The sequence below is a fragment of the Nannospalax galili genome, unplaced genomic scaffold (genome assembly GCF_000622305.1).
Source record: "Nannospalax galili isolate Female #2095 unplaced genomic scaffold, S.galili_v1.0 scaffold291, whole genome shotgun sequence".
Classification (NCBI taxonomy): domain Eukaryota; kingdom Metazoa; phylum Chordata; class Mammalia; order Rodentia; family Spalacidae; genus Nannospalax; species Nannospalax galili.
Genome location: NW_008330588.1, coordinates 763,448 through 825,629, shown reverse-complemented (window position 1 = coordinate 825,629; position 62,182 = coordinate 763,448). Strand labels below are relative to the sequence as shown.

Here is a 62,182-nt window from a genome sequence, read left to right as displayed (position 1 = left end):
ACTGATTGGATGTATAAGATGCAGCCCTGGAAGTTTCTTATTGGTAGGTGCTATTCTCAGGGCTGTGGAATGTGCTGTTATCTGTGGGGCCAGGAGTCTCCGCTTTTACCTTATAGGGCAGTTTTTCTGCCAGGGTTTGCTGAATCTTATAGTTTCCTGGAAGGGGGGAGGAATAGCAGGCGGGGGTCAGGGCATGCCAGGGCATGTCTAGGCATGTCTAAAGCAGCAGCCAAGCATTTTACAGAAGATAAAAGAGCAATTAGTCGGGGTCTGGAGGGATTGGGGGGTAGCAGGTGAATGAAGAGGGTCTCAGGGTCCTACAAATTTTAGATCTAGATTTGGATCCCATACCCAAAATATCTCATTGTAGAAATACAAATATTCCAAAGTTAAAAAAAAAAAAACAACAAAAAACCCTGAAGTCTAAAGCAGTCCTGCTCCGAAGCATTTTGGCTAAGAATTAACCAACTAGTATTTCAAATCAGGTGAAGGTTACTAGATGACTTGAAGCGTACTGTGGGTACATCTCATTTCCATGCATAATAATCTTTCTTTATAAAATTGTTGGCAATATTGAAAGAGATGGGGAATGCAAACAGTAGTCTATATATTTCTTTTTTAACTTTTATTTTATTTTTTGTGAGAATTTAATACATTCATATAAGGCATTTTGATCAAATCCACACCTAATTCCCCCCTCTAATTCTTCCCCTACTCCCCCCACCAATTTCCTTCCCAATTCATTTTTTTAAAAGCCTACTGAGGCCACTTTGTGTTGTCTATATGTGCATGGGTGTAGGACATCTAGTGGAAGGAACATGGATGACATCCCTGAAGAAAACTGCCTCCCTGACTCCCAAGCAGCCATCAGTTGCCAATAGCTTCTCAATTAGGTGTGGGACTTGTTGAGTCTCTTGTCCATCCATGCTGGGGTTTGGCTGGCTTGCTCTTCCTCAAGTCCTGTGCATACAGGTGTTATATTTTTTAACTGAGATTATTCTTATCTACTTTTATTGATTGATAAATTTTTACCCATCAATTACTATGTGTTAGGCTTTTTATAAGAGCTAAATGATGTGTTTCTCTAATCAGTTTGTGTTAAGAAGCTATTAAGTCTTTCTTGTCTCTCCTATCTGTGGTACCTAAGGAGATAATTTGCAGCTAGTACTTAATACACATCTACCAGATGAATGAAAATGTTTTCTTAAGGTGCCATCACCTTCCGCAGATTGTATACTGGTTATTTTTCTCTCCTTATTCATTGAAAATCTATCCTTACTTTACTCCCAAGGAAAGCAAGAGTAGCTGGCCCCAGCAATAGGAAATGTAGTCAGAACAGGAGACTCAGAGTCAGCAAGCCTGGTTTTAATGCTGTCTCTTTTTTAATATATATTTTATTTATTTTTACTTTTTGTGTGTGAGCGTATTGCCTGCATGTATGTAAGTGCACCTGTGTCATACAATGCCCACGGAGGTCAGAAGAGGATGTTGGATCCCCTGGAACTGGAGTTAGGTGCCATGTGGGTGCTGGGACTCAAACCTGGGTCCTCTGTAAGAGCAGCCAAGTGCTTTTAACCTCTGAGCCATCTCTCCAGACCCCCTGACTGTCTTTTTAAATGCACAATATGATCTGGGAGCAACCCCTAAGTTCCTTGAGTCCCTCAGTTGCCATCTGTGAGAAGAGAAAATTTTGTGTTATGCATATCTTTTGCGAATTTATTTATTTGTTTTGATGTTTTGAGATAAGGTTTCATGTAGCCCAGGCTGGCCTCAAACTTGATATGTATCTATGTAGTGAACCTGGCCTTGAACTCTTTATCCTCTGAGCCTCCATTTCACAGTGCTGGTATTATAGGTGTGAGCCTCCACACCTAGCTCTCTTAATGATTTCAAAGTTGGCTTGCAGAACTCAGTACCTCTGGCAGAAATGTGCAATTGTATTCCTGTATTATAAATATTTATTAAAGAAGAAAAATGGGGAAGGGAAGATAAGAGAAATTCATGTCAGTGACCTAATTCTCCCCATATAATGTGTATCTTTCTTCAATTGCTGGAAAATACTACTCAAGGAAAATATTATGAACATAACCCATAACAGATTAAATAAATAGATCTGCAGTTTCCATGTAAAATGGAATAAAGCAATGTAAAATTATCAGCATAAAAATTTCAGAATAAGAGAAGCTTATTTTTTAATTATTTCTTTATTGTTTTATTGGATATTTTATTTTCTTAACCTGACCACCTAGATAAACAGTGAGATTTAGGCTGGAAACTACTTTGACCTAAAAACTGAGATCTCTAATTCTATTCCATATTCTGTATTTCTTTCATAGTTGCTAGGGTCATGAATGTGTTGTTAAAGAAGAAACAGCAGAGGGCCCCCTAGGTTCAGAACAGTGGCTATTAAGAGAGAGGTTTTCTCTAGGATCTAGGACCACTCCAGCCATGTATATTTGGCTATAATTACAGTGCTACCCATGAGTTCCCTCCCATTGAGAGGGCTTTAAGTCCAATTAGATAGCTATCGATTACCCCCCAGATACCAGTGCCACTATTGCACCAATAGAGGTAGTTTGCTGTGCCAATTGTTGTGGTTATTAGACGTTACAGCGGGGTTGGACCACTGTTTGATTTTCTCCCTTAGCAGCTTGCATAGTATCCTCTAGAACAATGAGAGCTAAACTTCAGGGAGAAGGCTTCCAGGTCAGTTCTTGCTCCATTGCTTCAAGTCATGTGTCTGATGTATGTCCTGTCTTCAGCCATAGGGTCTTAATCTTCAAGTTCTAGGAGGTAACCAAGGGCCCTGGCAATAGCCTGTGCTATTTTGGGAGTCTCTTGGACTACACTGATCAACCACTCAAACGGAGGTCTCGCCTCTCTGGCACTGTGCTCCTCGACAAACAGCCCCCAGGTGTACACAAGCTCTAATGTTCAGGCACCATACGTGTATTTCTCAGGGAGTTACTGAGCCGATACATTTCTCCTTGGCTTCCCATGCCACCCAAACTCCATTCTTTTCTCCTTTCTCTCCTCCTGTAGAAAGATGAAATTTCTTACCACATGATAAATATGGATCCTTATATTTACAGACAAGTGTACCATACACTACTCATCAAAGAAGCTTCTTTTTGCAACAGATGGAGGCTATTACAGAGTTCCATAACCAGTCACACACAGAGAATATATGTCTGAAAGATGTCCAGCCCTAGGTGACACACCTACAGTTGAATCTCTGTACCTCAGACTCATGGAACATAGTGGAACAAGGGGTAGAGAGAAAACTAGCGTATCCCTCAGCTCTCACCAGGGAAGCTTCCTCATACAACACAGCATGATGCATACAGAAGACCACAACTGGCTAAGTTTTAGAGAATAAGGGACTGCAGAGTATTTGACCCTGAATAGAACTCCTGTATTAAACCTCACCCACCCATGGCTCATGGACCACTGCAGGAGAGGGGGCAGAAAGATTGTAAGAGCCAGGGTTGGTCCATGAACACAGGGAAATAGAGGCTTTCAAGCCACTGAAAGCTTGCTCATGTGAACTTGTAGCAATGGTGGCTTCGTGCACGAGACCCACGCTGACTCAATTAGACAAGGACACAGTATGGATGGCAGGACTGGGGCAGCTGATTACTGCTAGGTGAGGGAGAGTAGATCTTCTTTAAGATCTCTAGATAGGCTGACTAGATTCCAGTGGATGAACTTACACCGAAGGACATCTGGGAACAAATTGTGCCTTGACCCAATAGGACTTAAAATATATAACAGAATGCATGAGGTCCAGTGCAGTGGTATGGGGGAGCATGGATGGGGGAGGGAGGGTCTAAATTTGATTACAAACTATTGTATGAAATGCACAAAAACTCAATAAAAATATGAGAGGAGAGAGAGAGAGAGAGAGAGAGAGAGAGAGAGAGAGAGAGAGAGATTGTTTAACCACAAGCCCTACAAAACTCAAAAAGTAGATGGCTGGATGTTCCCTCTCCAGGTGCTTCCTGGTAGTCTTAAGTGGGAAACACATCCTTGAAACTCAAGTGCTGTTTGTCAGAGGATTTCTTTTGTTGCAAGATCAAGACAGTCCTTCACATACCAAACACTCAAACAAAAGGAAATCAATTTGATAAATGTAATATAGCTATTATTCTGACATTAAACCAGATAGAATTATATTTTAAGCATAGGTTAATTTTCACAATACAGTATTGGTTGGAATCTTCTATATGAAATGATCCATACCAAGTACTCTCCATTATTGATGTGCAAATACATACATTCAGAAAACATTAGAAAGGAATATATACTACATTGACAGTGACCTTTTCTGAATAAGATATGGTAATGTTCCTCCTCCTTTTGCTGACTTTTTGTTTTTTGATATTTTTTAAGACAGGGTCTCCCTGTAGCCCCAACTGGCTTGGAATTCACTTTGTAGACCAGGCTGGCCTCAGTCTCACAGAGATCTGCTTACCTCTGCCTCCCCAGTGCTGAGTGCTGAGATTAAAGGTGTGCTCCACCACACCCAGGCTCTTTTTCTGACTTTTTGGCACAGAGTCTAGTTCAAACTGGCCTCAAACTCAGAATCCTTCTGTTGTAGCCTCCCAAATGCTGGGATTACAGGTGTGTGCCACCACACCCAGCTTTTTGTCATCATATTTACATCTGTCATTTCCCCCCTGAGCATTCATCACATATTTAAAGAAGTAAAATTAGGAATATTAGGGGGATAAAGTACTTATATTTAAAGTGGTACTTTCTTTGTTTAGTTGGGGATTTTGTATTTGTTTTTTGTTTGTTTGAGACAGACTCTCACTGTGTAGCCCTGGCTATCCTGGAATTCATTGTGTAAAACCAGGCTGGCCTTGAACTCCCAGAGATCTGCCTGTCTCTAACCTTGCAAGTGCTGGGACTATAGGTGTACACTATCATACTTGGCTTAGTTTTGTTTTAACAGGAAACAGGTTCTGTGATTAATATGATAGGTTTACTCCTCAAGTAAGTGAATAGCTCTACATTACAGACACCTACAAAGGATCTGGTAAAAGGCAGTGATAGGCAACAGAGTGAACAGAACTTGAGAGCTCACTCTTTTATGCCTCCCCCACTTTAAATTTCACTTTTTAATTATCTTTTTAAAGTTACCATGTAAATTATTGGGTTTCATCATGTTACTGTTCTATTTGTAAGACTAGTTTATGATTGTTAGATTTTGGAATGTGTCTTAGGGATTAACTAGACATGTATCTCAATTTACAGATGATGAAACAGAAGTCCAGGAAAATAAAGTGATCTACCTGCAGTCTAAACGTCCTAGACTATAGACCACACTTTTTGACTCCATAACATCTGTGGACACATGATTCTGCCTGTCTCCTCTGTACAAATTTATATCAATCTAAAAATAGTCTCTGATACAAGATAGTTATTGGTGGTCTATTTTACCCTCATCTAGGGAGAACTTTGGAAGACCAAATTGATTCTAAGAGAGATCGGTGCTTCTGATCTGAAATGAGAATCCAAGCCCTTGGGCTCTAACCTAGACTCTGCCTAAATCCCTTTCTCTGGTGTCAAAAATGAATGGGGATGAGCTGGAATTATGACATCTGGAGTTTTCAGGGAAAATTCTAGGCACATTCTAATTTGGTTCATCATCAGTATCTGATTTGGCTCTTCATCATCACCATTCTAATTTGGTTCATCCATTGTCATGGCCTGCATCAGCTCTATGTTTGCATCTTGGTGTCAATAAAGTTCTTATTTTCTGATTTACTTTCATTATGCTCAGAGAAGCAAAAGCATTTGAAAGATACCTTCTATGAGCAAATATTGGGTAAGCACTGGCAATGAACTCAACATTATGTGAGTACTAGAAAACCTCAAGAGAACTGCATGACACATTCCTGCTTTGACCCATGAATACATTGCACTAAGCTAGGGGGAGCAGCCCAGACTCACTCTTAACCAATTCTGTGCCTGTGGGCCCATGTCATATCTCTGAAGTTTCAAAGACGGCATTGTGCATTTTTTCTACAGAACTCAGGGTTAAATTATGGGGACAAACTTAACATGCATGATTCAACAGAGACATCATGTAAGACAACAGAGAATGAGGTACTAGGTTGTGTAGCTAGCTAGAAAGGTCAGCTTGGATTGATTCAGGTCAGGTGGATCTTCCTACTGGGAGGAGGGGGTAAGTGGACCTTCCAGTTAGAATTTGGAGAAGAGAAACTGATGCTCAGTGATGGATCACTTGCCTAGCACGTACAAAGCCCTGGATTCTATCCCCAGGACTTCAAACAAACAAACAAACAAACAAACAAACAAACAAACAAACAAACAAACAGAATTTGGAAAAGATATAGATTGAAGGAACAGTATTCGGTGTCTCACATAAGTCTTGATCAATCTGTAAATCCTCTGGTAAGTAAGAAATAACAGCTCTGAAGCGGTTGGTCAGGGTAGATGATGCATTTCAGAGAGGAATTTATTTTAGGGAACTTAGTGTTTGGAAATTCCCCCAACATGCAGAGGGGCTCGGTGGAGCAAAGTCAGTGTCCTAACGTTTTTCTGATTAACAAGTTCTTAGGACAGAGTGTTGCATGCCTACCATGACACTTTTAAATGCTTGCTGTTAATCTTCTTATTGAATTTTCACAAGAACTCTGGAAGTTGGCAGTATGAGGCACTGAGAAATCAAATGGTTGTTCACAGTCTCCAAGTTGTTCAATGGCATACATAAGCAGGATCCAGACTCTGATGATTTCTATTTCCCTAACACATACTGAAAGGTGTGCTTACTAGGTCTGCGTTTGAAGAGACCTGAGTTTATAGCTCCTATCCTTAAGAAACCGTGCCTTTCCTGCCCCCACTGAAGTCGTGGCTATTCCTACCAGTTCTCTTAAATTTTCCATATTTGATATATGAGTAAGGCTGATAAGGAGCCATTGCTAAAGCTGACAGCTCGAGTTAGGGGTCGAATTCTACTTTCGTTCCCAAGGATATGTGGGTTTCAGAACTAAATTCCAGGTGGAATTTCTTTACTCCGTTCTTAAGTGAAGAGTCTCTGGAATGTGCCTGTTTCCTTCCAGCTTTTTAGTATCTCAGCCAGACTTCTGTGAAGCCAGAGAAGCAAGAATAATTCACAATCAGCATTATGAATGGAAACAGCAACAAATAGTTACTGCTGTGCTTAGCAAGAGTGACAAATGTCCCTGTGACAACAATTAGAGACCAGCAGGTGACACTCTTGGGAGGTGGGGGAAACTGACGGGTAAGGTCTAGTGGAAGAGTTGGGTTTATGGGAGAATGCCCTAAAAAAGTACATGGGATCCAAGATTTCTCAACTGCCTTGAAGTGGACAGACCTTCCCACCACACGCTTCTGCCATGGTGTGCTGTACCCACACAATCTGAGCAATCTGAGGCATTGAGAAATTTAAGACTTGGGGGCTGGAGAATGGCTCAGTGGGTTGAGAGTACTTGCTGTACAGTCATGAGGACTAGAGTTCGGATCCCAGCATCCAGGTAATAAGCCAGGCAAAAAGAATTTGGAAAAGACATAGATTGGAGAAACAGTCTTGGGTTTCTCACCTAAGCCTTGAGCAATCTGTAAATCCTCTTGGTTAGCAAGAAGTAAGAGCTCTAAAGTGATCAGTTGGAGTAGATGGTGCATTTCATCATCTTGAAAGCCTGTAACCGCAGTTCCAAAGGTGGTGGGGGAGCAGAGACAAGTGTTGAGAAAAAAGGAGCCCCAAGTTCAGGGAGAAAACCGCCTCAAAGGAATAGGTGAGGAGTGGTAAAAGGGATCACCCAATGCCCTCTTCTGGTCTTTACACTCACACACAGGGGTGTATGTCCCCTCTTCATGTGTATATACACTCACACACAGACACATACACAAATAAATACATCAAAATAAAGCAAACAAATTGAATTTAAAAATAAATTTAAGGCTTGAAAGTAAAGAAGTTCTTTCAAGTGATATACTTAGAAACTGCAAGTAGAAAGAAGGGAAGGACCTCACCAGTGCAGAAGAGATGACGGGGAAAGAGGAGTGGGCAGGGTGTGGGTGTGAGGTCTAGGTCTATACCTACGGAGCAAAGACAGTAGCTGAAATCACTGGTAAGAGACCAGCCAGAAGAGTCCTTGAGTTCAAATTCTATCAGGACAGCCTTCTGCAGGGTTCTGCATTGTGACAGGCCAGCTGCAAACTTCTGCCCTAGATGAAGGAAATCAGATTGAGTTTGAAGACATTTGGCTCAGACAAGGAAGCTTGGTTTCACGAGCATGAGGTGTTTACTTTCTTTTCTGGCTTTATCTTCAAGAGGATTAGACGTGAAGAGATTCTGACTCCTCAGTTTATTATATTCTCAAATTTCCTATTGGTGTCTTCATGAAAGAATCACTCTATGAGGTCTTAGCTTGTGTAAAGGATGTGTGTGTGTACAAGCTGAACCCAGAGCTTTGCATGTGCTAAGCGAGCACTCTCTCATTGAGCTATATCCCCAGCCCTTGGTTTGTTGGGATGGTGTCTTTCGACATAGCACTGGCTAACCTTAAACTGGAGATCCTCTTGCCTCAGCCTCCCAAATACTGAGGTTATAGATGTTTGCCATCGTGCCTGACTTTGATTTTGGCATTTTGAAGTGCCCTGTTCCCCTGGACTTGAATCCAGCACTTCCCACAGGTCTAGTGACTCCTTATTTTTCTGGACACCCTTCTACACCACGGGCTCCCCGGTGCCACAGAGATCATGACCTTGGAAAGCAGCTACTTCTTTACCTCTCTGTTCTTTTCAGAGGCTTGTAACTTCTGAACCAAAGTGAGAAGTTTGTGAACCAAACTTCCCCAGTCTAGGACTAGAACCCTGACATCTGCTGAATATGAGGAAGTCGAAAGTGGTTGTTAAATATTTGACCAGCTAAGGGAAACAGGAAGCAATGACAAAACAAAAGCACCCTCCAGACCTCGTCACAGGACATCCACTGTGACAGGCCATGTCAGCCAGGCTCCAGTCAATGTAAATGGGTTATATGTTGTCTGTTCTGGAGTAAAAACTGTCTGTCTGAAGATCCAATTGTCAACCACTTAAACTGGAAAGAGAACAGTACCAGAATTGAAGAGACTTGAGCTTTCACCGCACTGCTGGGAAATCATTAGTTCTTTGCAAAGAGTCAGAGGCCACCAGAGATCTACCTCTAGATTAAGCTATTGCTTTTCACTGGTGACTTTTTAGTTTTTAACTTACCCACTATTATTTGGATAGTAAAGCTATATCATCATGTTCTTGGGAGGCTGAGGGAGGAAGATTGTGAGTCTGAGGCTAGCTGGGCTGCATAGATTGTTTGTTTGTTTGTTTGTTTGTTGAGACAAGGGCTCACTCTGATGCCTAGGTTGGCTTGGAACTGACTATGTGGTTCAGGCTGGCTTTGAAATCGTGGAGATCCTCCTGCTTCAGCTTCCAGAGTGCTGAGATTTTAGATGTCAGTCAGTATATTCAGTTTTAGAAACTCTCTCTCTCTCTCTCTCTCTCTCTCTCTCTATATATATATATATGTACACACATATATAATTACAATGTACATAAGGTTTTAAGTTTATAACAAAATAAACATAAGGTTTACCATCTTTAAATATATAGTTCAGTAGTGTTAAGTATATTGACATTGTTGTTCAACCACTCAGTCTATGAGAAGTTCTTCACTGTAAAATCTAAACTCTGTATATTAAAGAAGCACTGTCCATTCCCCTTCCCCATACCCTGGAAGACACTGTGCTTTCTGTTTCTATGATTCTGACTACTCTCTAGACACCTTGTATAGGTAGAATCAGAGATTGTCCTTTGGTGAATGCGGTATTTCTTTTAGTACAATATTTTCAAGATTAATCCACACCATAACACGCATCACAACTTCTTTTTAAGGCTGGATAATATCTCATTGTGTGTATTTACCACATTTTGCTTATCTGTTCATCCATCGGGGGCATCTTGGTTGCTCCCATCTTCTGGATACTAAGCATGCTAGTAAAAATGTACAAAATTTGTAAATACAAAATTTCATATTTTAGGGCTGGTGAGATGGCTAAGTGGGTAAGCACACTTACTGCCAAGCCTGATGATTTGAGTTGGATGCACAGGATCTACATGGTGGAAGAAGAAAAAAGACTTCTGAAAACTGTCCTAAGATTTCCATACTCAGCTGTGATAGGCACAAACACACAAAATAAATAAAATGTAATTTAAAATGAAATTAAAGTCATATTTTAGATTTGTTTTTCCATTATAATGTGTGAATATGTATGTAATTTTCAGGTTGATATACATTCTTCATAATCATTACTTTTCTTTCTCTTTTAAGAGCAACAAGACAACCTTCCAAGTACTTAACGTACTTAAATGTTTTTCTCATAGTTGGACATTGGAGATGTTTCTGTTTTCACTAAACAAGATGAAAAAAAAATTTTACTATGATTTCCAACTCCTTGATATATTTAACTTATATTTATAGCATAGTTTTATAAAAAGTAAAATTGTAGGATCAAATGATATGAACATCCTTATGGCCTAAAACACAAAAAATGAAAGCCAAATGGCTTTCTTCAAACAGAATATGCATTTGCACAGCTACGAATTGTGTATATGACTTTCCATTTCACCTTATTTGTGATTTCATTTTTTAAAATGAAAAAATTAACCAGAGGGGACCAGGGGGATGGCTTATTGGGTAAAGAACTTGGTGTACAAACATGAGGACCTCAGTTCTGATCTCCAGAGTCCATGTAAAGCTGGACACACAATAGCATGAGAATCTGTAGTCCTAGTCCTCCTGTGGCAAGATGGGAGGCACAGACAGGAGAATCCCTGGATACTTGCTGACCAGCTAGCCTGGCTTGTGTAGGGGCAAACAGCACTTAAGGTTGTACATTGACTTCTATATGTGTGCTGTAGATACCTGTGCCTGAACACACACACATACACACACACACACACACACACACACATATATACACACACACACACACACACACACACCAAGATAAATCAGGCAGAGGAAGATGAGCACTATTCCTGTGTAACGCACTGGGCAGTAGCAGTATTTATGGAAACTTACTTGCCCTACCTATAAACACAAGCACAGTACAATTGATAAATGTATGTTTTGTTTCTTTTGGTCTTTTTGAGACAGGGTCTTCCTGTGGCCCCAGCTGTCCTGGAACTCACTATGTAGACCAGGCTGGCCTTGAACTCACAGAGATCTGCCTGCCTCTGCCTCCTGAGTGCTGGGATTAAAGGTATGTGCCACCACACCCGGCCCAATAAATGTATGTTTTAATGTAGTATATTACACATAACATGTGACTAGGTATTATCAGCATGTCAGAAGTGGTGTAAGCACTTAAAAATGAGAGTTGCTGTTATTCCTGGTGATGTCAACATGTGGTAATTCCTCACCTATACTTACCCTCCCAAACCATCATTCTCCAGTTTTTGGAGGGAGGGGGATCTCTCACTTTGGTGGTGGCTCCAGGCAGTAGGTTTTCTTCTCTAGATGTACTCTCCCAAGCCCCCTGCGTAAGCATTCTCCATTAGACAGTTGCACTCTGCGGGAGCTGCCTAAACCCTCATAGAACCAAAACTGTGCTTGGAGGGGGCATGGTGGCCAAAATGACACCTGGGCTTCAAAAAGGACCTTATGCTCAGAACTAGAAAACATAATTACTAAAACAGCCCTTCTGACTTTTGGCCCAAATCCCTTCTTTCCACAGAGACTCAGGCACAGGACATGGGGAGGGGCAGTGTGCTTTAATTCCTGTGGCAGAAGGGCACTAGCACCTGGAGATGTTCAGATCTTAGCCCTGAGCCTGTGATTATGTTGCTCTGTATATTGAAAGGGATGGATGTAGCAGGTGTGATTAAGTTAAGGATCTGGGGATGGAAAGATCATCTTGGTTTATCTGGGTGGGCTCAATGTAGTCCTAACGATTCTTGTAAGGGAGGGAGAGAGCTAGACATGCTGCATTGATGGCTTTGAAGGTCAAATCCAGGAGCTAAGATCTGCAGGCAGCCTGTGGGAGCTGAAATACACACACACACACACACACACACACACACACACACACACGTCAAGTGCATTGTCCCCAGAGCTTTCAGAAGGAACAGAGCCCTGCCAATACCTTGATTTTCTTTTTGATACGTTGATTTTTAACCCAGTCACAGCTGTGTTGGACTTCTGACATGCAGAGCTGTACCATAATAAATATGTGCTGTTTTGTGCTACTAAGTTCACAGTACCTGCAGGGATAAGACATCTTCTTAGTGTCCCTATTTCCTCTCCCTAGCTCTCTCCATCTCTCCAGATTTTCATTTAAAGCTCTTTTCTTCTTTTTGTAGCCTAAATCAAGTCTCCAAGTTAATTCACATAATTAGGAGAGCTCACAACAGAAGACCCCTGTAGGTCTTCTTCTGTCTTGCTCTATCATTTGTAGACCTTATACTCCTTGCCCCACTAAAGATGCTTCATGTTAGGGTAATATGGACTTATTGTGCCTCTCACCATCCCACAATGAGTGGCTGTCTGTCACGTAGCCATTCATCCAGTCATCCCCATAATAAAGATTTACTGGAGGCCATTGTGTGCCAGGCACTGAACTAAGATTGGGATGTATGAGACAGAGTGAAAAACTTGTGTCCACACACAGGCTACAGATATTGGATTTGTGTATGTATGTGTATATTTGGACATCTTCCTTTGTATGTGCAGGTACAGGTACATGTATGTGCATGTACGTTGTGTGGGGGCCAGAGGTCAATGTCAGACATCTTCCCCAATCACTCTCCATCTTATTTTTTGAGACAGGGTCTCTCACTGATCCTGGAGCTGATTCAGCTAGACTGCCTGTCCAGCAGTCCCAGGATTCCTCCTGTGTCCGTCTTCCCAGTGCTGGGATTACAGGCATGCACTTTGGGCCTGTATTTTTTTCCTTTTCTTCTTTTTTTTTTTTTTTTTTAATGTGGGTTCTGGCGATCAAACTCAGATCCTCAAACTTGGTATGGCAAGAATTTTACTTATTGAGGCATCTCCCTAGCCCCAGGGGTTGGGTTTTTATGACTGTAGAACACTAAGCACTTATTTTCTGCCAGGTAAATGTTTCAAAATTTGTTTCTTCTTAGGAAATAATTTGAGTACAGGGGGCATCTTTAAGCAGCAAAGGACAGGAGATGCACCCTGGGTCTATCTTGTATTCTACATTGTATTCAGATCCAGGGCAAGAGTTAAAAGAGGAATATCATAGATAAGAAAGAATGAAAAACAGCCCAGCCCAGAGCCTCTTTGCTTAGGAAGAGACTCCCTTCCCTCTGGCCTCTCCAGCCCTGCCTACCTGCCTTTGACGCAGAGAACCAAGGGTCTGAATAAAACCTGTTAGAGGTTCCAATTAAGTCTGTGGACAAAGGGCATACACACACAGCATCCTCAGATAACAGGCTGCAATAAATCCATCAGCACATCCACGGTCAGAGAACAGTCTCTTCTGTCTTGCCAACAGCTGCCAGCTCCTCGCTGAGTGCCTCACATCAAAATGGGCTGTAAGGTAAGATTGTTTTTTTTTTTTCCTTACTGGACAAATTTAATACTTTAATCATTTGTTTCTTGTTAGAGTATTTTGGCTCTAAGTTTACTACTGATTGGTTGGCAGATTCCTTCTCTTGTTTTTGTTTGGGGCTTTATGAGTTTGGGGTTTTATTGTGTTTAGTCTCTCCCAACTCATTTTATTCTAATTAATACCTTTTAGTTTTCACTGTTTTCTTTTTATCTTTTCTTATTTTTGTCCTTATGCATTTTAAGTAAGTTTATATTTGGAAATTTCTTATTATACAGAGAAATGAAGGGTCCTGAATCACTGAATGCAGTTTCTGGTTAAAACTTAGCTGGGATTTGGTTCACTGGAGAACTTGCTCGCTTGAACTACAATGCACAGGATAATCTTCCAGCTCCAGCTCTGGACTTAGATCAAACTAACTTAGTGCCTGGGGATACTTCTAGCATTTGAGGCTGACATTTAATGTCAGCAATAACCACTTACAATTATTTACTGCTTGTATTATGAAACCAATTCATCATAGAATATTTGGAAATGATAGACAAGGGAAAAGACTATAACTAAAGTCATTGATTATAAATAACCAGCATTTGGGTATGCATATTTCCAGTCTTTGAAACGTGTATACTTTTTATACATACTATATTATTTTATATGTACATATTATACATTTTATGATGGTAGACTGCTTCATTTTAAAAATGAAGTGATTGGTATAGTTGATGCTATGACAGAAATATAAATGAAAAATGAAATCATTCCAGAAACTGTGATTCCTTGATGTTAGACAAGGTACTGTGACTTAACGGTAATATGTGATATAGAATCCTAAACAGGAAACTAATGATATAGTATCCCAAATAGGAAGCTCTTGATGACAGTATCTTATTTGCACAGAGCAACATACCTTTCAGAGCAAGGTTCCATAGTTTCAATAAAAGAATAAGAGTTCTTCTAACACTGCTTATCAATAGATAAAAGGTAGACCAGGAACCTGCAGGTTAAGGCACTTGGGATTTTATGCCAGTGTGACATCAATTGTGTGACCCAGGACAAATCTCCTCAGCTCCCGGGTCTCTGATTTTTTAACTGTTTTTGTTCTGGTACTGTGTGTCGGTGGACAGCACGAGTGATGCTTGTGCCACATGAGATTTTTCCTCATGCTATGCAAAACCTCTTACACTATCATTTTTGAATGATATATAAATGTAAAACAATTTTTTTGCACGGTTATAAAGTTTCTTTTATTTGTATTTACTTTTTTTTTTTTAGTCTTTTTGAGACAGGGTCTCCCTATAGCCACAGATATTTATTTTTAAGGCAAGGTCTTGCTATGTAGCTAAGACTAACCTAAAACTCTGTATAGCCCAGCCTGGCCTAAAACCTGTGATTCTTCTATCTCTGCCTCCCAAGTGCTGAGATTACAGGTATGCACTACCATGCCTGACTTGTAACATTGCCTTAAAATTTTTTGTTTGCTTGTTTTTGAGACATGATCTCCCTGTAGCCCTAGCTGACCTGGAACTCGCTATGTAGACAGGCTGGTCTACATCTCACAGAGATCCACTTACTTCTGCTCCCTGAGTGCTGGGATTAAAGGTGTGTACCACCAGCCTGGAGAAGTTGACTTTAACAGTATTTCAACATTTTAAAAGAGTAAATTTAAAAGAAAAGAGGAAGTAATAGCTGAGGTGATGTCTACACCATCCAGGTGAGAAGCTAAGGTCTGACATTTGAGAAACAAGGAATTCAGTCATCGTCGTTCATAGGATGTGTTTAATGTGTTAGGGGTAATTTCAGACATAAATTCCTGGCAAGCAAAACTTTCCTGGAAGATATTCCGGAAAATGTGGAATTGTTGAGATTGCCTAAGAAATGAACAGAACTGCAGGCATGGGAGATTTTCAAACCATTCTGCTCCTTGCAACTCTTCACACTTTGCATTTTAACAGTAGCTTTACTGGACCAGGCAGAATTCCTCCCCTTCTGTGAAGGCTGTTGGAGACCTAACCCTGTAACAGAACCTGCCTAAGCACCTGGAGAAGACTCTGCACTCTTCTACTCATCATCCAGCCCAGCCTCCTGCAGCCCTCACCATGCTCGGGGGGATTCTGGATGCTCCTCCTCAGTTGCTGAAAGGAGGGAGAGAGTCCCGGAAGCTGGTGCTGGTGGTGGTGTTTGTTGCTCTGCTCCTGGACAACATGCTGTTCACTGTGGTGGGTACGTTTGGGGCTCCTTATGCTGAGGGTTTATTTGCTTTGGATCCCAGCAGGCAGTACGATGTTGCTCAATTTCAGCAGTGAGTAGACGAGAATTTTAGTGATGGAAAAGCCAGGGAGGTTGTTGGGGGTTAATGTCAACTATAGGCAGTAGGGTCAGTCATTGCGAATGGCTCAAAAAATTCAGACAAAAGCAGGTTCAGAGGTACCTGGCTAGAAAAGAAATCATAGCTTCAGAATAGCCTCACTTTTCTTCCTCCCTGTCCTGCCTTCCCAAGGTGCTGATGACTCTAGAGGCATCCAGGACAGCGAGCATCTTCCCACTGTGATTCTTTTTCAGTCTCTTCCATGAAAAAAAGGGCACTCAGTTCTTTCTTACAATTTGTCCCCTTACAGTCCTGCATTTTCTGGTTGGTACTCTATTATAATCTTGATGTGACATCAGTGTATTAATAGGTACTAATGTGCTCCTACTGGATGAAATATATGCTTTTAGAAGAGGAAATCTTGCAATGTGTAGGTAATCCAGAAAGTCAGATCTCATTATTTATGATGGTTCAATAGGTATATTCATAATGATTACAAACACTGATTTAGCAATATGGACTCATTGCACAGAGGGAGAAGGATATGTACACCTGCTGCTCCCTGCCACAGAGATTATATCTTAAATCTTAAAATCAATGAATCCTGGTAGATTCTGCCTTTTATTTTTTAAAGGATGTATTTATTTTTATTTTATGTGTATGAGTGTTTTGCCTGCATGTATGTAAGTGCAGCATGTGTGTGCAATGCCCACAGAGACCAGAAGAGGGCATCAGATTCTCTGGAACTGAGGTTACAGACAGTTGCTAGCTGCCATGTGGGTGCTAGGAATCAAATTCATGTCTTCTGCAAGAGCAGTAAGCACTCTTAACCATTGAGTCATCACTCCAGCCCCAGTTCTGTCTTCGTTTCAAAAGAAAAAGAGGCTCAAAAGAATTCAATTACATGTCTAAGTTGGACACCAACAGGTGCTAGAGCTGGAATTTAGGCCCTGCAAACTGGTTCAGAGTAAGACTTCTCACACTACACTGCCTGGCCTCTAGTCTCTCCAGTCCTCTGGTCATCTGGGAGCTGAGCAATGGAGGCAGAGAGTGCCCTGTTCCATTTCAGCTGGAACACGGCCATTGGGTGACTCAATTTTTTTTTTCCAATTTTGCACCTGTCTATGAAAAAGTCATCATAGCTCATAAGCTAGTATTGATTCTCAGGTTATGCCTAAACCTTCACAGGTAGATGAATTATCTAAGAAGGAATCTACAAATCCGTGAAGAACAACATGATGTTTAGAATTTTGATCCTTCAGCTAATAGGCTAATATGGGGTAACATGGTTTTTAGTGAACTTTAAATGATGTCACTTAAATATTATCTTTCAGAGTAAAACTAGACCATATAGCAATGCCTGTTAACCTAGTAGTGGTAGGAAGATGTTCTGTCCTTAACCCTCCTCACATGTATCATTGATTTTCAGTGCCCATTGTGCCCACCTTCCTGTATATGACAGAGTTCAAAGAAGCCATCTCTTCATTGCACAGCAACCTCTCTGTGAGCTCCCAGCATGCCACCACCTCTCCTGCCTTCTCCACAATCTTCTCCTTCTTTGACAATACCACTATGACTGTGGAAGAAAGTGTACCCATCAGTGTAGCATGGGCAAACGGCACCATCCCTCCTCCAGTCACTGAAGCTGATTCAGTACATAGAAACAACTGCCTGCAAGGGACAAAGTTCTTAGAGGAAGAGAACATCCGGGTTGGGGTTCTATTTGCTTCAAAGGCGTTGATGCAACTTTTGGTCAACCCATTTGTAGGACCTCTCACCAACAGGTAATTCAGTGGGACAGTGGTCCATGAACATTCACAGGCTCAGGTATAGCACAATGGGTGTTAAGAAGAGAAAAGAAGGAATGCTCTGGTCCCCAGGGGAGCCATCAATTTGGAAAGCTCATTATCCTCAAAGATGGCAGGGTATTGGTGAAACATCATAAGCTGCCTGTTTCCTTAGTGATGTGGATATTGAATACTGAGATGAGAATTAGTGAGCAGTTGGAAGCTGCTGGGTTTAACTTGAGAAGGATAAAGGAGGGTACAGGACAGTCCAAATGCAGTCTAAAATGCTGGCTTCCTAGAAATCTCATCAAGGATGACACTGGGGTTTTGAGAGGCATACAAACTAATAGGCTGTCTTTTCTAGAAAAGAGTTGGGCATTTGTCTGTGGATAGATTTGCATTTTGTGTTTTTTTTTTTAAAATTTTGTGTGTGCAATCACATATTATCTCCCTTCTCTATGCTGGCATTCAGAGGCATGTTCTACTGTGTTGTCATTTCTGATCCTACTGATATTAGAAAATATCACCAAGCATAAGGATGCCTGATGCAATCATCTCTTTGTTTGCTTGTTTTAGGATTGGATATCACATTCCCATGTTTGCTGGTTTTGTGATCATGTTTCTCTCTACAGTTAGTAAGTAATTCACTTCTCTTCTCTGAACACCTTTAATTTCATCGTGTGAACAAAGTGTAAGACAGCAGGTTGGGTTAACCAGAGAGAAATGAAATGCCTGACCAAGTGAACTGGGACACTCACTTTACAATCTTTGGAATGAGGGACTAGAACAGTAGTTGATAGCAACTTAATCTAATTAGAATCATTCTAGTCTTCTGGAGAACAGATCCTTCATATACTTAGATGAAAATCACAAAAGCTGTTTGAATGTATACATTATGGTGTGTGTGCATGTGTGTGCATACATTTACTTGTGTGTGTCTATGTGCATGTATGTAACTAATCTCTTCAGCAAGCTTGATACAAACCTCTCATCTTTTGGAAGAGACAATATTATTTTTGTTATGCCATGGTAAAAGGCAACTAGCAAAAAAGAAATTGAAATTCAGTAATAGTAACTAGAGAATTCCAAAAAAAGTCTACTGCTTTTCTATTAAGGCCGTTAAAGGTTATAGCTTTGGAAAGTAAATTTGCTAAAGAAATAAAGCAAAGGACAAATATCCCAGTAGCGGCTCAATGTTCTAATAAAATGGAGATTGAATAAAGCAGTAAGAAAAAATAAACTGAATGGTTGACCCTGAGATATAAAGTATGAAGGGATGAAAAAAGGGGGTGTCCAATTTTGGGGGCAGTGCAGGAGAAGGCAGTTGTGGACCCAACATTGGCTTCTGCTGCCTCTGTGGATGCCTTGTTCCAAATCACACAGCTACTGCTCCAATTGAATTTTCTTCTTGGCTTTCTATTTCTTTTGTTTTTTTTAATTAAAAAAATTAAATTTTATTATTTTTTATTTTATGCATATGAGTGTATTGCCTGCACGTGTGGAAGTGAACTCATGTTGTGCCATGCTCACGGAGGTCAAAAGAGGGTATTGGATTCCCTAGAACTGGAGTTACAGATGGTTGTTAGCCACCATGTGGGTGCTGGGAATCGAACCCAGATCCTCTGCAAGAGCAGTCAATGCTCTTAACTGCTGAGCCATCTCTCTAGCCCCTATCTTGTGAGTGTATTGCCTGCACGTGTGGAAGTGAACTCATGTTGTGCCATGCTCACGGAGGTCAAAAGAGGGTATTGGATTCCCTAGAACTGGAGTTACAGATGGTTGTTAGCCACCATGTGGGTGCTGGGAATCGAACCCAGATCCTCTGCAAGAGCAGTCAGTGCTCTTAACTGCTGAGCCATCTCTCTAGCCCCTATCTTAGAATTCTAAAGGTAACTGTGACAAACAGTGGCCCAGATTAAGTAGGAAAATAACCCTGCTCTTCTTTGGTATTATGACCAATCTTTCTGATTTGCCCAAGATTAAGGAGTTTTCTAGAATGTGACTTTCATTTCTAAAATTTAAAAGGTCTCAGGCAATATAAGACAAGTTGGTCCCTCCACTTTCAAAGGACACTGAAATAGTAGACTTTAAACAGATTGGAAATCAGAGAGTCTGAGAAAGGGGGTTGGAGGGCAAAAAGGGGCAGATCAAGGATGTCGTGCTTGGGAGACATTGAGTAGTTTGGTGTGATCATGTTGGGCCGTAACTGAAGATTATAAACACAACCAAAGACACCCATAATGAGAGGGTGGGAGGGTCAAAGCTTGTCTGATTCAGACGCTTTGGGATGGATTCTTCTCTCTCTGGGAGACACTGTTCTAGAATCAGGATTGAGGCATATCTGGGACTACTGACATTACATTACCGACATTACTACCTGTAATTTAGTTTGTGAGAACATAGGCCTGTTTGGTTCTCAGTTTCATCTATGCCAGTCTCTGGTAGATAGGTCTCCTCTAATGGCATGAACTGGATAGTCTGTTTCTTTGTCAAGCTGGCTACAGCACACAGCAGAATAGTGCTCAGTATTATCTAGTAAATCCTAATTTCATTCGGCAAAAATAATCTTTCAACGAGGGAAAGGGGAAGGATCAGAAAGCAGTATAAAATGTCTTCTAGCCAATGTCTATGGTCCTTAATGTGCACACAACTTAGTGTCACTCTAAATGGCTCAGCAATGGCAAAGGACCAGTCTGGTGTAATAAAGGATCCAGGATTCCAGGCCCCAGTTCCAGGTCAGGGTACTGGGCTTCAGAGACATCCTCTATTCCTATGAGTTGTATGTCAGGCCCTCAGCAAGAAATGCAGAGACCCAGTCTTCTTTCCATTGTGTGGTGACTTGGTTTATGCACCTGTGGTTTCTCAGCTTTTCTATCACTTAAAAATCAGTCCTAAGGGCTGGAGACATGCCTCAGTGGTTAAAAGCACTTTCAGAAAACCCAAGTTTAATTCCTAGCACCCACATGGCAGCTAACAACCACCTGTAATTTCAATTCCAAGGAATCTGACACCTTCTTTTGGCCTCCACAGGCATTGTACACACATGGTGCATTTACACGCAGGCAAAATACTCATACACATAAAATATAAAAATAAACAAAAATTTAAAAAATCAGTCCTAGAGTTGGGTATGATTGTGCATGCCTTTAATCCCAGTACTCAGGAGGCAGCGACAGGCAAATTTCTGTGAGTTTGAGGCCAGCCTGGTCTACATAGGGAGTTCCAGGCTAGCTGGGGCTACAGGGAGACCGTATCTCAACCAACCAACTAACCAAACAAACAAACAAACAAAAATGAGTCCTAATTAAAGGCTGGGTGATTAGAAGTTAACATCAAGAACAGAAGGCAAATATCATGTTTTCTTCTCACTTTTACATTTTCCCATATCAATTACATAAAATGAGTCTCATTATCATCATGATTACTTAGATATATGTAACATGGCTCATCTCTGCATAGATGGTCATGTCCTCTAGGAATCTAAGGCAACTGGCCAACTGCAGCAGTCTTTTAAATTTATTTTACATTTATGTGTGTGTGTGTGTGTGTGTGTGTGTGTGTGTGTCCATGTTGTGAAGGTGAGAAGACAACATGCAGAGCTTGATTCTTTCCCCCATGTGAGTTCTGGGGATAGAATTCAGGTCATTAGGCCTGGCAGTAAGCTCCACTATCCAGTGAACCATCTTACCAGCCTAAGGAGCATTCTTTAAATTAAAAAAAAAAATTATAATGTGTTAGTTATACTTAATAATGGGCTTTATTATACTTTTTTTTTTTTGGTCTTTTTTGAGACAGGATCTCCCTGTAGCCCCAGCTGTCCTGGAACTCACTATGTAGACCAGGCTGGCCTCAAACTCACAAAGATCTGCCTGCCTCTGCCTCTCAAGTGCTGGGATTAAAGGCGTGCACCACCATCCCGGCCATTATGATACTTTTATACATTATATAATATATAATACAATATATAATACATTATACAATATATTTTGATCATATTCACCCCATGCCCCCCCCTTATCCCTCTCCCATTCCCACAATCCTCTTCTTCTTTCCAACCAGTCCCCCATCTACTTTGATGTAATTTTTTGTGACCCAGTGACTTTAATTAGGGTTACTTACAGGAGCATGGGTGAGGGGTTACTTACAGGAGCATGAGCAACTTGGAAGTGGTTGTACCACTGAGGAATTGTCTCTTCCACCCCCCAACCCGGAGCATCTTGCTGTTCTCTTTCCCAGTGTTTGCTTTCTCCGGCACCTATGCCCTGCTGTTTGTGGCCCGGACCCTTCAAGGCATTGGATCTTCATTTTCATCTGTTGCAGGTAATTCTCTCTCTCTCTCTCTCTCTCTCTCTCTCTCTCTCTCTCTCTCTCTCTCTTTCTGACATACACAAACACACACCCTCCTATTAACACTTCTTACTACCTCAGGCATAGTAATATTTATATGAAGAAATGAAGGGAAATGCCATTCAAGAAGGTAGACTCTGTGATTCAAGAAAAAAAGTGACTGTGACTCACTGGCAGGACGTGTAGATCCCTGAACTTGGATTCACTTCCCACGTTAAAAGCATGGAGCAGGCCGGCCTTTTATCTACTGCTGCTTCATGGCCCTTCTGCTGCCCTTCTCTTATTTCATAGGAACAGTTAGATCAGTAATAGCGCCATAGTTTGCCAAGAACAAATTTCACAGAACACTGTGAAATTGCTGTGCTGTGCCGCTTCACACAGCCCAATGGCCTGATGGCACAATTGCTAGGCATTGCCAGCCCATGCCCACCCCCAGGGAATCCTTGGGCATCATACTGTACAGAAGAGTCTGCTTGTGGTGCTTCATTCCCTGGCCTGGCCTGTAGCCCCCTTGTGTAGGGAGATGTGTTAGGAAGTGATAAAACCCTATGAAACATGGCATAATTAGACAGTAGTAATATGCACTGTCCTTCCTAGAAGGCTTTCCATTTTTTAACAATATGCACACCAAAAAATAAAGTCTATGGGAGGCGGAGGGGAGCATCAGTGGAGGGCAGTGTTTACGATATACTGTGAGCTAATATACTGTATGCTAAACCCCTTAAGTGAAGCATCTAGCTAAGACTATCACTCAAGATGGACCAAGGACTCTGAGACAGACAGACAGCAACCTCCCATATGCCAACTCCATCTGTCCTTCTCCATTCAGGCCTTGGGATGCTGGCCAGTGTCTATACTGATAACTACGAGAGAGGGAGAGCCATGGGGATTGCCTTGGGAGGCCTGGCTTTGGGACTTCTGGGTAAGTGACACCTAGACAGAGACTTGGGTTTAGAAGATGGGGTGTTGCAGACTCTCCAAACATGACCCCAGAAGAAAGGTGTTCCCAAGGTCATGGAAGAAAAGTGAGTATTTTCCTTCCCTCCCTGGTTTAGTTATGTCAGTCATGTTGAGTCCTTCAGGAAGATCATCAAGGAAAGGTGATATTCATTTCCTTCTCCTTAAGAAGCTGAGCAGTGTGAGAGGCCTGAGGAAGTCCTGAACCAGCCTGCTTGAGGGACTGAACATCCCCACATTAGTGACCACTGCCTCTCTCACTTGCACTTCCATGTAAAGCTGGTGCTTTCAGCAGGAGAGCAGGTCATTTGCCAGATTCTCTGATGATTTCACCAGATAAGGAATCTCCTTTAATCCTTACTGTCAGTTTGTGAAGGATGAATGATTGTCCCCAGAGTAGGAACAAGAACAAGACAGATTACAGAGCCATCCAAGGTTACATCGCCAGGTAATGCCAGAGCCACGATCAGGACTTAGACATTCTATACTCAGAATCCCAAGCTTTAAACAATGAATTTACAGGGCCTTTTGCTGAACACTGTCTATATGCCAAGCACAGCACTGGCACAGAGGGCATATAAGAGACTTAGACACAGTTCTGTTCTTAGAAGTTAAAGTCTCTTTTTTAGCCTATGCCCTACCGACTACCACAGTGGAGAAGAGAGGGAACAAAGCCCCATTGTTTGTCGTCTCCGTCTAGACATTCAATCTTAGACTTGGGTCATGTTGGGCTTCTTTACCAGTCACTCTCAAGTGACTGAGCACATTACATCTTCCAGAGTGCCTCCAAGGTCAGCTCTTCCCCCCTTGGTTGGAACATGGCACTAAGGGTCTTCCTGCTCTCTGATACATTCCCCTCTTCCTATATGGTCTTGCCAGAAGAATTTTCTAGAGCCCACACCTCGTGGTGTTTCTTCTCTGCTAGAAAGCACCAGTGTTTCCTGCTGACCACCAAGGCCCAGTAGACAGTCCACCTGTATATCTGGAGCCTAGTTAAAGTTGCCTCGGCCTTCTTTGCCTTCAGCTTCTCATAATCCACTGATGCCGGCTTTCTCCTCTCCTGAGCCCTTTCTTCCCTGTCTCTCAGTGCTGCTCCTACACGTGTTTCTTCATCACTAGGTGCAGTGGACTTGGCAAAGCCCTTGTGGTCACCTGGGCTTTCTGACTCACTCCATTGGTTTTATACAGGATTTGGGGTACATAGCCATTTAGTGGTTGAGCGTTTCTTTTGCCACATCAAATTTTTATTTATTTTTATTTATTTTTATTTTGTGTGTGTGAGTGTTTTGCTTGCATGTATGTGAGTGTACTACATGTATGCATACAATGTCCCCCAGAGGTCAGAAGAGGGCATTGGATCCCCTAGAACTGGAGTTATAGACTGTTGTGAGACACCATGTGGGTGCAGAGATTGGAACCCTGGTCGTCTGCAAGAGTAGCCAGTGCTCTTAACCACTGAGTCATCTCTCCAATCCCTGCCACATTTTAATTACTTACCCTCTTGTCTCCCTGACTTGCCCCCCCCCCATTACATTCATTCCTTAGTAAGGAATTCCTTGAGGACAGGGACCAAATCTTCTCTATCTCTGAAGCCCCAGGGGAGCTTAGCCCCTAGCAGGCCTTCAGTAATGCAGATTGGGTAAGGTGGAGGAGTCCCGCCCTAGCATCTGTGCTGTTTTTCCCTTTGCAGTGGGAGCTCCTTTTGGAAGCGTGATGTATGAGTTTGTGGGCAAATCCTCTCCGTTCCTCATCCTGGCTTTTCTGGCACTTCTGGATGGAGGTAGGTCAACACCTGTTACCAGGCAGGTAACAGGCCAGCCCAGGTTGGAAATACATTATGCTGAGGTGTTAGTTTTGACGTATTTAGATGGGTCAATGATTGCTCTGCCATAGAAAAGAATGAAGAAACTCAGGGAGCCGGGCTACATGGCTGTTAGTGGAACCTCAGGAAACCAATGATCAAATGAAACTGCCTCTGTGTCCCTCTTCTTCCTCAGCTCTCCAGCTTTGCATCCTACAGCCTTCCAAAGTGTCTCCTGAGGTAAGTGGATGTAAAGCTCCATCACTTCAGGATATAGAATGACTAAACACAGGGACCTGTACACACCTTTCAAGTCATGGGGAGAAAGAGGAAGTCAGGAAAAATGAGCCCTGTATTTGAATTCCCAAACAAGGTTCCATTTAGGATCGTATGGGGGATGGCAAAGGAGTCTGGGTTAGCATTAGGCAAAGATGGAAAAAGGGCCCTTAGAAAGACTCAAACACTAAGGGATGGAGAAGACTGTTGGAGGCCTCTAGAAAACCTTCCCTCAACAACAGACTTCCTCCAAGCTCCCTAGTAGACTATCATTCAGTCACGGTTAATAAATATCAGAGTTAGTATTTATCTGATTCCAAGCCAAAGATGACTCCAAGGAATCCAGATCAAGCTGAATGAGGAGTAAGGGCAGAGCACGGGAGGGAGGAACTGCTTGGGTTCAGGTGCTTCTCTTGTGATGGCGGCAGTGGCACCAGTTGAAGAGGGAGCAAGTGTGTCTGCAGTACCGTGCCAGGTCCCCACGGCTCCGAGGAGCTGCCTGAAATCAAAGGAAATGAGGCTGGAGCAACAGGCAAAGAGCAGAACTAGAGGTTGCTGGGATGATGAATATGTTATGAGCTGGAGAGGGTCCTAGCCATGAAGAGCGAGGGGGTGAGGTCCTCTGCAAAGTCTGATGAAAGAATAGATGTCAGATGATGATGGATACCCACAGCCCGAGGTTCAGTGGGAGGACTGCAAAGTTTTCCTTGAGGATAGGAAGAAAGTTGCAGAGAACAAAACTAATGTAGTCAAGAAAGATAATCAGAGACTGTCTTTATGTCGCCACCTGTTTAATGGATTCTGAACACAATCAACATAATGAGGAAAAAAAAGTTTCTCCAAGGAAGGAAAAAAAGTAACCATAAGGCACAAGGAAAAAAACTTCAGATGATCTGAAAAGGAAGCAAGGGAGCTGGAGAGATGGCTTGAAGTGAAGAGCACTGACTGTTCTTACAGAGGACCCAGGTTCAGTTACCTACACCCACAGTGCAGGGGACTCCAGTTCTAGGGGATCTGACACCCTCTTCTGGCCTCTGCGGGTATTGCACAGCATGGGTGTACTTACATGCAGGCAAAGCACTTAGACACATTAAAAGAAGGGAGGGAGGGAGGGAGGGAGGGAGGGGAAAACAGGGAAACTGAAAGAAGTTCAAACCAGAGCTGGAGGCGTGTCAGGTAGCAGGGGATGATCTTGAACTTCTGATCCTTCTGCTTCTACTTCCGGAGGACTACAGGCATGCACCACACTGCTTGGCTTAGAAAACAGAATTTTTAAACCAAGGCCAAAGAAGCATTAAAGGACTCCAAAAGCCACAAAAGGATGAAGTTAAAGAAGCTATGGAATTAAAGAAAGTTAAAAAGGTTGAAATAAGAAATTTAAAGATAAAATAAGAGAGAAGCTCAAAGACATCTGCAAAACAGGAAGAGAAAGATGTTGCAATTCAGCTGGTGTCTGAGCCAGGAGTGCTTCATGATCCCGGAGACTCACTATGGGGGAGGATGGTGATGAAGAGTTACATTCTGACAACAGAGACCAGAAGCCAACAACAAAAAGTGTAGCCTTGCTTGTTGTGCTTGCCTGCAATCCTAGCACTGGGTGGGCTGAGGCAGGAGGATGGCCATGAGTTTAAGGCCGACCTGTATGGGCGTGCGGGGATCTCGGGGCGCCAGCTGCTGGGCGTGGCGCGGGTCTCCCATACGTCGCTGGAGTGCGGCAGGTCCCGCGGGCCGCGTCTGCTGTTTGGGTCCCTGGATCTCAGCCGCTGGGGACCGCTGTCAGCTGCCCGGGTCGGGTTCCGTTTCAATTTCCACCGTGCACTCCCTCTAAGTTCGAGACCAGTTGGCCACCAGGTCACGAGGGGAGGTGCGAGAAATGGCGAAAGCAGGTCTTCGTGAGTCGATGACTAGACTGACTCTTCATCTAGATGGCTCCACTTCTATTTATTAAGTGTCCTCTGTGTCAGACCAGGCTTGGGACAGTGGGAAAGCAGAGTATGCATAACTAGTTTTTTTAGACCTAGAAGGCTCTAGAGATGATGCTCAGCTGGTAGAGTGCTTGCTTAGCATGCACAGAGCTGTATAAGATCATACACAACTCCTGGCCTCCATAAACTCCAATGTGCTCACTGTCATGAGAGCTTCTTGTTTGTAGACTGTCTCAGGAACAGATACCCAGGTGAGCTCACACCAAGACCTCCACTTCCAGCAGACTGCAGTCCACAGCATCTTCCTCTGTTTACCCCAGCCCTATTTTCATCCGCATTCCTTCATATTTGTCTCCCTAAAAATTGGTATTTACTTATCTGTAGAATCCTATAACATCTATATTCAGTATGCCCATACTACACACACACACACACACACACACACACACGCACACATGCATGAACCTACTAAGAAACAGTCAATGTTTTTGTAACTCCTTTCCCATTAGAGTTATGGCATGCAGCCCCTGTGCTCTGTTTTTAAATCACTTGCATCATTCTTTCTTTTAACCCTTAGCATGATTTTATCATGCACAATGTATTTAAAGCCCAGCCGTGCTCATTTGTTGATCTTGACATTTAACTTTAGTTTTTCTTCCCCCCATTCTTGCTTGTTGCATTAGTCTTCTGGGCTGCTAATGTAGACTGGTGGCTTAAACAGCAGGCATTCCCTCCCCCCACGGTCCTAGAGGTTGGGTATCCAAGGTCAGTGTCTTGTCAACATTGGTTTCTGTGGTATCTCTCTTCCCCGTATGCAGGTGGTCACCTTGTCCGAATGTCCTCTGTAGTCTTTTTGTTCTAGTTTTATTTCTGTTGCTATGGTAAACTATCCTGACAAAAAACTTAAGGAAGAAAAGGTTTATTTGGTTTATAATTCCAGGTTATAGTCCTTCATGGAGGGGAAATCAAGGCAAGAACTTGACTCAGATATTCACATAATCTGTACAGTCAAGAGCAGAGAGAAATAAATGCGCATGTGCCTAGTCTCAGCTGACTTTCTCTATGATTTTACGATTCAAACCAGGAAATGGTGCTGCCCGCTCTCAAGTTGGCTCCTCCTACATCAGCTAAAGTAATCAAGACAGCCTCCACAGACGTGCCCATAAGCTCGCCTGACCTAGACATTCCCTCATTGATGCTCTCTTCCCAGGTGATTCCAGGCTGTGGAAAGTTGATAATGAAAACTAAGCATCACACTTTCCTTAACGTGTGTGCCCAGAGACAAGTCTTGGTGTGCCCTCCTCTTCTCGTAGCAACACCAGTCCCATCAGATAGGGCTCCGCTCATACAACCTCATTCACCTTAACTCTTTTCCCAAAACCTCCTATTGAAATAGTAGATTGGGACTTTGCTGCATGAATTGAGGGAGACACAATCGCTTCATAATGTTAAGATAGTTGGGGGTGATATATAGAACACTGCCACCCAGAAGTCAACATCGTTCAGAAAGTAAGACTCAAAGGATGTTAACCCTTCCACAGCAGTGGAAGGGTTAACATCTTCCCTCCCCTTCACCTCTACCTCTTGTAACTAATCAAATTCTTTTTTATGTTTTTGTGGTTTTTCTCCCAAATGGTCTTTCTCTGCGTCTATCTCCCCCTTTTTCTCACACAAAACCTTCTCACTCTGTGTGTTTCTTTGCATTCTTCTGTTTTTGTTTTTTGTTTTGTTTTTGTTTTACTAATGCTTCCTGAAAAACGCTCCCTCACTATTTCTGTAGCTGTCTGCCTTGTCATTGTGGGTGGAACATATTTCATTACATCTCCTGTCTGTGCATTTAGGTAGTTTTCAGTATTTTGCAATACTAAAAATAGTGCGCAGTTAATACCCTTATGAACACGCATTTTCATAATGTAGGCAATAATTCTCGCTCGCTCGCTCACTCGCTCTCAGTAGTACTATACTGGGGTTGAAATGCAGAGCCTTGCAGAGCCTGGGCAAGTATTCTATCACTGAACTATAGCCCCAGCTCCAGCAGGAATTTTTAAGAACGTAGAAATAGGAATTGTTGCTTATTGACTCTTTTGTGCTTAAGTTTATGATTTACATCAACTTCTTTACTTTGAATCACATATGGAGTGAGAGTATCATTTTGGTTTGGGGATCTCTATATGTCTTAATCCATTGTTGTATCTGCAAGAGGGCTTCCTATTTTGACTATTAATCTCATATGTGATAGAATATAATGCACACCCAAGATTAGGACATTCTGCTTAGGAAGTCTGAAAGATGAAGTGCCAACTACCGAGTCAGAGAATGGAATGGGAAAGGTGACATTGGAACTTGACCTCGAACAGGTGACATGAACTCTGGAGCTGAGGAATCGCAGTTCAGGTAAAGGTAACAATGACGGCAGAGGGACTGCTGGATGCACCAAAGGAAGGCAGGGTGTCCATGTGTAGGTGGCAGAAGGGTATGTCACCTTGGGGTTCTGTGCTTTGCCTACTATCGTTAAACACTAGGACAAATAATGCTGCTAGAGCGATCTGATGGAAAGGCTCTGGACACTTGCTGTCTAATCCTGGCCTTGCTGCCATTCACTATGCCCTGGCCGATGGGCATTTGGAGGTAGAAATTGTATCCAATATGTGGTACTCTGTTCTCTGATTGCCTTGATGCCTGTCTTACACACAGGATGGGCTCTGCCCCAGCTTACTCTGTGACACCAGGCAGGTCACATCCTTTCTCTGGACCTGGGATTCTTGGTCTCTACAGTAAAGGAGCCAATTATCTTGTTTCTAAGGTTCTGTCTCAGATCTTGTGGAAACAGGAGGATCGTAAACTCTGTAGAAATGGAAGGTTTTTGTTGTTCATGTTTTCAGAGTGCCAAGGGGACTCCACTCCTGACGCTTCTCAAAGACCCTTACATCTTGGTGGCTGCAGGTAAGCTGGCCATGGCCTTCCACTCTGTGGGAAGAGTCTGGCTTCAGGAAACCTCACTGGCTTACAGAACTGTCTCCCAGGTTCCATCTGTCTGGCCAACATGGGAGTGGCCATATTGGAGCCCACACTGCCCATCTGGATGATGCAGACCATGTGTGCTCCTGAATGGCAGCTAGGTAAGTGACCTGGGTCCCCACCACAGACTCAGGCAACAGGCAGGTGCTGTGGGCCTTTTGAACGTAATCAAGAGGCATCAAGTCCAGGTCATCAGCACCTCAGAGAGATAGAGTGCTTCCTTCATAGAATTACTTCCAATGCCCATGCTAATGAACCAAGCCCGATCGGGTGCGCAGAGAAACAGCTTGAGAAAGGATGGGGGCAGTGGAGAGGTCATCCGTCAAGCAATGTGCTAAAACCATTTAATATTTACAATCAAAGACCTGTTTTTGTTTCTGTGCAACTGACTGGCAATGTCAATTTGTGAAATGAACTAATACTGTCCACATTCAGGGTCTCCCCTCTCACATAAACTCTCTGGTGACACCTTCACAGACATGACCAGAGATGTGTCTATAGGTGATCCTAAATCTAGCCAAGTTGATAAGATTAATCATCACACTTTCTAATTAGATACTACTTTAAAAAAATGATGTCTTATTTATACAAAATTATAAGTTTAAGTTTTATTTTGCTTGAATGTTTAGACAAGCTAGTGAGGCAAACAAGCTAGCGGATGTCAGCTCCACATCACAGGCAACTGAGGAAATGCTGTGGTGTTGGGGATCAAACCTGGAGCCTCATATATATTAAACAAGCATGATACTATTGAGCTATAGCCACGGCCCTGCTCTCTTATTTGTTAGACAGATCTGAGATATGAACCCCAGGCCTTACTACCTGTGGAAGTTTTCCTATGACTTTGCAACACATCATTTTTTTTTAGGGGGGGGTCTTTTTGAGAAAGGGTCTCCCTGTAGCTCCAGCTGTCCTGGAACTCACTATGTAGACCTGGCTGGGCTTGAACTCACAGAGATCTGCCTGCCTCTGCCTCCCAAGAGTGCTGCGATCAAAGGCATGCGCCACCACGCCCGGCTGCAACACATCATTTCAAAGTAACCTAATTTCCTAGCTGAGTGTTGCTTTATTCAGGTCTAAAATGAGCATCAAAATACTATCTAGTTCAAAGAGCTATTGAAGGAATAAACGGCCCGAGGTGTGCAAATGCTCTGTACTGCATCTTATGCATGCTTGTTACCAATCACATTGTCCTGTCTTTGCTGCCCCACTTCCTTTTATTGTCTTATACCCTCTATTAGTGGTGTTCGGCCTCCACTCAGGCCAGGTGGAAAGCTCAAGGTTCAGGATAAAGGCCCCAGCATTCTGTGCTCCCTGGAGGCCTTGTGACTCTCTGAGCTTAGAGAGAATGTCTAGGCCTCTTTCAGGAAGCCTGAGGACAAGGGGACGGGAAAGGCTACGTGCAAACAGTTTAGTCACTCCTGGCAGGAGAGCCTGGAGGTGCCAGAGGGGACGCTGATAAGAACTGGAGATGGCTCAGTGCAAAGTAAAAAACACACAAAATCTAATTTTTTAGGAACCAATTCTAAGCAGGACTCCAGCTGCTCTCCTAGCTGCAAATTGAATTTCTTGGTCTGTAACTGCCTCTAACCATGACAATTAATTGAGTTAGGCAGTGCTTGGTGTAGATAGCCACTCTTCTGTGGAGGCTCTGGTCACTCTGGCTCCGGGTGCCTGTGAACAACTGCAATCTAGAGCAGCCCTCCCCTGGCAATCCAGTTAACATACTCAGTCACTAGTTACAAGTCACCACTTACCAGCGTCTTATACGGCTTTCCTCAGTGCTGTCGCATCTATAAACTCTAGGCATTCTAGTATAAGTCTGCGATGATTGCTTCACACTCACTGGAGAGCTTGTGATGCTGAGAGCTAGAGCTAGGCAGCAAGACGGTAAAAACAGGTCAAATTCCTCCCTCCCTCGTTCCTTCCCTCCTCCCTCACCTTTTTTTTTTTTTTTAAAATTCTTCTTTTGAGACAAGGTTTCATGTAGCCCAGGCTAGCCTTGGACTCAATACATAGATGAGGCTGGCCTTGAACTCCTGATCCTCTTGCTTCCATCTTCTAAGTGCTGGAATTATGGGTATGTGTTGTCTACGCACCTGGTGGAATAAGTGATTTTTTTAGTGAGTTTCCAGGAGAGTACCCATGCGTGACTATCATTGAGCACTCTTAGAAGACCCCTCCAGGGAACCTCTGCAGGAAGGACAAAGGTGACAACCACTTGGCCTGTTGTATCCTAGGTCCTGTCACCAAGAGCAGGAAAATAGCACTGGCTTTGGAAAGAGGCCCATCCAGGTTTGAATTTGGACCCAGCCATTTACCTGTTATCACCTTGAATAAGTTATTTCGCCTCTAAACTCTACTTTTTTCTTTTCTTATTTATATTTTATCTGTTTAGAAAAGATCTCACTACATAGTCCAGGCTGGCCTTGAACTTCCAATCCTCTTGCCTTAGCCTCCTCAAAGCTGGGATTACAGGTACTCTACTACTCTTCCTTTCTCCAACTGCAAGAATGAAGACATATTTCAGAGTTGTTTTGGTCCTTGCCCCAGTCCACTGGCATCTGCCTAGCATATAGACTAGGGGATAAACCCAGAAAATAAGAAGTCATACTGTTTTCTTTTTCTTTTTTTTTTTCTATTGCTCGGAAGATTAGGGAGAGATTGGGAATTAGGTGTTGGGCACTGGGTAATGAAAAGTGGGCAAAAGATCAGTCTCTACTTTTATTTAGTTGTATTTGGAAATAAAGAGTTTGGAAAGAGCTTAGCTTTTACCTTTGGATGAAATGGTAAAATAAGAAGTCATACTGTTTTCTTTTTCTTTTTTTTTTTTTTCATACTATTTTCTTAATTGTTTTTATTTAAGTCATCGTGACTGTCACGGCTGCACGCGATTCACCACCCTTGAAGACAGGCTGTGCGCAGCATGTGGGTGTTGATTAGTCTGGCACACAAAGTATTGCTGAAATACCAGCTATGGTCAGGTTGTTAAGAACAAGTGCATGGTTGAAGAAAACGTCATTTAGGAAATTTCACACCATTAACAGAGATGTCAGGAGACCACAGCAAGGCCAGAGAGCTTCCTCTTTCTACACATCAGCTAAACAGTTCAGTAGTTTCAACCTCTAATCTTTCAAAAACAATTAAATATAAACAAATAGGTACAGTTGGGGACAGATTGCCATTCTGTGCAGATAGAGTAGGCAAACACACCAAAGTGTGCTTCGCTTCTACTGCATAGAAGACAATATTAAAAGCAAATAAGCTGCTGGCAGGTCCCTGCTGAACTGTTGACTTTGGGCTTAGTATCATGGTCATGATGCTTTCTATTGGGATACGTTATTTCATCCAGTCCAAAGAGATGTAGGGAGGGGCTAGTGAGACCCAAAGAGTCTCACACTGCTGGTTCCAAGCAGGTCCTCATGCCAGAGCCAGTGGTGAGGTCACATGGTAGGTTGGGGTAATGGCGTGAGAGCCCTGACCTCTTACCCACAGGCCATGATGATGATAATCAAGGCAAGTACTCATAGGGCATCTGTGGCTCTGTGCCAAGCATTGTATGTAGTGCTTGATAAGCAGTACTTTCTTATTTTTTGATGTTCTGTTTATTATTATGGTTTGTTTTTCATAATAAATATTATGTTTTAATTATATCCACCCTCCTTCCCACTCCAGCTCCTCCTGTGTCCCCTATCTCCCTCTCAAATTCATGCCTTCTTCTTTAATTACCTCTCTCTCTCTCTCTCTCTCTCTCTCTCTCTCTCACACACACACACACACACACACACACACACACACACACACACACACACACACACACACACATTGGGTCCAGTTAGCACTGCCCATATGTACATGGGTATAGTATAGGGTTGACCATTTGGGCATGAACACCCCATCAAGGGGTTTGTACCTGAAGAACTGTTCTCCCTCCCTCGGAAGCCCAAGCTGTCCACTGCCAGTAGCTCTCTTCAGGCAGGGATGAGGCCTTGTTAGTCCTCCCTCATCCATGCTGCAATGTTGACTGCTGTGAGTTTGTGCTGTGAGCCATGTTGTCGAGAGTTCACGGGTGCAACATCCCTGTTGTGTCCAGTAGGTGCTACTTAGCAGCAGCCCTCTTGGTCCTCTGGTTCTTACAATCTTTCCACCCCATGTTCTGAGATGGGCCCCGACTCTTGGGTCTGGAGGTTGTTATAGGCGTCGATTTAGGGATGGGCACTTCAGAGTCACTTCTTCTCTGAACTTTGACCAATTGTGGTTCTCTGAGATAACCTCTGTCTGATGTAGAAAGAAGCGTCTTTGATAAGGGGTGAAAGCTTGTTTAGTGTTTTCTTGATGTTTCACAACAAATATGTCTGGAAGGAATTTTTATTACTCCTATGTTAGTAGATTTTGTTATACCAACTCTACCTTAAAAATCCCTCCAGGGCTGGAGAGATGGCTCAGTGGTTAAGAGCACTGACTACTCTTGCAGAGGACCCAGGTTTGATTCCCAGCACCCACATGGCACTAACAACTGTCTATAACTCTAGTTTCAGGGGATTCAACACCCTCTTCTGACCTCCATGGGCACTGCACAACACTGGTGCACTTACATTTATGCAGGCAATATACTCAGACACATAAAATAAAAATAAAATAATAAAAAAATTTAGAGACCTGAAAGTTTAGTGCCTTGCCACAATGGGAGGAAGATCATCCCACACCTACCACTCCTCCAAGGTTCAGGGACTTTTGTGGAAGAGGTTGGCAGAAAGAATGTAAGAGCTGGAGTAGGGGTGGAGTGTTACCTGGAAGTGTCCTCCAACCACTGTGCCAACAAGCTAAAGTCACACCTCCTTCCTATGCTTATCAAGGAGTCAAGGAGGAGTCATTTACCCCTCCAGCCAATCAGTTGACCTTAGCTGCATGTGGGGGGTGGGGCAAAGGAAATATAAGCCAAGAACACCAAGAGGAACCTCTCTTACCATTTTGTGCGGCTGTTGGTCACAGGATCTGTGCTCTGTGCTTGAGTGTGGACTTTATGGCATAGCCATAAATGTGGGGAACCCACTCTTCTGTAAATAAACCCCTACCCTATGCTCTCTTAAAAAAATAATAAATCACTATACACACAAAAAAAATGTTTTTGAAAACCTCCATTTTTTTTCTCCTTATTATTATGGTTTCCAAACTGAGAGTCTATTACTTTTGTCCTGGGCTTGCAACAGTCTCTGATTTCCATCCACTTCTGGCCTATGAGCCCATTCTGACTATAGGAAATACAAATCAGGCTGTGCCATCCTTCCAGAAGCTTCTCATGTCGACTCTGCTCACATGATCCAGCTGCCCAGGCATCTTTCCAGTTCCAGCTGACTAAGTGGTTTTTTCCTTAGGCCTTTGAATTTTTATTAGGTGCTATACATATGTTCTCTCTTTCTCTCCCTCCCTCCCTCCTCCTTTTATTCAGTCACCAAAGCCTCAGCTTAACCGCTACTTCTTGAGAAAAAGACTTTCCTTGGCTTCTCAAATCCAGAGGAATCTTTTCCCCAAGCACGATGACATATCGCTCTATGAAATTTCCCTCACAGAACTTTCCATTTTTTCAAAATTATGTTCTTCAGTTAATTTTTATTGTCTTTCTGTCTGGCCTTACTGTGAGCTGCCTAAGAGTGGCATAGGTGGGCCTTGAACTTACAGTCCTCTTGATTCAGCCCCATAGGAAATGGGTCTGGGGTCTCAAGAAAATGACCACACAATCCAAAATGTTTCAGTAAGGTAAAAAGTTTTACCCCCACAGAAGGGTGTGTAGCTGAGCTTAAGCAGCACGTGGAGCAGTGGTCCTGTTGGGTTTTTATTCCCAACACCAAGGATGCCTCACTCTGCATGATCAGAACTTGGTCTCACTTTCTTATGTGATTGGCTTACTTAAAACAACACAGTTAACAAGCGGAATGTAAACTTTGAGCACAGAATGTAACCTTGAGCACATATTTTGATTTCAGGAAAATGCTGACTTTGGAGGTTTTTTTTTTTTTTTTTTGTGAAATGGTCGTTTTACAGTTTCCTATTAAAATGCTGCTTCCTTCATCTTATTTAACTCTTTGATAGAAAATACAGTGAATTCCTTTTATACTTCCTGCAGCCTCTCTAGTACTGGTTTTATAAATATAACCACATTTGCTCCATGTCTTATTTACTGCTTAATTCCTACCTCCAAGAATACCTGGAACATGGTAAAAACTCACGAGAACTAATGAATGAATGAATGGATTCAGAGCTCAAACCCCACGTCTTAGAACATCTCACTCTGTTGTCATATGAAGGCACGAGGCCAGGGCTGTGATGAATAAAATGCTTTTACGAACATCATCTAGTTTGCTTCCCACTGTAACCTGGTAGGATATAGTTATAGCCTGGCTTTTCCCAGATATGGGAGCTAAGGTTCAGAAAGGTTTAGCAACATATCTAAGATTGCTGGGAGAGTGAAAAAGCATTAGTAGCAGATCAGGAATTTCATTTCACAGGAAGTTTTCCCTGAAGGTCATGTTCTTGTGTGGCTAAGCAAGCAAATGTCTGTCAGAAAGTTTTAGTGGGAACTGGGAGCACGTTAAATGTACTGAGGCTAAAGAAAGCCCTGCTCCTGAGGAGCTGTGGGGCCTGGTAACCGCTGCTCTTGGACTGCACAAAGTCTCCAAATCATACTGCAAAGTGTTTTGGGGACCTGAATACATCAGGGGGCTTCACTGACTCGTAGGAGACAAAGTGCTTCAGGTTAAGTTGAGCATGTCCTAAGGTGAGCTTCTCTGTTCTTCTGCAGGCCTGGCTTTCTTGCCTGCCAGTGTGGCCTACCTCATTGGCACCAACCTTTTTGGTGTGTTGGCCAACAAGATGGGTCGGTATGTAGCCTGGGAATCTGGAGGAATGATTGGAATATTAAATGGGAGTGTCCTTTAACTTGTCCCTGTGCTTGGGACAGTTTCTCTGGGACTGAAAGTTTAGGACATAGTAATTAAAAGCTACCCACTAGGAGTCTGGTGGGGTAGCTGGGTGGGTGGCGAGGGTAGTAGGGGAATGGACAGTACTGAGCTGACTGCTATGGCAGACACAGGGGATACAAGGGGAAAGCTCCTCCTTTCCAGATGAAGATGTACGATAACCCCAGCAGCCAACACCCATGGAAAAAGTAGAATGTACTTTTGGGTAGTGGTTGCCAAACCCTGTTCCTTGGAACACAACGGAATTCTATCCAAGGGCACCAGAAGCCACCAAGGGAATTGGGTTGGGAGCCAAGAAGTGTGAATCCAGATTCTATTTCTCTACTACAAAGAAAATAGCTGCAGTTTTAATTTTATCATTGTAGCTTAGCACAGAGGTTTAAAAGTAGCTTTGAAAGCACTGTCATAGGAAATTAGAGAAGAAATTTGATATTTTCATGTGTGATTTAAAAAAAGTACATGTATGAATGTTTAGCTTGCATGTATGTAGTATACTATGTATGTACAGTACCTGTGGAGGCCAGAAGAAGGTGTCAGATCTCCTGGATATGGAGTTACAGGTGGTTGTTAGTGGTCATATGGATGCTTGGGAACCAAACCTGGGTCCTCTGCAAGAGCAGCCAGTGCTCTTAACTGTTGAGCCATCTCTCCAGACCCTCGTGTATGCTTTGAGATAGATCTCTAAGACTAAATAGGTTATGAATAGATAAAAAGTAGACTGAGTTAGTTCATCAGATGACTCAGCTGATAAAGGCACTTGCCTCTCAAGCCTGGAAACCTGAGTTCAAGTCCCAGAACCCACGGAAAAGTAGAAGGAGAGACCTGATTCTTTAAAGTTGTCCTTTGACCTCCATATGCATGCTATGGCATAATCCCCCACCATGCACACACACATTAATAGTAATAGTAGTAGTAATAATAATAATAATAATAATAATAATAAATACAGGTTTTTAAAAAGGAAGTAATGTGAATTAGCAAATATGAAGAATCAAGTTCAAGAGCTGCTCTCAGGGTTGAATGCCTTTAGAACCAGCAGATTCCACTTCTAAGGGAAGCAAGAGTGTTCCAAAGTACCACCTTGATTCAACTACGGAAAGAGGTATAAAGTCAGAGAGGAGACGACAACAAGAGGAAGACAGGAACACAACTGGTCTCAAACTGGTCCTGCAGAAACGCACTTCTTAAGTCCTAAGGGGTCAGTGGAAATAGGGCATGTAGGACTGGCCAAGGTGGCAAGCGGAAGCCATCTTTGCCCTGACGGTGTGTAATGATGACTCTTTTCTTTCAGGTGGCTGTGCTCCCTGGTTGGCATGGTAGTGGTAGGTGCCAGCTTGCTCTGTGTAAGTATAAGAATCCAGTTGAGAAAAGAATACCAGGCATTTAAAAACCATTTTCCTTCTAAATGAGCAGTGGGTTGACTTGGCAAAGATTGCCAAAAAAACATTTCTAAGCGGGCAGAATTGGTACTGGGGGAGATGCCAGGAAATGAAGTGGCATGCCATGGAGAGGAGGTGGGGAAGGAGGGAAAAGGGCAGTGGGTGGGAGGAGCCAGAGGTCTGAGGCAGTACACATGGATGGATGAAGTGAGACATGTTAGTATCTATTTCTGGAGCCAGCCAGCCAGCCAAACAGTGAGTTTCACAAATTCTTTAGCTTCTCTGACAATTCCCCATGAGCCAACAGGGCAAGCATCACCTTTGCCTTTGTCTTTAGAACCAGAAAATCAGGTAGAAGAAGAAACAAAGCAGAGATTTCCATTTTTAGGAACCCCTAAGGCCTGCACTGTCTCCTGCCCTTGGTTGAAACCATCAGCCCACTGGTCTTCAGGCTCAAGCGAGATGAGGAATTAGCAAGCTGTGAGCACTGTGCTTGGGATGGGCTGGAGCTCCTCATGAGGACCATGAGCTCAGGGCTCCAACCCAGCTCCACCACTTGCCATTCATCTGGCTCAGGACCATCACCTGAGGATTCTGCTCACATCTCATAGGGTAGTCGAGGTAATCCACATAGACTGCAGCACAGCGTGGGCAAGTGGAGAGTCCTCAGTCTTAGCCCTGCCATTGCTAAATATGAATACCTCTTGTAGTATCAGCCCTATAAATATGATGAGCTGCTAAATGCTAAACAGCATGCTAAACCTTGGAGGGGCCAGGTGCTGGGATAGTGGGGTCGGGTAACAGATGCTCAGAGTCAGAGGTAAGGACACTGAATAAAAGGGAAGGACAGGCTTTCTGGAGGGGTGAATGCATGCCAGAGCTTGCTGTTGCTGTAGTGCCCGAACAATGCCACCTGTCCTTCTAGCTGTTCAGCTGTTGACTGTTGGGCTCTAAGTTGGGGCATAAAATAAAACCTTTGAAACAAAATTTGACAATGCGGACTTGTAATCCTGACTCCTCCAGGAAGGTAGGACAGGAGGATCAGAATGAGTTCAGGTCTAGCCTGGGCATTTTAGTGAGGTCTTGTCCCAGAAGAAATACATGAAAGGAAGGATTGCAGGGGAGCATTTGTCTAGTACACAACATGGCCTGGGTCCATTCCACAGTACTTCAAAATAAATGCTAAGTAAATAAAAACCTTTGAATGATGTCAATAATGCAAAGTAGGTGGTCTCATGCAATGACGAGTATAGCAGTGTGTTTGATGGAGGACAGTGGGAGGATGAGGAAGAGCAGCCCACGAACAGGAAAAGTGTGGCGAAATGGAGTTGAACCTGAGGTTCAAACTTCATCTTGGTACCTACTTTGTAACTTTGAATGGGGCATTGAATATACAAGGTACCAGCCCAGTTTCATGTGTTCAAAATGGAGATGAAGATTCTTCTTCCTACAGTGTCAGAATTCGGAGGTCATGTATGTGACACGTGGCACACACGTCACAGAAGCATTTCATTTGATAGCTCTGTGCCCTGCCCTTTCTATCCCGGTGGAGACCTGAGGAACTTCTCTTCCTTTTCCTTTAGGTGCCTCTGGCTCACAGTATTTTTGGTCTAATTGGCCCCAACGCAGGCCTTGGCTTTGCCATAGGTAAGTGCGTTCAAGGCAACTAGAAACCTTGAACACTTGCTTTGAGTCAGATGACTTTCCTCCCCATTTTCTCATCCAAAGAGGCAGGTAAAAAGGCAGGAGTGGGAGAGAAGCTGGCAGGGGTGGGCAGAGATGAGCTCATAGCTCCTGTCTGGACCTGTGTTAGTGCTGAGCATGTGGACGGCAGGCCAAGGGACTGGACTGAATGGAGGCAGAGCAGAAGGGGTGCTGCAACCATGGGTAAGCTCACTGACAGTGCCCTGCTTGCTCTGACCACAGGCATGGTGGATTCCTCTCTGATGCCCATCATGGGACACCTGGTGGACTTGCGCCATACCTCTGTGTATGGGAGTGTCTACGCCATCGCTGATGTGGCTTTTTGCATGGGCTTTGCTATTGGTATGTTGGTTGGGGCAGATGGTAGCACCCAGAGTCCAAGTACCCAGGCTCTCCATTGTGGATCACCTGGTGGTGGAGCCAGCAGGCTTGTTATCTTAGGAGTCTGAAGATATTTTTAAAATTATTTTATTATTTTTATTTTACATGTATGAGTGTATTGCCTGCACAGGTGTAAGTGCACCCGTGTTGTGCAATGCCCATGGAGGTCAGAAGAGGCCGTTCGATCCCCTGCAACTGGAGTTACAGATGGTTGTTAGCTGCCATGTGGATGCTGGGAACCAAACCCAGTCCTCTGCAAGAACAACCAGTGTTCTTAACTTCTGAGCCATTTTTCCAGCCCCATTCTGAAGACATTTGAATCTGCTACAGCCTCTGGGGTTGCCCACTATCCCCAGCACAGTGTTTTACAGGTGACAGGCTCAGTAAACCCTTGGAATTTGAATTTGATTTATTTTTTCACAGGCCCATCCACTGGGGGTGCTGTTGTGAGGGTCATTGGCTTCCCTTGGCTCATGGTCATCATTGGGGTCATCAACATCCTCTATGCTCCTCTCTGCTACTTCCTTCGGAATCCCCCAGCTAAGGAGGAGAAGCTTGTAAGGCACCCTGAGTGATAAAATAAAGTACATGTCTGTTTCTTCCTGTTCTCCCTCTTGCCCTTCGCCTGTGCTCATTTCCTTTTTGACCATTTTCTGCTTTGCTGTATTTCGTTTCTCTGAACATGTTTATTTTTCCCTTATATCCTTCTTTTTACCTCCTTTCCTTGAACAACCAGGTCCTTTCTTATCTGAGTGTTGAGCGAATAAAGTAAAGAAGGAAAATGGGGAGCCAGGCAGGGTGACACCTGTTTTGTAGACCCAGCACTTGGGAGGTAGAGACAGGAGGATCAGGAGTTCAAGATCAGCCTGGGCTATATAAGAACCTGTCTCCAAAAAATAAAATTAAACTAAACTAAGGGAAAACGGGATGCTCACTAAAAGGTGGTGAAGGGGTGTCAAAGGCAGCTCCTGTAGTCACCAACCAGCAAGATGAGTTACCAAGTTATCTCTTCCATAAATGGGTTTAATTCAGTGGAAGAATTTCATTTATTTGTTCACACTCATTCATTTGAGTCTGCCGGTATCCTTAATAAACCATGTCTTTTTTTATTTTTATTTTTTGATTGTGTGTGTGTGTGTGTGTGTGTGTGTGTGTGTGTGTGTGTGATGCAGAGGCCAGAGGAGGACGCTGGGTGTCTTCCTCCCTTGCTCTTTACCTTATGGCCTTGAGACAGGGTCTCTCAGTGTCCTGGAAACTTGCTCTTTTGGCTAATCTGACTGGTCAGTGAGCTCCCAGGGTCCACCTGTTCCACCCTCCAATACTGGGGTTAGCAGCATGGACAGCCATGCCCAGCTTTTTACCTAGGTACTAGAGATTCAAACTCAGGTTTTCATGCTTGTATAGCAAGCATTTTTATATGCTGACCCATCGCTGCAGCTCAGGTCATATCTTTTTAAGAAAAGTAAACAAATCCCTAGGGAAATGGTTTGTGGCGTATGATAGAGTGAATATGGTGCCTCCCTCTCACAGCACAGGCAGCCCTTGGGTCCTCATAGATTTGGGGTGGATGGAGGAGCTGCTCAACGGAACAAATATGGACCAGAAGCCTGGTAGAGAGATGTGCCCATTTCATCAGCCTGTGCCTGCTATGCCTTGTACCCACTGGTGTTGGGGTTCAATTAAAAGCTATCAGACATTTGTCCTGACTAGGGTTGATAGGCCTATGTACCTTGGGAGGCAGAAAAAGGGTGCTGTACTTTCTTTTTGAGTTTTTCTAATCAACCCTGGGCTTGGATATAGCAGTGGGAACAAGAGTGGAGATCATCAAAGATATGCAGTAATTTCTCCTCTTGTTTCTTGCCGCAGGCTATTCTGAGCCAGGACTGTCCGATGGAGACCTGGATGTACGCAGACCAGAAGCCCACAAAGGAGCTTCCCCTGGGGGAGAACAGTGATGAGGAACCTGACAGTGAGGAGTAGCTGACGAGGAGCCCAGCACAGCTGAATCCACGATACTTCAGGGATTACCTGTCCCCGGGAACCAGATCACCATAGGCTGCTCAATGGGTTTCACTTTTCTGTCCTCTGGTACCGCCCTTCCTCTTTTCCCATGGGCACCCTGCCCCAGACGTCTCTCGACTGTGCAACTCAGAACTCTCCCTCTATGCTTTCATGCCATAGGTGGCCCACTTTTTTTGTGGGAGGACAGTGACGCTTCCTTCAGACTGCAGCAGAGCTGATTAAAGTTGAGTTGTGACAAGTTCTGCCAGGACTGACTCATTTCCTGCAGGTGGTTGTGATCAACATGCCTGTGAAACCAGAGGGACAAATGTGAGCCTTGTTTGATCTGGTCTCTGATTTTCTTTGACATTCCCAACAGGTCATGAGAGTCCTGTTCTCTGTGCTGTGGCATATTCCTCCCTGCGTTTTCCACGCTGAGCTGAGCAGGTGTCTTCAACAGATAATTCTTTTTGCTTACTTTTTTATAAACCTTTTTGTGTGTGTACATGGTAACATGGCTTCACCCTCATTAAATGAGTTTTTCCTCTTTCTTCATCATCCTATGGAAAGGAATTGAGCAGCTGTCTTAGGCTTGACTTACCTGTTTCTGTGATTTCCCATACATGTTTCTATCTTCCCTGAACTTCTTACAAATAAAAGTGGTTAAAGGACAGAGAAAACTTTGTATCAGACATCAGAGTTCATGGCTTGAAGTGAAAAGAAACTCTTGAAGCCTCTCCTAATGCGTATTTCCTAATAAGAGGAGTATAATAACTTATTCATTGTTCACATGTGCTGGTGAGTAAGTTATTACCTAATTCAGATGTGATAAACCAGATGCAGTTTTATGGCAGAAGAGAGAATATAAGGGTAAATACAGTGGGTGCTATAGATCGCATGACATTCTGCTACATTTAAAAAATAGTTATTGATTGAGAAAGCCTTAAAGAGATGGGAGACATGGCACTCACCCTAAAAAGTTTCCCATCTATTTGGGCGAACAGGATAAAAACAATAATTTGAGTTAGTATATGCTATGTGTCCATGTACAGGGAGGTAGGGAGTCTCAGGTATAGGTGGGGGTAATGGTGGAGATGGAAGTGGAGATGGGGAGATCCACAGGGAGAGTCTGTGGGGGCACCTTGGTATCAGACAGGGGAGTTTGGACTTTACCTGGAATGTCACCTGGCTCTGATTTCTGCATTCTTCTGTAGGTGCTGGATAGGTTCAGGACAAACCCTGACTCGCCAGAACACATTTGGACTGAATCTCTCATGAATCTCTATCACTTGATTAATGAATAGCTGATTAGTGAATGTGTTTTTAGGAGTTTGGCATTAGCTCAACTACCCCTAATTTGTAAAGCCACATAAACTTATATCATTTGGTGCAAATGGTGTCTCAGATTTTGAGGAAGCCCAGAGGTTAAAAAAAAGAAATGATTTGCCTGAATTCTAAGCTATAACTTCCAATGGAGGTTGAAAGAGTGGCCACTTGAGGTGCAGAGCTAGAGGGGAACAGGGGAGGGCACATCCATGTGGGTGGGATTTGTAGTAAGGGCTGGCATGTTGTAGAAACTAGCATAGGTCTCAAAACAAAGGAAGAATTTGTTTAACAGGAGTCATCCATAACTTGTGTTGACATTGTCTGAGTCACATACAAAGGTGTGGGATGAGAGAAAATCATTGGATATAATTTCTGAAGACTTTTAAATGCTCTTGACAAACGTCAACCCCAGACACCATCAAAAAAGTCAAGACATCATTTTAAAAACTATAGAGAAGAGGTAGCTTAAGCACCTTAAATGTGGACTCTGTATAGAAGCATATAAAATGGAAACATCCCACCAGAGTTGGAAATAAACCTCTATCAGTGGTCCTATAAATGACATGAAGAGAATGTCATGCATGGTAAGTTTCAAACATTCTCAGGTCATGACAGTTTTTAAAAAATAAAAATGCTGGGGCTGGAGAAATGGCTCAGTGCTTAAGAGCACTTGTTCTTGTGCAGGACCTGGGTTCAGTTCCTAGCACCTTCATGGCAGCTAACCACTGTTCCTAACTCAGTTCCAGGGAATCTGATGCCTTCTTCTGTCCTCCTTGGGCATTGCAGCCACATGGTGCACTTACATATATGCAGGCAAAATACTCATACACATAAAGTAAAAATAAAATATTTTTTTAAAAATACATAAGAAATGAAAATACCAATCCATTGAGAACAAGACTCAAGGGATTTTCTAAAGAAGTAGCAGCTCTTACAAACAGCAGATGACCTGCCCCAAGGGACTACTGAACATGTACTTTTCCCCTCAAGAAAGGTGGTGCAAAGAATTACCAGTGACCACCAGGCAAAGAAAAGCAAAAGAACTTAACATAACCAAACCAACCAAACAAACAAAAAGCCCCAGCAAAATGCGGGGCATTCTCAGAGTGGTGGAAAGAAACGAGGAGACTTCATTCCCAAGTGTAAAAGTGTGGTGCTTCCACATCTCCAGGAGGGGCTGCTCCAGCACATATTCAGACAGTGTTGGAGGAGTTGGAGAAATACAGAGGAGACATGTGGGATGATGGGTGGGTGTCAGGGAAATTGATGTGGAAGAAACAGGAAAATTCTTGTGGCGAGGGACCCAACTTCAAGCAGATTAACTTAACGTGGTTGACACCTTCCAGAAAGTCCTGGTCATGGTGGCTCTGAGCCTTAGGGTACTTTCATAGCAGTCTTGCTATACTAGTGAGTTAAGTCTAGGATGACCCTCCCACTGATTATCTTACTTATGGAATTTATTACTCTCAGATGAAGCTGAAAAGTGAATGTTATAAGATTGTACTCTTCCTGGAGGCAGCTCTGCTGTGCCTGTACGTAGGCTCTCTGAGGTTCATGTGAAGAAAGGATAATACAGTCTGTCCACAGACCATCTCAGATGCAGCAGGTGATCTTTGGGATCTTTAGCACTTGTTAATTTCACCTGTTCAGACAGCTTCATGGACCATGCACCAGGACTCACGTGGATTACATAACTTGAGTCTCCAGTTGTGCTGACAGGGACTTAAAAGGGGCATGGTCATAAATCATAGGGTGAAAGGAGTAAAGAAATTTGAATATGAAATATCCCCTACAGACTCATGGGTTAAATGCTTGGTTCCTAGCTGCTGGTGTTATTTTTGGTGGTTCTAGAAACTGCAAGGTGAGGCCTAGTTGGGGGAAGGACATGGGTCATTGGTGGGGGGAGGAGGTAGGACCTTTGAAGGGGATGTCTTGTCCTGACCCCTTCTTGTTCCTCTCTGTTTTCTATTCTGTAGGTGAGGAAGGTCCCCTACCACATGCTCCTGCCATCATAATGTTCTGCCCTAATACATGGAGTCAAGCAGCCATGGTCTAGAACCCTCTGAAACCATGAGCCAGAACAAATAGTTTTTTTTTTCCCTTGAGTTATCTCAGAATTGTATTCAGTTGGTAGGAAAGCTGACCAATACACAGATCTTTTCATCCTTGCAGTCAGAGTGACTGAGCTAGTTCTTTCACATGCCTGTGCTGAAGCATCAACTTCCATAAACCTGGCTTCCCGCAGCTCCATCTGCCTGTGGATTACTTTGGGCTAGCTTTCAAAGAGCTTAAGAGACAGGCCTTTAGCACAGCGGAGAACCAGCAAGCTCTCCCCCACCACCTTGGAAGCACAATCGTGACTTCAAGCTTGATTTTCTGTTTCCAGGAAAGTTCTGGAAATAAGGGTGTCCCTTTGCCCTACCCATGACCTTCCCTCTCCTCACCTGCTTCTTCCCCTTCTTTGGTTCCTCTAGCTTCTCTTTTTCTGTGTCCTCTCCTCTTCCCTGCCGCCCTTACCCTCTTTTGGCTCCTCTTGATCTCCTTCCTCCTTTTGTCCTTGTTCTAGAGAATGAAAAGCACAGGATCAGCAGAGGCAGGAGAGTGATCAAGGTGTTTGGATTTGTCCTCCAAGCTGAGCCATTATACCATTTCTTAAAGTCACAAGGGAGAGGGATGCATGCGCACTGCATCTACGGATTCAGTGTATGATGGTTTCCGTGGGAGTATAACAGCCAGAATTTCCCATCGCCACATGGTATTGAGCTATCCTAGCACCATACCACGGTGCATTCCTCACTTGTCTGTGGAGATGATGCTGCAAATAAACCTTCTGCCATGCCAGTGGTATGAAGGTTTAGCACATACACTTACTACAATGCATGACACTTAATGACGGTAATAAACATTAATGCTAATGGGCTTATGCATTTAACATGCTAACTTTTTTATAGTTATCTCAGACTTCCTTACACACACACACACACACACACACACACACACACACACACACGAGATAGTCTCCTGTAGCCTAGGTTAGCTTTGAATTTGCTATGTAGTAGTTGACTTTGAACTTCTGATCCTCCTGCCTTCACCTCTACAGTAAGTGCTGAGATCACAAGGTGTATGCCACCACACTCAGTTTATGTGGTACTGGGGATGGAACCCAGGGCTTAGTGCATGCTAGGCAGGCACTCTACTAAGGGAGCTACATCTGCAACCTTTATATATTTTTTAAGTATATATTTTTAGTGAATTTTTGTGCATTTCATATAACACATCTTAATCATATTTAGACCCTCTTCCCTATCTGAACCTGATAGTCACTCCCCCCCAAGATTTCATGCATTCTGCATATATGCTAAGGCCTATTGAACGACGTGTGTGTCCCTCAGTGTGAGTTCATCCACTGGAATCTGGTCAGCCTATCTATAGACACTCCAATTTTCACAGCCTCAGACACATTCCTCAAGATGATTCTGGAAGAATCCAGGCATTGTTATCGTAGGGAGAGGTGACAGCTCCATGCAAACTTTTACCTCTGAAGACCTTTCAGTGAGAGAAAAGGTGGAAGACAGTGATACAGATAACCCTTGAGCAGGCCTAGGCTAATGTGTGTATCTGCGTCTTACTTTTTAATTTTAAAGAGTTAAAAAAAAAAGTATGGGTCTGGAGAGATGGCTCAGTAGTTAATAGCACTGGCTACTCTTCCAGAGGACCAGAGTTTGGTTCCCAGCATCCACATGCTGGCTAACAACCACCTTTAACTGCAGTTCCAGGGGATCTGACACCATCTTCTAACCTCCTTGGGCAGTGTATAACACAGGTTCACTTACATACAGACAGGCAAAACACTCATAATACAAAAAACAAAAATACATAAATCAAAAAATTAAGGTTAAAAACTACAATAAATAAAAATTTAAAGCTGCTCATGTAATAAAGGTATTAAAGTTAAAGCTAGGTATGGTGGCACATACGTTTAGCCCCAGCACTCGGGGAGCAGAGGCAGGCAGATCTCTATGAGTTTGAAGCCAGCCTGGTCTCCATAGTGAATCCAGGCCAGCTGGGGCTACAGGGAGACCCTGTCTCAAAAAGACCAAAAAAAGGTAAAATATTTTTCATGGGTTTATTTTCGTTTGCTTGTTTGAGACATGGTTTCCCTATTAATCCAGGCACAACTCAAACTCACCACAATCCTTGTGCCTCAGCCTTCTGAGATTTTAGTCATGCATAACTATGCTCGGCTAGAAAAAAAATTTTCTTTTGTACAATATGTTTGTTTTTTAACTAAATATTATTTGAAAAAATTGTCAAAAGGCTAGAAAAATTAGAAGCTTTATATAGTAAGTTAAGATTTACTTCTTATTAAAAAGTAATTTAAAAAGAAATGCAGAGCAGCCCAAGTGTACAGTGTTTGTAAAGTCTTCAGCAGGGTATGGTAACGTCCTGGACCTCCATACTCCCTGCCTTCTCACTCACTGACTCACAGGGCAGCTTCTAGTCCTGGGCGCTCCATTAAGTGTCCTGCATGGGTGTGTCATCCTGGCTCTTTTACTCTGGACCTTCATTGTGCCTTTCTTTGTCTGGATATATTCAGATATACAAATACTTCATCCCTGGGTTGCAGTTACCTGCATTGTATTATTGTTTAAAGGATTCAGTCACAGTAACAAGCTGTACAGGTTTGTGGCTTGGGAGCAAAAAATGTTACAACATAGCCTAGGTGCCTGGTGGGCTATCGCAGCAAGATTTGCAAGCTGGGTGAGCGCTCTTCCGTGGACCTATATCCCCAGACTTCTTTTTATTACTTTTTATTTTGAGATAGGCTCTCACTAATGTGCTCAGGCTGCTCTTGAACTCGTTCCTTAGCCTAGGCAGGCCTATTGGGATCTTCCTGCTTCCTCCTGAGTAGCTGGGGTTACAGGCCTGGCTCCATGTAGATTCATGTTTACATGACAGGAAGTGCTTTTCTCAGAATGGATTCTCATTGTTAAATGATACATTATAGTTGTTAAAAAAAAAAAAAGCCTCATGTATGACAAAATTTGCAAGCTCATTAGCAATTTTTGTTCTTTGAGAATTTCATATATGTATATAGTACAGTCTCACTACTCTGTTCCCCATCCTCTCTTAGCTCCCTCCTGTTCCTGCCAGCCCACCTTCCATACACATCTCTTTCCCATAATCACAACTTTGTGGGTTTTTTTGTGACTCACTGAGTTTAAACTGAGTCTTCTCTGTGACTGTGCATTTGGATATTCATTAGAAAGAGCCTGGTGAGCTCACCAGTGGGTATACAACTAGATACCCCTCTCCCAGAATCTGTTAGTTGCCAATAGTTCAGCAACTTCCCCCATCCATAGCTGACTGCTGGCCAGGTTAGTTTTGTGTAGATGTGGTGCCAGTAAGTGCAGTTGCTGAATTCATGCTTAGAAGATGGCATTTCTTAGCTCTTCTATCTTCATTCTTTCTGACACATCCATGATGATCCCTGAGCCTTAAGGGGTGATATAAAATACCCTACTTAGGCTGAGCCTGGAACAGCCCTTTATTCTCTTGCACCTTTTGTAGTAGGGGGTCTGGGTTCATCTAGGCTCACTGCAAAGAGAGGTTTCTTTGATTAAGGCTGAGTAGGTTTTGTCTGTGGTATGAACATAGATATTTATCTGATTTATTTTTGCATTATGTGTATGAGTGTATTGCTTGCATGTGTGTAAGCGCACCCATCTCCTGCAGTGCCTGTGGAGGAGAGAAGAGAGTGTCAGATCCCCTGGAACTGGAGTAAGGGATGGTTGTTAGCCACCATGTGGGTGCTGGGATTCCAACCTGGGTCTTCAGCAAGAACAGCCAGTTCTCTTAACCACTGACTGAGCCATCTCTTCAGCCCCACGAACATAGATACTTAGAAAGTAATCTGATGATATGTCAGTTTAGCTAAGCAGCAGGAGTGGGTTCCCACTTAGGGACCAAGACCCTCCTCGGTCATGAGTTTTTGACTGGTTTTATATTATCAGGCATGGATATCCTTTTGTGGAATGGGCCTCAAATCCGTTCAGAGAGCAGCTGGTTACTATCATAATAGTCACACACTATTGCACCAATGGTCACAGAATAAAAATGTAGCAGTTTGGGGCTGTAGAGATAGCTCAGCATTTAAGAACTCTGGCTGCTCTTCCAGAAGTCTGAGTTCAGTTCCCAACATCCACATTGGGCTGCTCACAACTACTTGTAACTGCAGTTCCAGGGGATCCAATGACCTTTTCTGGCCTTCATGGGCACCTGCACAAATGTGGTATACTCTTACACAGACATGCACACGTACACAAAAATAAACATAATTCTTTTTAAAATATGTAACATTTTGAGCCCCACTTTCTGTCTAATGAATCCTATCCTCTGTTTTCATATTCTTTTTTCTTAAAAAAAATTTATTTTTTTTTGCATGTATGAGCCTTTTGCCTGCATGTATGTAAGTGTACCATGTTCGTGCAGTACCCGTGGAGGCCAGAACTGGGTGTCAGAGCCACTGGAACAGGATTTACAGATGATTATTGTGGGTGCTGGGACTTGAACCTGGGTTCTCTCAAAGAGCAGTAAGTGCTCTAACTGCTGAGCCATTTCTGCAGGCCTTACTTTCACATTCTTGTCTGGTATTATTGTTGTTATTATTATTACTGTATGGTAGAAGGTCTTGTTATTATAGTATAGGAGGCTACCCAGCTTTTTCTTGATTTGGCATCTTTGATATAACCTACTTTCACTGTTTAGGTACATGGGCATGGGCCATCTTTGCTGGCCACTTCCAAACACAGTTTTATCATGTCTTTCTAAGCTACTTATCAGCATGTTTCTGACCAGAGCAGCATTACTCACTACTGAGCCAGGGATAGAGTCTGACTTCATTTCCTTTTCTCTGTCACAGTTTGCTTTTCTGGAATTGCTCTAGTCCCTTAAGGGGCTGACTTCTCTTCCCACCGACCATCCTGGGTCCTGGGTCAAATCCACTTTTACTAAATCTGCTCACATCTTCACCAACAGAAATTTCCTCATAGTTTCTGTATGTTGGTCCCTCTTCCTGTAGGCTCCAGTGTAGACACAGATGGGGGATGGGGCACTCAGGAAAGGTGTGGAGGGGCAGGTTAAAGTGCGGAGATCACTGTCTTGACACCAGAGCCAAGATTTCTCCCACCCCACTGCAGCTTTCTAAGTGTGTTTCTATTTCCTCTTTTCTCTGTCTTCTCTTCCTTCCTCCCTCCTTCCCTCCTCCCTTCCACTCTTTTTAAAAACTTGTATAGGCAATATATTAGTATCATGTTGTTTAAGTGTGTATTTGGCAAATTGTGTGTGTGTGCATGTGTACATGTGTATGCTGATATATGTAGGTTCATATGTGTGTGCATGTGTGTGCATGTGTGCATGTGCATGCTGGTGTATGTAGGTACATATGTGTGTGTATGTGTATGCATGTGTGTGTGGAGGTCAGTGGTCCAGGCCAGGTGTCTTCATCAATTGCTTACCACATTATATTTTTGAGACTGAACCCAGAACACACTGATTGGTTAGACTGGCTGGCCAACAAGCCAGGAATCTGATTGTCTCTCCCTCTCCAGCACCAGGACTACATGTCCACAGTCACACCCAGCTTTTGTGTGGGTTCTGGGGATCTGAATTCAGGTCTTTATGCTTGTGCAACAAGCACATTACTGACTGCGTCATCTCTCCAGATCCATTTTTCAAAATGAATTGTTGTTAAATATTAAATGAGCTATAGAACTCTTTCTCCATATTTTAAAGAATATGCCACAAAATCTTTAGCTCTTTCCCCCTAGGTTCTCATTCCTCCTGAGTCATCATCTGCCCAATTCTATCTCCACTCTCAGAGTGAAAGGAGTCTCAGATTTCCCAGAGCACAAATAACAGTCAATTTCCATTCCTTCCAGAAGAGGGCAGTAGAGTCCACATTAAATTGCTCAGACACTGACCTAGAAGCCAAATGGATCTGTCCAACTTAATGTCACTGGTTTTCTGAAGGTTTATTATTTATTAATTATTGTGGGGCTTACACATACTTGTAATTTTTTTATACTTAGGAATTTTAAGTAAATTTTTTTTCTAAGATAGTTTCTCTTTTAAAACAGGCTGGTATCGTCTGGAACTTTCAGCCTCCTGCCTCTGCCTCCCCAATGTTTGGACTTTTTTTTTTTTTTCACTGGGGGTGTTTTCTCCAATCCCCTTACAGTAAAATCCTTTAATTAAAAAAAAAAATTGGCAACAGGTGTGGTGGGTCACACCTGCCTGTAATCTCAATTCTCTGGAGGCAGAGGAAGGTGAGCTCTGTGAGTTCAAGGCCAGCCTAATCTACATAGTAAATTCCAGGCCAGTCAAGACTACAAAGTGAGACTGTCTCAAAAAGAAAAAGAAACAAAGGATGCAGCTCTGTTGCTAGAGTGCTTGTTTTGGTCCCCCGCACTACATAAATTGGGTATGGTGGCACAGGCTTCTGTAACCTTAGTTCTCAGGAGATAAAGGCAGGAGGAGAAGTTCAAGGTTATCCTGGGCTACAAAGTAAGTTTGAGGCCAGCCTGGGATACAACACACTCTAAATCAGAAAATCAAACATAGTATGGGAGTGGCTGGGTGTGTGGTGGTGCATGCCTTTAATCCCAGAACTCAGGAAGCAGAGGCAGGTGGATCTCTGTGAGTTCAAGGCCAGCCTGGTCTACATAGGGAGTTCCACAGCTAGGGCTGCAGGAAGACAGTGTCTCAAAAAGACCAAAGAAAAAGAAATTTTTCTTTATTCTTGAGAACTTTAGATATACATACAAGCTTATTTGTTTGTTTGTTTGTTTGTTTGTTTCTGTCTGTATTCCTTCCCTTGTCTAGATCTTTATCTTTCTTCTTGCCAAACCTGGGGCAGCAGTCTCCACCTTGACCCCCTCAAAGTAAGTGAGGATTTTGTTTTCTGTGGAGTCTTCCCCTCTCCCAGGACAATTCTATAAAGGAGCTGATTGGATGTGTTCTAACCATAGCTCTAAGTAACAGCTGTGTGTGATTTGAATGCATTAAATACCACTATCATCCACTTCGTACCAGACAAATCTATAATGGAGGTTCTAAAGAAAAAAAATATTAAAGCTGAAAATGATAACAGCAAGCACTTCCTGTGACAGTCGCTTCTCAAAGAGGTATCCACGGAGGCAAGTAAAGCATGTGCATGTGCTGGAGAAATTGGAAATCATGGCACAGACAGGTCTGAGGAAGTAGGAGTTCCACCCCTCAAACTCTTGGAACAAGAGATGGAGTTAAATCCACAATCACCTATGAATTAAATAGTCATGCCTATGAAACGAAATCACCACAAAATACCCTAAAGGATGGTGTTCTGGGTTGATGAACACCTCAAAGTACAGAGGGGGCACAGAAGCTTCACCCCTGGCTTTCCACCAGCACCTAGTCCTGTGTATTACCTGAGATGAGTCCTTTATAATAAACAGAGGAGAGTAAATCGTGGTTCTGAGTTCTATGAGCTATTCCTTCACATAACTGGACCTGAGGAAGGGGTAGGAGCCCTGACTTTTCGCAAGGATAAATGGTGTAAGACTTGGGACTGGCCTCTCCGCTGGGGCAATCTCATGGGACTGAGCCCTTGACTTGTGGAATCTGCACTAACTTGTGTAGTTAGCATCAAAAATCAAACTATTGGGACATAAGAACCACATTCTCTATTCTTTTAGAAACTTTTCTTCCTCCTTTCTTTCTTTCTTTCTTTCTTTCTTTCTTTCTTTCTTGTGAAAAGTCTTTAGCTCCCCCTCCTTCTCTCTTTTCCTCTCCCTCTCCCCCTGCTTCCCTTGCCCTCTCTCTGTTCCCCTCCCCTTCCTTCTTTCTCTTTTCCTCCTTCATTCTTTCTTTCTTTCTTTCTTTCCTCCCTCCCTCCCTCCCTCCCTTTAATTTTTTTTGGGGGGGGGTGTTGCTTGTTTTCTTTTGCTTTTCGCACTTTTTGGTATCTGATGTATATGTTCGATAAGCTATAATTATGCCTTATAAACCTTACAAGGAATGTTGTCTTGTACTCGATTAGATTGCCTCACCACATTTTTGTTCCATCAAAACTTAAATTTTGCCCTTGGTCAGACTTGAAATGGTGCTCCATGCCAGGGCACAGGAGATGGATAGTTGGAGGGTGTGGGGGTCAGAGCTTCTTCCTTAAGAACACTGTGCACTGTTGGGTATTCACAGCCTCAGAAATTGAATCCCAACAAAAGGTTGGCCCTTCTTATGAGTGGGGGGGGGTCCTCCATGTGGGGCCCTTTCTCTGCTTCCCTTTGGGAAACCAATTAGTAAAGCTGAAGTTGAGCTTTACTCAGTTGCCGGAGAACAGAGAAGAGGAAGCCAAGGTAGAGGGTCAGCTTCTTATTCCGCTGAGTGTCAAGTGAGGTGGCCAGGCAGGCTACCAGAGGGGATGAATACCCACGTCTCTTCTGGAATTCAGGCACCACCCCTTTCACTGTCCTTATGGTCTGTTGCTTCCTGTCATGGTGGCTAGCAGTTCTGGAAATTAGTCTGGAAATTAGATTCTAATGAAACCAGAGGTTGTCTGGTGGTCACTCTGGCAGCCACCTTGGATCCAGTTGTTTGGTTAGCCTCTCTGAAGGGGGACTTTGGCCTTTCAGAAATCCTGTTCTCAAAGATAAACAAAACCAGGGTGGGGTACAAATTCAGCTAGTCCTGGAAACAGCTGTTTGCACCTACCACCTCACTCATTCTTTATTTCTGTGGTTATTGTTATCACTTATGAAGTGCCTATGAACTATCAGTTTCCATTTTAGCAAAACAAAATTGACTGGGAGATCACTCAGTCAGTCAAGTGCTTTTGGCTGTAGTACTCTGGATAACAAAATGATTACTTGTGGTGTGTTTATTTTCAGAAACCACTAAGCATACAGAATGGAAAGGGGCCTAGACCTAAGAAACCTTAAGTGTCTCCCTGACCATATCTAGCCTGTCTGCCCCAGAGTTGCTGTAAGAGTCAGATAAAAGAAAGTGAGCACAGGAAAAATCAGAATAAAAAGTGAGTCTTCCCAAAGGAGCTATCTGATGGTTAAGGCTTCAATAACTTCCTCAACTATAAAGAAGAAAGAGACTTGGATCAGAAGAGGCTTGGCAGATCCTGGAGGGTGACAGTGAGCTGTGGGAGGGGTAAAAGAAGGAATGCACAGAGGAACAAAGGTTGCACTGTTGGGTAGATAAAACCTCTTAGGCAATCTCTTGAAGTTGCCCTCAGAAGAAGAGATGAGAAGTTAAGGGGACAGGGAGGTTGGGGGTGCAGCTCAGTGGTAGAGTGCTCCCAAGTGCTAGAGGAAGAAAACTGGAAAAGTCTGTCTGGGCAGATGTCCTAGGTGTGGAGACATTTTCCCCGGTGGTTAATCTTCCTTGTTATTCGGTGAGATTCCTAGGGAAGGGGTTGATGATACAGTGCTTGGGAGAGAAACCAGACAAAACCAGACAAAGCCAGAGGGACCTTGATTTTTGAGGTCTCAGGCCTCACAGTGTGTCAAAGCACCATTGGGGTATCTCTACCTCAGCCCCAACAACACTCCCTGGAACCTAGTAATATATTGCATTTTTGTGGTGAAAGGGATTTCACAGGTGTGATTAGGAGCCTTGGAATGGGAATATTATTCTGAATTTCCTGGGGTGGACACAGTCTAATCACATGAATCCTTAATGGTAGAGAACCTGTTCCAGCAGTGGTAGGAGGCAAGAAATATGACCACAGAGGAAAGGCTGGAAGATTCAGAGATGGGAGGATGTGGAGACCCTGGGAAGCTGGGAGAAGTGTGACATGGACCCCTGCCAGCCCAGTGACACCCATTTTGAATTTCTATAGAACAGCAAGAATGTTTTAAAAGTTGTATTTTTGTTTGTTTGTTTTTCTTTTTGAGACAGGGTCTCCCTGTAGTCCCAGCTGACTTGAACTCACTATTTAGACCAGGCTGGCCTTGAACTCACAAGGACCCGCTTGCCTCTGCCTCCAGAGTGCTGAGATTAAAGGCGTGTGCCACCACGCCCAGCTTAAAGTTGTATTGTTAAAAGCTGCTAAATTGGTAGCAATAGAAAACTGAGAACGGAAATAGAAATAGCAATAGAAAGTTGAGAATTAGGAATCTTCACGAATTTTTTGTTTAGTGTTTGTGAATCGGGGTTTTGCTATGTAGCCCAGGTGGCCTGGAACCCACAAGGTCGTTTTGATTCACTCAGCTTCTGAAAGATGGCATTACATTCAGGAGGAGTCTTTGCTCATTCTTCACGAATCCACCAGGGGGAGCCCTCACCACACTCTTGAATCTGACTTTTCTCTCGGGAAAACTACTAGGCTTTCCCAGTTTTAGGGATTTCCCCTCTCACTAACCCTTTCTTACACAGACACACATACAGACACACACACACACACACACACACACACACACACACACACCATATAAAACTGTTACTTGAGGGGTCAGAGAGGTGGTTCAGGGGTTAAGAGCAATTGCTGCTTTTCTAGAGGACGGGGTTCAGTTCCCAGCACCCATGTCTGTCAGCTCATAACCTCCTGTTACTCTAGCGCCAGGGAATCTGACACCTTCTTCTGACCTCCAAGAGCACCTGCACACACATAATTAAAAATAAACCTAAAACCAAACAACAAGCAAAACCAAACCAAACAAACAAAAATCTCTGTTATTTGACAAAAAAGCCCAAGGGAGACTTATGAAGGGCCAGTTGTTTTCATCACTCTTCTGTCCTCTTTAAGTTTAGAACATACAGGTCACCCCAGGCCCTATGGAGATGTCTCACTGCTGGGCCGTGGTTTTCTCCCGTAACCTCTGACCTCTCTGCACTGCCTGAGTGCTAAGCCACCAGCTAGCATTCTTCCCTGCAAACTTACCAGGTTTAATTTAAATTCAGCAGCAGATCCAGTTATCTAATGTATTCTGCTGTGTTCTCTGCCCCTCCCTACTCTCATCTCTCACCTTCCCTTCTTCTTCACATCACTAACACACTCAGTCTTTCATTTCCAGGGTCCCCATTGTTATTCATAATGTATCAGTTACCAGCCTAGAAAAACAAAATTGGGGGTTGGAGAGATGGTGCAGCAGTTCAGAGGACTGGTTGTTTTTGTAGTGGACCCAGGTTCAATTCCCAGCACCCACATGGCCACCAACAACCATCCGGAACTTCATTTCCAGGGGATCTGACACCCTCTTCTGGCCTCTGCAGGCATTGCAAGCATGGTGCACTTAAATACATGAAGGTAAAACCCTCATGCACGTAAAAGTAAATGAATTAATTAAAAGAAAAAAGAAAAACAAAATTGGACCTGAAGAGCTAGATCTTTCAGTAACTGTGCTTGTAGGCTTCAGTTTGATCCTCAGAACCTATATAAAAGTGCCAGGTGTGGTGGTATGTGCTTATAATCCCACCACAGGAGCGCTGGAGGCAGGTGGATCCCTGGGGCTTGCTGGCCAGCCAGCTTTGCCTACTTGGCCAGTTCCAGGCCAATGAGAGACCCTGTCTCAAAAGACAAGGTGGCAGCACCTGAGGAATGACAGTTGAAGTTGTCTTCTGGGCGCATGCATGTGCTTACATGTTCATCCATACACATTCTAAGACCAGCCATTAGATAGTGGGTTGGGGTTGGGGAGGGGGGAACACTTGAGTAGAGAAGATGTTTGACAATTAAGTATAAATAGGAGTGTGGGTCTTATGAAGGAAAGTTGAGAACAAAGACAGGGGATGAGGTGTGAGTGTCGGGACACTGCATGGATCTAAAGTGGTCTTAGATGTTGGAAGCAATAGAATTCCTCTAGAAAGAGGCTTGAATCTAACCCAGGAAGTTCACACCTAAAGTTATAAAGTTAGGATTAGAGTTGGCCCTTCCTATCTGTGGGGTCTGCATACCCATCCGCCAATCCAGTTGATAGCAGAGCACATTGTGGAATTAGATCTTAGAAGAGTTGCATCTGTATTGAACATAGAGGTTTTAATCTTGTCATTTTCCCTAAGCAATATAGTGTAACAATTATTTACACAATACTTACATTGTATCAGTATACATGATTATATTAGCTACTTGTCTTCTTGCTGTAACAAAATGCCTGACAAAAGCAATTTTGAGGCCTCTGCAGTCCAAGACTACAGCCAAAGGGATGGTGATGGCCACATTTAGGGTAGATCTTCCCATTTCAATGAACCTAATCTAGAAACTCCCCCACAGACATGCGTGCCCCTTCAGTGATTCTGCATTCTATCAGGCTGAATACATTGAACATTAAAAAAAAATCATCACAGAGATTTAGAAATGCTTTAAAGAGCATAGGAGGGTGTGTGTATTATGAGACACTTGAGCATTTGCAGATGTTGGTGTCCTTGGGGGATCCCTGAAACTGATCTCCCAAAGTCCACTGTAGTTAAATGCTTTACTTATGTCTTAATGTGGTTATATTTGTACTTTTATTTTTGTTTTTTCAAGGCAGAGTCTCACAGATTAGCCCAGACTCGTCTTGAGCTTCTTACTGTGTAGTCCATGCTGATCTTAAACTTAGAGCAATCATTCTGTTTCAGCTTCCCTGGTGCTGAGATTACAAACCCTAACCACTATTTATCCTTTTATAAAGATCTCTTTGACAGCTGTGTGGGAGTTGGACTGAGGTCAGGCACTATGTGAGCAGGAAGACCAGCTAGGTGTCTTCGTGTAAATAACATAAACAGGGACGTGAACAGGGGTAAGAGACGAGATGGGTGAATAAAAGAAGGCAGGATTTAGGAAATTTTGTAAAATGGATGTGGAGAGAGAAGTAGGAAGAGTCAGAACACACAGTTCCATGTCCCCACCTGAGTGATGGTTACTATGGTGATGCCTTTGGTTGAGGAGAAGAAGCAAGGACAAAATAGATTTTAAGTTAGAGACCGATACTGAGATGCAGGAGAACCAATCAGAGCAGTATAAATTAATAAGGAAAAAGTAAAGTTTGTAGAAGCAGAGCGAGAAGACAACTCAAGGAAGTAGTGGTCAGTCCCACTGAACATAGGAAGGACAAAAAGAAAGAAAACGGACAAGACCCATGATTGGTGACAATGGGGGGGTGACGAGGCACCTTGCAAAGTCTATTTCAGTGAATGTGGGGATAAAGAGGGATTAAAGACAATCAGTGGCCCTGATGCCATTTTCCCAAAGAGATGCAGCATCAAAAAGAAGTTTGCGAATAGGGGAATAGGGCGGGTAGAGCTGTGGGAACTTGGGGATTTGTTTATTTTTAGAATGGTGAGAGTTGAATGCTTTCCCAACTGAGGAGAAGCAGACAGTGGGTGAAAAAGAATCAAACCAACAAACACAACTACAAATCGACCAAAGGAGAAACGGTTCCAGGCACTGCTTTTCGAGCTACTGAGGGGAACTTCAGTGGGTGGCATCTCTAACATCCTGTCCCGAGGACCAGGGACTCCCTTTGCCTGAATGACCCTGGGGCTTTTGTGTAGGTCTGGGCAAGGCATTGTGTGAGGGCTGTGAGTCCTGGGAAAAGCCTTACAGGAGGAGGCAGACAGACCTGTGTACCAGTTTCTGTCCTGCTGGTAGTCACACCAGGCAAGTGGGATCACCTGTGAGTCTCAGCTTTCCCTCTAGGGGAAATGGAAGGTGATTATGCCTGCCTGTCAAGGCTTCATAGTGTTACACACAGGAAAGTCTCCCCAACCCACAAACTACCTCAGATGTGGTACTTAAATTCCAAGTTTCTTATTTTAACACTCATTCCTGAGATTTCTGATGATGCGATTTCTTTCCTTCGGGGGGACTATTTGTTTTTATATACCCATGGCTCTGCCTAGGTTCTGCCTGGGTTCCTGGGAGGGAAGTCAGAGGGAGACAGGAATAAGACAAGCGCATTTCCCATTAGGAGGTGCTGGGTCTGCCATCACTGTTAGGAAGCCCTCCCTGAGAGTCAGTGCCTCGAGCCGCACTGATCTCCCACCTGGAACTCAGTAACAGATGACCCTGGCCCAGACTCCTGCAGACAATGCCCTAGGAACGCAGGTACTGGTACCTAGTAAGCTTTTATGTTCCTAATTGAAACATCATACTGCTGGTTTGGGGAATCTTGATTTTTATCCTTCTGCAAGGGCAATGTCTTCAAAGCTTTTCCTAGTAAAGAGATTGATGTAGATTCATCCAGGAAATTGTGGCAAAGGCAAGCTTGAACTTTGGAGATGCTGGTAGTGTATAAAGCTAACACAGACAGGGAACAATACTCAGGCCTCTCTGCTGCTATCATCTCTAGGCCTGGTCAGGGCTTTGGACACAGAGTGGTTTTCAGCCATGGGATGGTACTGGTTTGTTTTTTCACTCAGGAAGCAAAGAAGGACACAGAAGGGCAATGGAAATGGGTTTGGATGCAATCAAGTGTTCAGAAAAGGATAACTGTTCACAACTGTTTCAGTGAGGCCTAAAGTTCATCAGACCTGGAAGGTGACAAGCTCAACCTAGAATTCTGATGCTTGTACCTGCCTGGTGCCCATTGATAAGATACAGGAAAAGTAGATTTTGGAATATTAATCCATTCCTTGAAATGCTTCTTGTAGGGCCTGTCTCTGGCTTGGAGAGGCCAAGGAAGAGATTCTCTTGCCAAACTTCCCATCAGGTTTGCTGAGTTGGGCTGTATGACTCTGGCTTTCCAGGTCCCTTGAGAATCAGAGCTTCCTGGTGACGTGGCTGGGGGGTGGTCTATTAAACTTGTCTTGGCAAAGGTCGACAAGAGGAAGAATGAGTTGATCCAAGTGCAATGCTATGCGATTCCTTTCTGGGTGGTGGTTTGTTTATCTTGAGGCATTTCTGGGCTCATATAAGTGGGTTGGTCTGCATGTTTGGTGGCCAGATCGTTGTGGCCACCAGGAAGCTGTGTCACAGAGCCAAGGGTGTCTGTAGTGGATGTTTGTAGTAGAGAGAAACAAGCAGGCTCCTGGCTATGTTTAAGCCTATAAAATGTACGGAGAAATGTCATTATCCAGGGAAAAGGCGTTCATCATTAGGAATGGTTATGTCAGGGGGACTCTGAGTTCTTTGTGGAGCATTTTGTGTGGTAGAGTAAATCTGTAGACCAGAAGCTTAATATTAATTAAAATTAATATTTTTCGTGGGCCGCAGAAAGAAAGACCCAGAACCAGTGATCTGGTGAAGGTGTGACCTATCTAACCTGTCCCTGGAAAGGTATGGCTTGGAGGAAGAGAGATGGGGAAGAAAAGAGAGAATTTCGGCCTGATTTGGAACACTGGACTTCATTCTCAGTTTCACAGAATGAACAGTAAGGTCTGTGGGCAGTCCTCAGTGAGGGTGAACTGTTCTGGACCTAACTAGGGTGAACGACAAGGCTCATTTGAAAGGGACAGTGAAGGAAACGACTAGGAGGTCACTGTGAGGGATTTCAGCACTGTCTGTTTACACTGTGGCCTTCATATAATAGGATTGCTTTCAATATAGTTGTGATGATTCATACCTGTAATCCCAGCACTCAGGAGTCTGAGTCATGAGGATTGTCATATATTGGAGCAGCCTGGGATGCAGGGTTGGACCATGTCTACAAAGCAACAAGCCCTACAATTTCCCTCAGTTGTAGAAGAAGATGTTATATTAAGTTCCACTTTGCAGCAAATAACATTTGAACTGAGGTTCCAGAAATGGAATTTAATTAATGAAGACTTGTTGACATGGTGTCTATGCAGTGACATTGTGTTAGGCATGTAAGGAGCACATGCATTGGAGAGGAGCACAGGCATCGAAGAGGCAGGGGTAGGAGGCAGAACTGCTAGAAAAGGCAAGCTCTGCACAGAACAGGCGACGTGGCACACCCAGCCAAGCAGAGTCCTTGGGCTCAGTGACCTACTCTTCAGACTACAGTTACAGACAGGCTTCTTTAGCTACATCACCAGGAATCAAAGAAAGCTTTACTGGTTGTTTCTATAGATAGCTAACTTCTGGTTGGGAATAGAAAATACAGTGGAATCACTTTCCCCAATGAAGGCACAGCAGCACCACTGAATTAGGTAAGTGGTCTGATGATATCACACATCTGTCCCCATCAGATGCTGTGATGGCTGGCTCACCTACATTTCTAAGAGGAGGTACAGTGAATTGTCAAGAGGCCAGTCACTATGGTTTGAATGCCCCCTCCCCTAAAAAACTCAAATTAAGCCAGGTGTGGTGGCGCATGCCTTTAATCCTAGCACTTGGGAGGCGGAGGCAGGTGGATCTCTGTGAGTTTGAGGCCAGCCTGGTCTACATAGTGAGTTCCAGGCTAGCTGGGGCTACAGGGAGACCCTGTATCAAAAAGACCAAAAACAAAACAAAACCAAACAAAACAAAAAA

At 43.3% G+C, this 62,182-nt stretch overlaps 1 protein-coding gene across 3 annotated transcripts; it reads left to right on the top strand.

Annotated features, from left to right (window-relative positions):
- Positions 1-15,697: 15,697 nt before the first annotated feature.
- Slc18a1 (solute carrier family 18 member A1) lies at positions 15,698-42,452 on the top strand. 3 transcript variants are annotated; one of them, XM_008850180.2, is made up of 15 exons: positions 15,698-15,821; positions 17,336-17,690; positions 18,270-18,328; positions 21,930-22,013; positions 22,870-22,962; positions 24,688-24,777; positions 24,995-25,038; positions 29,882-29,942; positions 30,023-30,118; positions 36,817-36,895; positions 38,286-38,337; positions 39,957-40,020; positions 40,300-40,419; positions 40,882-41,015; positions 42,325-42,452. In XM_008850180.2, the coding sequence occupies exons 1-15, from the start codon at positions 15,698-15,700 to the stop codon at positions 42,436-42,438; spliced, it is 1,569 nt and encodes a 522-aa protein (XP_008848402.1). In that variant the 3' UTR covers positions 42,439-42,452. The 3 variants fall into 3 exon arrangements, with proteins under 3 accessions (XP_008848402.1, XP_008848409.1, XP_029410410.1); XM_008850187.2 differs by lacking the exon at positions 30,023-30,118; XM_029554550.1 differs by lacking the exon at positions 40,882-41,015 and having other exon boundaries at positions 42,325-42,413.
- Positions 42,453-62,182: the final 19,730 nt, after the last annotated feature.

Excerpts from the sequence above, each read along its gene's own strand:
- Slc18a1 (XM_008850180.2), top strand. The coding sequence starts at position 15,698 with ATGCTCGGGGGGATTCTGGATGCTCCTCCTCAGTTGCTGAAAGGAGGG. Across the intron at positions 22,014-22,869 it reads TTCATTTTCATCTGTTGCAG|GCCTTGGGATGCTGGCCAGT; the intron begins GTAATTCTCTCT and ends TTCTCCATTCAG. Across the intron at positions 30,119-36,816 it reads TGCTCCTGAATGGCAGCTAG|GCCTGGCTTTCTTGCCTGCC; the intron begins GTAAGTGACCTG and ends GTTCTTCTGCAG.